This window comes from Anopheles ziemanni, chromosome 2 (genome assembly GCF_943734765.1).
Source record: "Anopheles ziemanni chromosome 2, idAnoZiCoDA_A2_x.2, whole genome shotgun sequence".
Classification (NCBI taxonomy): Eukaryota; Metazoa; Arthropoda; class Insecta; order Diptera; family Culicidae; genus Anopheles; species Anopheles ziemanni.
Genome location: NC_080705.1, coordinates 4752120 through 4822102, shown reverse-complemented (window position 1 = coordinate 4822102; position 69983 = coordinate 4752120). Strand labels below are relative to the sequence as shown.

Below are 69983 nucleotides of genomic sequence, written 5' to 3'. Positions count from 1 at the left end.
CCCCCCTGGGGGGTGGGCAATTCAGGTCCAGCGATGGGTCGTGAATGGTCAATTAATTTTTATTTCTCCACCCAAGTTCTGGGATATCTCGCTCCTCCTGGGTGGAATGGACCGACAAGTCGAGCGTGACGGTTCAGTTTCCCACCTTCGTGTGTTGTCGCTGGTCAGGGAACCGGCATCTTCCGGTTGTCACTGGTTCCGGCGACAATTACCCCCGATGTCCGCGTTCGTTGAGGGATGGTCAGTTTGTTGCGGTTGATGAAGGTCAGGACTTGCACGGAGATGAAAGTCAGCGGAAGAAAGTGTGTACTCTACTAAATGGAAAATACCCAAGCAGCCCGTTCCAATCATGGCTTAAGTGGAATGGAATTGATGTCAATGGAGGTTGACATGAAACTGCATGTACTTTTATACAATTCTTCACCGAAAGCAGTCAATCAATCACGGAAAATAATTCGGGGAGTACTGGAAGGAATAAAAATGTCATTATCGATTGAAAGATAAAGTCGAAGGACACAAAGTGTTGAACAAATTTGCAATCGTTTTCGCAATCGACACAAATTACCTACACCCCTTAACTTTCGGGTCAATGGCCGCAAATAAGGGTGTCCGATTAAATGGCGAACGGGGAAGAATAATAAACTGGATGAACGGCGCCGCACGTGAATCGATTGCAGTTTCACACCGTTCGTTACCGAATGCATAAATAATGACCGTAGTTACCACCCTTTGGGAGTTGCTCATTGTAGAGTAGGTCAAGCTTTTAGTCAGTAAAAAGTGTATTAAACTGAATGTTTTAAGATTTTTGGAATATCAAAATATGAAAGTTTCAAACATAATGGAGGTATGAAAGGAAATAGATAAATTTAAACAGAAATGTACATCTTTAATGGTGACTCATTTTCTACTCCCGTTTGTACATGGATCTTCAATTCTTAGATAGACTTCCCTCATCAGATTCGCTTCATTAACCAAGGAGCTCGAAAAGCCAAATGGATGGAATATTGTATGCTGAACAAATAAACACAAAATTTCAAACAAAAACCCAAAACGCATTTTCAGCCACACCGAGAGAGCATCGATCGGATCGGAAATAAATGAGCGGCAGGTTTTAAAACAAACCATCCTTTTACGCGAACTGCGCAATTTTCCCATCGTTTTCCCATAAACAACAATTCCCGCAACCCGCGCCCGTGATTAATCCCCGCCGCCCGATGCTCCTCCGATGCGTGGAAAGGCTGCTGTCCAGAACAGATGTACCGGGGATTTGGTCCGGAGTAAAAAAAAGCGTGCCCTGCTCAATCTCTTGGTCGCGATGGGTGAAATGTTTGAGGTTCTTGATTTTCCCCACCGTTTTTTTCTCTTATTGGTCCGATCAAAAGCATCCATGGGGTGGGAAATGTTGTGAGCTTGTCTTCGCGATTGTGTTTTGCTGAACGAAGTAATTGGTTGTGATCGATTTATTTGATCTCGTTCATCGCTTTGTCCGTCGTGATATGGTGTATTGTGCGAACATACCCAAGCGATGTGTTTTTGCGTTTGTTGAGGGAAATTCCATTTTATTGTGTTTATTCCAATGTTCTTTATAAGCAATAATGTTCCATTAGAAGTTCTTAGAGCAATTCCAGATTTTGTTTCTTTTTTTTATTTAAAAATACAAAAAGCAAAGAAACATTCGAAAACGTATCTTATTGAGGCTGGATGTTACAGAAAATATTGCCCCAGTATTTAAAGTTGTTTTAGAATCATTTACAATTTTGCATATTTTGCCCTTCTCTTCCTGTTTGAGCAGCAATTGCACTGCAGAAAAAAAAACTCCGGAAAAGCAAAGGGAAAACCCGTAACACATCCAGGTCAGGGTACGATAAAACTGGCGAAAAGATCGCCGGTCGGCTTTCAGTGTTTCTTTCTCCCGAGCCGGGAAACGCTTTTCGAAAGTGATGATAATTTTTCTCCCCACGAGACTTCTTGCTGCTAAGAACAATACAGTTAGCATCCCAAGTATGCGAACATCCAAGGACCGTCCTTCTGATGTGTGTGTGTGTATGTGAACTGTTATTTAGGGTAGGTCGGAAGTAGCAGGTTATGCTTCCCGTGGCATAAAACAAAATGAAGAGAAATAAATAGTTCACCGGTGCAGTGGGACAACAAACACAGCGAGGTGCGAATTGGCGCATACGACCCTACCCGTAGAGTAAATAACTTTCCTTTACTTTATTGTTTGCCCTCAGGAGATAGTTTTTTTTTGTTTATTTCTATTTGCTGCTACCAGCACGCGATCCGTGATGATGGCAAATATCTCAACATTCGTTCATTTTGATGGTTGTCGTGATTGTAACGAACGATTTAGATTTAGATCTATTTTTCATAGGTGACATAGATAAAATTAATGAAGCTGTTCATTAATCATTCCTTTTTTTAATTTGCTCTTTCTTTCATCGGTTGTTTATGGCTTATCTTTTCTTTCGTGGGAAATAAAAAGTAAAGGCATTTTCTGATTTGTTGATCAGAACATTGTATGAAAATGCGGTAAAAACATGTATCAATTATACTGATTTAATTTACACTTTATCCTGGACTCACTGCACCTGTCAAGATACTTATACTTATAAGTTTATGTGATGCAAATACAATATCTTTCCTGAGCAAGTGATGCTCATGTTTAGCGTTTTCCACGACAGCGCACGGCAGAGGTTTCTCTGACGAAAGCTTCACAATTGATTCCCTCTAAACAAACTCCTTTTCCGGCCTGGTTGAGCTGGTTGAGGAAAAACAAATTCGTGAACATGAGGTATTTTAATTAACTTGCCCAACAACGCCACGTTTTACGGCCGGGCGCTTCCCCCCGTCCGAGAGAGATGGGCGCGATAGGACACGCTTTTCGTCAAATCATTTCTCGCGTCAATGTGTACACCGGCTCTGCTGTGCTGCCCCCAATATCGAAAACTCCGGTGGAAAGCTCTGAGAAAATGGTGTGTGTGTGTGTTTGCATTCGAAGTTAATTTGGTTTGGTTTTGTGTTTTCGTGCAGTCTGTTTTCCCGGAACACGACGCTTGTACCGGGAGATATTTACAGGGATAGTAATCGAGTAGTAGCAGCTGTAGGTTGTGTGTCGCATAAAGCCGATGGACTATCGTATCGTAAAATCAACATTTGCCAAACCAACAAAAACCCACACTCGTCGCAGCGTGGAAGGGTAGCGTCGTCTGGCTCTTTCGAAAGCTTTTATGCCCCGCCGGATCGTAGAAGCGACTTTACGACGGTGCATCATTCGAAAGACGGGACACGAATGATGAGGTCCTTCCGGTCGTTGGAAAATAATTCTCTTTCGATGCAGTAGTTTGTAGCGAATACATTTTCCACCGGAGAGCGGTGCCAGTAAGCGCATTGGACGAAGCAAATAAAATAATGGAAATAAAAAAGTCGACGAGACGGCATATAGCCAGAGTCGGGAAGTTTTTCAAAACATTTCCTCCGAGGACACAAAGAGTGCATTGAGAATATATTCCTCGTTTTATTTCGGTCGTTTTTGGGAGGCTTCCTACGGAAAAGGAAAAAGATTAAACCGGACGAACAACCGCATGAGTCCGAGTGGGAATGACCCTTCTCTGGGGGGTGTGAAAAACGAAAGCATTGGTAAATAAAAAATCAAAAGGGGGAAAATTGGATACCATTTGGTATGAAGCTCAACACACTCTGCAACCGAAACGAAATTGAAATCGAAAAGAATCATCATCAGGCATCGTCATCGTCGTCGTCACCAGTTCGGCGTGTGTCTCGGGCGGATATTGGTTCATTTTCCCGAGCCCGGAAAAGTGTTAGGCTCGCCCCCAGGTCGTTGACCTCCGCGAGTCCCCAGGAGGGAGGAGAGAGGCTGAAGAACGACGGTCGTCAACGAGCAAACAGAGCTCATCCTCTGAACTCGCGCCCTGAACTTTGCCTCAGTGGTGAAGGCGGCCAATGTTTTCGCGCACACACACATCCACATCATCCTTTCCCCCGCGGGAGAATGGAAGCTGATACTGATGGTACTCCAAGGAGTTTGTGAGGGTTGTGCATGTTTCTGCTGGGTGGTTTGTTGTGTTTTTCACTCAAGAGATTCATTAACATGCCCCCTTCACCGGAGAACTTTTGTTGCGGGGTTGGCACGTACGAGCTGTCGGTGTTTTGCCGGTTGGAAAATGACGTCTTTACCGTTGCCTTGAAACTCATTAGGATGTAGATTGATAGATGGTTTAAATCAAATGAAAGACCGCAATGATTTTCCCATTTCAAACTTATGTTTTAGTACAAATTTTCCTGGAAGCAATGAAGGGTTTGGAAGCGATTCGATGAAATTATTAAACTCTTCAATTAAACTAAAATTTTAGTAATCGAAATGTGTCGATTCGTTTATCAAAGATAGAATATCGTGCTAGAATATCGTGTTAGATTTTTAAATACATCATTTACCTTTTTATGCACTGGTCTAAAAGCCCAGACGCTTGTTAGCAAACGTTCTTTACACGCAACCAGCCTCGGGGTCCATTTCCATGCCGCCGGTAAACTTTTCATAAGCCCCCACCCCCTCCCACCAATTAATCATGGAACCGATTTGGCACTGTCAGATAAAAAATGACACTCGTTACGATATGACGAAGTGTGTCGGAACGATAATTAATTGCGAAACTTTGTTCCCACACCTGCCACCAATCCGCCATCGTCGGGTAACGACAACTGCATCACGATAGAATCAGCCAGAAGTCCATCTCGTTGGCATTGGCCAGACATGCTTTCCACCACCCTTGCCCCACTCTCCCAATACTCCCCTATGGCGCGAAAAACCTCACCGGATGCTAGCCGTCGGTGATGGGATCTCCGGGGCTGGGAAATGGTTTGGCATTTTCGCAATGCACTGACCGCAACCATCAAGCCCCCCCTCATCAATTCGTCCATCCAGTGGATTCGCTTGGACATGGTCCACATCCGGTGATGGTCGGCATCGAAGTAGTGAGTGCATGTTGGTGGAAAATTACAGACAACGATGACATCGAGGCCGGGGTGGGATGACGTTACGAGTGGCATTTAAATGGTGTCAAAAGGTGTAGGGACAATCCCGGTGCCGATATAACACCGACACTCAGTAGCCACAACTTGCCACCGGGGAGGGTTCTTTTCGGTTTGCCAAAGGTTGAGCAATTTTAGGTGCCGGGGATTAGGGACCTTCGTCCTCCACCGTTCCAGCACACCAGGCTCATCGGTTTGCAATCAGGTCAACCCAGTTGTTGCCAGTGCTCATTAGCATCAACACCTTTTTGGCAATCGATTGGTTTTTCGTGGGTGCATTGAGCACCGGGCGAGCACACTTGGGAAGTCACTTTTCATCGGTTGACAAGCGCTCAACCTATGCACTTTATTTGGAGGCCGCGAATGAATATCAAACGGACAGCCTGGGTTGTAATGACATTTTAATGATGTTTTAATAATTTTACAAACAAAATGCCATAACTATGAGGATATAAATGATGGTTAAAGGTGTTTAAAATGAGTTAAATTTTATGTTAAAACTTGAATAAATCAAAAAGTTTCAATCAACCGAAAAAAAAAATCAGAAAGTTTCAATCAACCGAGATTGGTCCGATGTTAGATACAAGCTTTTTTCTTTCAAGAGTACTTACTGAAATTCTGTACTTTATGTAAATTGAATTCCGACCGTTGGATTACAGTACATATTAAATTCTCGTTAACCTAGAAATGGTTTAACCCAGTACCTAGATTGTAACAAATTCCTCGGAGACCGACACCGTGAATTCTCTCCGAGCTGCCTGGAACTCTGGAAGCATGGTCAAGTCTTCAGGTCAGGCACACAAAGCGCCACCCAGCGAGATAATATCCTCTTGCCTTCTGTTTTTCCTTTCGATCACCTCTTTCTCGGGGTAAATTATGCACCAGCGCGACCTCCTGCCCCTTGTTGATGGTGGTTTAATTTGGATCTGTTTGCATTTTCTATTTCCAATCAATTCACCTGGCCACCACCAGCCCGTTGTAATGGCGTGTGGGTGTGAGTGTTGTGCAAGCCCCAGGTGCTGCGATGGGAAAATCGATTAGTAAAAGTGTCATTTTCCTTGCCCCCGTCCGTTTTCCTTTCTTTATAACACTTTTGCCGTGATGTTTCTATAATGTTGAGGAAAGCAGAAACTGCTTCTTTTTTCCCTTTTTAGTTTTTTAATTATTTTCTTCTTCGTCTCTCTCTCGCTCTCTTTTCGACAGGAAATAATAAACTACATGTAGTTCTTTATGTTGTCAACTTTGAACAATTCGCTGCGTGAAGGAAACGCGAACCATGCCAGGCAGGATAGCACCGACGGAGAAGACATGGTACCGGAGCACCTAACTGGACACCACAACCAACACCGACACCGTCACCGTCGCCACTGGCTGGCTCTATCGAACGGTCTCACAAAAAATTGATCGTCCCCAAACCTCCTGCCCCGAAACCGGACCGCCGGTAGTGTGTCGTCTTTCCGTTTGCACACTTCCGCTTCCGGGGTGGCACAATCAGTTTCGCTGCACGGGCCACAGATAAGCGCTGGCGTTTGGTTATTTTTGGGCAAGCGCGAAAATGACAACCTCGAGCAGCACGGCCGACACTCAACAGCGTAAAGGGCACAGGTGAGAAACTTATTCCTCGCAAGCATTTTGCCATACCAAGGTGTGTGTGTGTGTGTGGGTGCTATTTTAGTTTCCAAAAATCCACTTTTAGAAGGAGATGCAATTTGGTTTGACACTTTTACCTTTGCTTGCAGACGGAATGAATCAATGTATGCCATGACCGGACTGTACTCGGAGGCGCAGACCGACGATAGCAGTGCGGATATCCCCCAGGACACCGAGTCGGAATCGCTGCCGATGTCGGTAAACACTGCCACGACCACGACGACCACGGCCACCTGCGGAACGGCGACGGCCACGGCGGACACCGTCATCAAGTGCCACAGTCGGCAACCGTCGGCCAGCGTGATGATGGACCGGGAGAAGCCACTGCCGAACGTGCTGCTGATCAACGACGACTATATGCGCGACTGCGGCATCCTCAACTGTCGACCATCGGCGGTCCAGCAGTTTGCGCGAATCAAGGTAGGCGAATCCACCGGCCATCCAAGCAACCTGTGCCTTCACTAAACCCTTTCTCTCTGTTTACTCAGGTGTTCGTGCTCCTGCTGTCCATCCTCGTTACACTACAGCAGGCCCTTAGCTCAGGCTACATAAACTCGGTGATTACGACAATAGAGAAACGCTTCGAGATACCATCCAGCCTATCCGGGCTGATAGCGTCAAGCTACGAGATTGGCAACGTTATTACGGTCATCTTCGTGAGCTACCTCGGTAGCCGACGGCACATTCCGGTTTGGATCGGAATCGGTAAGAAATCGTCCATGAAAGACCAGAAAAGCCCTCACAGTGTGTCACGGTTTATTCGATGGGTTTTCCCCCTCCTTTTTGTCAGGTGCCGTCATCATGGGCATCGGTTCGCTCGTGTTCATGGTGCCACACTTTACCGGTGAAGCGAACCCGGGCATCATGATCGACAATAAAACGTCCGACAACATCTGCCGGTTGGTGTCGGTGCGCGAGCAGGATATGGGACTCGGTCGGCTTTCGAACAGCCTCTCGAACCCACCACTGACGTCGCACAATCTGAGGTAATAGTTCATTCGAATCATCGATCGTTCGTCCTAAACGAAATTAACAATTTTGGTTTCCTGCTGTTCCTCCAGGGGAGACAACTGTCTCAAGAGCAAATCGTCCACCTTCGGGCCTGTGATATTGTTTGTGATCGCACAAATACTGCTCGGTGGTGGTGGAAGCCCGCTGTTTACCCTCGGAACTACCTACGTTGACGATCACGTCCGCAAGGAGAGTTCGTCGATGTATATTGGTAAGCAATCAATCTTTTAGTACAACATTTAGTACAACCGGAAATGGATTTTGATTCCATCGTCAATCTTTCCCACAGGTGCAATGTACAGTATGGCGGCGTTCGGTCCAGTGCTCGGCTTTCTTCTCGGTGCCTACCTGTTGTCCTTCCATATGGATTCCTTTTCCGGCAGTGACATCAATATCGGTAAGTGCCGTTTGTGAATGAGGCTAAATGTGACAGCGCGACCGAACGACAAACAGGTTGAGCGCAATAAATGAAATTGACGATCAACGCGGCGCGCACCCCCGGGTCGTTGTTCTTTACGGTAAACATAATAAATTACCCCTTGCTTCCCTGCTGTCCTTTTCGCAGATCCGGACGACCGCCGATGGGTTGGCATGTGGTGGGGAGGCTTTCTGGTGTGCGGCATCCTGCTCATCATAGTGGCGATACCATTTTTCTCCTTCCCGAAGGTAAGTTAATCAGGCCCTCCATCCTGGATTGCACGAGTGGCGTATTGCTGCGTGAACAATCAGCCAATCGGCATTATTGCGGACCACCCGTCCGTCCAATTATTCACCGGCTTATGACCGACGTACTTTTCGCCCATCATCCACATAGGTGCTGACGCGGGAGAAGAAGAAAATCCGCATTGCCGAACAGCGGCTACCTCAACTGCAGCAATTAACGTCCAACAACTCGAGCAGTTTACCACGTTCGCAGCCAAATCTTTCGCAACAGCAGCAGCAGCAGCCGCCCCAGCACAACACAGGAAGCCTTCCGAGTCAGCACCAACAACAACAGCAGCAGCAACAGCAACAACAAAGCGGTGGTCAATCCAATACTGGTCCACAAAAAGCTAAATCCGGCGAGGATACCGGATATGGACAGGACATAAAAGGTACGTTTTGAAGGACGCAATAAAATGGATGACGGTGTTAGGTTTTATGCTGGCAAAGCCCATCAAAACTATTTCCGAATTGTGTGGTATTTATATTTGTTTGCAGACATTCCCCAGTCGATGTGGCGCCTGGTGACGAACCCGGTGTACATTGTCACCTGCCTTGGCGCGTGCATGGAGCTGATGATTGTGTCCGGTTTCGTCGTGTTCCTGCCCAAGTACCTCGAGACGCAGTTCAGCTTGGGCAAGAGCCAAGCGAGCGTGTTTACCGGTTCGATTGCAGTGCCGGGCGCCTGCATTGGCATCTTCGTCGGTGGCTGCATTCTGAAGCGCTTTCAGCTGAAACCTAAGGGCGCGGTCCAGTTTGTGCTCATTTCGAACCTTGTCTGCCTGTCCTGCTATGGGCTGCTGTTTTTCCTCGGCTGTGAGAATCTCAAGATGGCTGGAACGACGATACCGTACTACAACAGCAGCGGATCGGTGCATAATGTGGAACCGTTCCAGGTGAACCTGACGGCCGCCTGCAACTTTGGCTGCGAGTGTCACATGTACGACGTCGAGCCGGTTTGCGGCAATAATGGGTTGACTTATTTTAGCCCCTGCCATGCCGGGTGCACGGCTTTCTCGTCCAGCTCGAACTACACGAACTGTGCTTGTGAGTATGGGACACACACTTAGTGCGACACAAGAAAATCAACAATCGGGACCTTAATCATCTTCCTACCTCTATCGTTCCCAACCAGGTGTTCAAGCGAACGTCACCAACAGTGTGTACAAGGGAGCCGAAGGTGCCCAGGCGCAGGCCCTGAACGCGCACGAAAACTTTGCCGAAGTCACCGTAATCCCGGTGGCAACAGCGGGTGTCTGCAATACGCCCTGCCGCACGATCTACCCGTTCCTGATACTACTCTTCTTCATGACGTTCGTCGTGGCCTCGACGCAAATGCCGCTGCTTATGATTGTGCTGAGGTAAGCGTGTATTTATTTTGATTCACATTTCCATATTTCCTGCTGCTGCTGCAATCACGATGGGTGCACAGTATTGGAAAATATGTAATCACAATGTAGTGGCGCAAAATTGCCACTACTCACGCAAAAGCGACGCACTGATGACGGTCCGTATTCCCCGCTTCACTCAGATCCGTCTCGGAGGAGGAACGTTCCTTTGCGCTCGGTATGCAGTTTGTCATCTTCCGGCTGTTCGGGTACATCCCGGCCCCGATCGTGTTCGGCAATCTGATCGATTCGTCCTGCTTGCTGTGGAAGTCAACGTGCGGCGAGAAGGGTGGCCGATGCTTGATTTACGACATAGAAAAATTCCGTTACAAGTAAGTGCTAACTTATGCCAGAGGGTGGGAAATGGACTGTATTGGGGTGATGTTACATAAAATGACCCTTCCTTTCCAACCTTACCTGTTGTTCCAGATACGTTGGCTTGTGTGCGTCAATTAAAATCATTGCCTTGATTATCTTCATCATCGACTGGTGGTTGGTTAGACGGCGGAAAAATCTGGACAAGTTGAACCCACTCTCGACGAACGAGCTCGTTGGGTCAATAATAAGTCTAGATAAATGTGAGTAGATGTTCCTCGGGGCCGCGGTGGTCAAGCAAGCTTTTCGTCACTTCTTTTATCGTCTTGTCTTGTAGTGTTCGAAGAAAAAGCTGCACTGGATGATAATGCAGCCATTCCGTTCAACGGTGAATGCATTTCTGGCGACACGCTGGCAGAGAACAACAAACGCATCCTCATTGCTAGCCGACATCAGCGAAACGATTCCAAAACGATCCAGCTAGAGTATAGGTAAACTCGTATACATTTCGGTGAACTCATGCGTCATTTGTGCCAAGATCGTATCTCGAAAGCCTCGAAATCAAGCAAATGAATATTTATGTGAATACAAAGAATCGAATCTGAACCAGAAGGCTGTTCGAAGTGCAATCGAATGAAAGACAAAAATCAAGAAGAAACTTTGTTGAAAATATTAAATGCTTTTCTCTTGTAGGTACGACGACGGTGGCGCACATCAACCCTACCGGTTGCCACCCCCGGCAGCGGCGGCACGCAAGCACTACCGCAGCAATTCCTGTGATATCAAAATTCAACGCAGCAACTCGGCCACCAATCGGGAGGTCGATGGGCACGATTGGAAGCTGAAGCGCTTCATGCGCCACCACACGCGCAACAACTCCCATGACTATAACAATGATCAACACCATCGGCAGCACGGTGGAACATCGTCGGCCTCCGGTGGCCATCTCGGTCGGTGGATTGCACTACAGCACCACAACAATGACCAGCAGCAGCAGCAGCATCCAGCACTTCCGTCTGGCGGTGGGGCGAGTAACATTCGGTACATTTTGAATCACCTCAAACCCGGCTCCGGCACCGGTCCGGAGCATGTGAAGCTGGGTTACAGCAGTAGCTGTGCTGGAAGCGGTGTTGGGGGACAGAAAAAGAAGCGTCACACACGCAATTATTCGTACGGGCAGGAGTTTTCATTCCTACCGAACAACGTCATCATCCGGCTGGATAACGACATTGCCAACAAGTTCCTCAGCTCCACCGGAGGGGGTGGTGTACCACTGGGTGGTGTCGGAGGTTCCTCACGGAAAAGTTCCTTCTCGCACGATGTGGCGGCAGTGGTGCTGAAAAACAATGCGAGCGTCGTTGGTGGAGCTGGCGGTGTGAGTGGTGCTGCGAAATTGAACAATATGAAGCTTAATCAGCACAGCAGTGACCTCACGGAGGAACTGGAGTCCAAGTACGGCAAGGGCCATTCGCGGAACAACTCGCGTGATCTGAATCTGCTCAACCTCGCACCGGCGAACTTGTCTACCACGGTCGTTGGAGGGGCGAGTAACGTGTCCAACCTCGAGCAGTCTTGCGACCGTCCTTTAGTAGGCTCGGGTGGCATCCTGGGTGGCATCAAATCGTTGATTGAAGATTCGAATAGCATCCTGCGCCATCGGCGTACCAACTCGAAGGATCTGAAGTACGGTGGCTATCAACCTTGCGGCGGTGGGGTCGAACCGATCGGAGTGACCGGCGGGGGTGCTCTCGTGCGGAAACTTTCATCGGCCGCCCAAGTCGATGGGCACGAGTCTCTCGTAGGCCGGGGATCGATTCCCTCTGGTGCTGCGGTAGTAGGATCGTGTCTAGCGTCCTCGTCCGATGTAATGAGTGGCCAGCCGGAATCGCTTCAGCTGCTACTCGACAAGAATGCCGTTCTGCCGGAGGAACCGGCTTGTTCCTCTCCGTCGTCCCCCTCGTCCGCATCGTCGTCACACTCGTCTCCTTCCTCGTCTTCGTCGGGCAACGTTTAGCCGTGTCGAACCGGGCGGCTTCCAACATGAGAGCCCCGCGGGTGATGATGCATTTATTCGGCCATTCGGTGGCCCGATCTTCCCAGATGGTACGTAAGAGGGGTAGCGCGGGTGTGTATACTGTTTGCGGCTAACGGCGGCAGGTATTGAGTAATCTGCCATACTTATTGCAATAAGCTTATGGGACGGTGCAGAAAAGCTCAGCAAAAGAAGATCTGTTCTTCTCGAGAAGGAAAGGTTCCGATTTGTTTGGAGGGTTTTTCATGTTTGTGTCACAAAGGGTTTATAGGTTGGAAAATAAAACTATTCCTAGCCGAGTGATCTTCCACTTGGCAGTTGGTTTCTTGTTAAAAATGTATGGAGCTGGAGTTTTGTTACAGTTACAAGCACTCAATAATGACGGATGGCCGCCTGCTCATACCCACTTTCAGCATGAATATGGGTGCAGATTTTACTTTGAGCTACCATAGATTGGTTCTGCATTTTTTAATTGCCCAATTTTATATTCTTCGGAACCTCTCCAGTCTACCTTCGCCGATACGATAATGTCCTTCCACTCCGGAAAGTTAAGATATTCTCATTCGAGGAACAGCAAAAGTAGCGCGTGTCAAAGGAAAACACAACAAAAATATAAAAAGGCTTTCAGGAGACAAAACCCAATACAAACCGATGGACTGAACTGAAGATGTATAGTTAAACACAAGTAATAGCAATACTAATACGGAGATCCGTTTGAGGTAAATGTGGGGGGAAAAGTGGCAAGGCATATGTGCGAAGAAAACGACGGCAATGTCACTCGTCGTCTGGTCACCATAAGATTGTCCTGCGGATGAAACAAGTGTATAAAAGTCTAACGATAAAGTAACATAAAACAATATTTTTATATAAAACTATTAGCAAAACGGCGTGTCGGACTGTGAGAAGGTGTGGAATGTTTAGCCAGCTTGTCGTGGATTCGAAAGGTAGGCACGAGTGATAGAAGCATGCAGGGTGGGAAGGGTGATAAGAAAGCAATTTTAGTAAAATGATGTACAACGGGGGAGGGAATGGAGTGTAATGTGTGGAGGAGGTGAAAAGAAGATATCCGCGAGCGTGCGTAAGGTAGGGCAGAATTATTTAGATTAGGTCGAATTTGCTAAAAAAAAGAAAAATAAAATGCTAAAAACGAACTAATCCAAGGGTTCCAATCGAGCCCAGAAACTGTGCGAGCAGTTCGTACAAGTACCGGCGGGCCTTCCCGACCCAAATGTTGGGGACGACCGTTTCTAGTGACACTACAGTAGTGATCGTTTAAAAGTATGTTGTTTAAAATGCTATATTTTAATGTAGAACATTTATAGAAAGCAAACACAGACGCCACCAAACCCATAAATAAATACAAACCCCCTTTACAAAAGCTACCTTCCGTGCACGTCTGCGTGCCTATTACCACTGTCCATCCTCCTCATGTCCGTTATATGTACCCTCTCCCAGGCACTTATACTTCGAATCACCATAATAGGTATTGGCTTTCATTTAGAAACTGATACAGCGTATGTAGACGTAGATAATCGAATCAATCCCATTCCGAGTGAAACCCCGAAGGCATTCACAGTTGGCCCAGTTGTTGGAACTTAACTTGCTTAACTCTTCCGGAAGTGAGAGGAGGGAGGGACGTTCCAAGGCTTCCGAAGGTGGTGTCGATTTTAAACGAAGAAATGAATGCACCGTCATGTGGTGCATTACTGTACGTTGGCCTTTCATGTGGTACGATGTGGGAAACCTCTGGAGCTGTGAGAATTTAAACATAGTCCATTGCAGTGCGTGGGGTAGAATACTAAGGACTAAGGCAATTACTTGTTAGTGAAATGGAGAGCAAAAGATGGCGAAGAAAGGCAGAAGAAGCGAAAAAGGGAAGAGATTTTGTAGTGTTGGATTCGTGTTTGGATGGAACGGTTTGGTATGAGAATGGGCGGAGACAGTTTATCTTGGACGTGTCAAATCAGGAATAGAATTTCAGGCTTTTTATTTAGTTGAATGTATTGCACTAGCCGTGACGTATGCAGCATCAAATTTATAGTAATTTTGCAGTTTTACATTTAAATTAACTACCCTAACTTCACGTTTCGAAATTAAAATCGTATTCAAGGATGTTTTGAGGCGCAGGATTTGGAACGGTATGCAATAGCCGTTCGTTATCTAGAACATACAAATTTATATCTTGTGAATAATTGCTGATGCCCGATACATTTTGGTAGATTGTTTAAATCAAAAACACAGTAGAGAGTTAGTATCAGTGTTTCGAAAATCATGTTGCTCTTTGAAACCAAATAGTTTCATTGCTAGGTTCCTTTTACCCGGTTCGGCTAACAACATCGCTAAAATAGTATAGTTTTATCTCACCATTCGTTAGGACGTGCATTTTTTCTTGATGCGTTAGCATTTACATGGAGTTACATCCCTTCGGCAAACATTTATCTCACGGTCTGTTTTGGTGAGTTTAAATAAAACAAATCCCGCAAGATTGTTAGAAATTTTGGCTGTAGAACCAGACCGCCCGACGGTGGTCATTAGATTTTTTCCACATTTTGCTCCATCTAGTAGAGTTGGAAAATGTTTTACCAATTCGATAGGAAGTGTTACGCAACGGTAAATTTGCTTTCATTTTCAAGAAATGATTGAAAATGGTTTCAATTGTACAACAGTTACATTGTTCAAATTCTTCGAGCCCAGTAAAACTAGAAGGAGTTTCGAAATCCACTTTACATCCCTTGTATGGGTCGAATTCTTAATACTTTCACCGTAAAACAAAATTCATCGTAAAACCTACAAAATGGATCCTCACGCAAACGCTCATCAAAGACATACATATCGTGCAGTGAAAATAAGAGTAAAATGTATAAAAGTGTAATAGAAACATGCAAACTATTTGTTTCTATGAACTGCTCTCCAAAAGTTGCCTCCTGTCCTGAAGAAATAGTCATTTGCATTTTGATCTAATCGATGTTAACCTTACTCAACTCAGTGCCCGTATTCCGTGGGTATAAGGTAAATATAATAAGAAATCTCATGTGCATTACAATTCGAATGTTCCCAATGTGAAATCACATAGCAAATGTGTCTTTTAGCAGTTCAAAAAAAGAAAAAGAAAATTCCTTCAACAAAACACATAAAACAAAAAAAGGACATCTTGCCGGAAGCTTCGGAACGACGTGGGAGCGCCAACTATGATCGGTTGCTCCATTCGTAATAACGAATTTTTGAAATATTGTCAATTATCAATCGAGCTTTCGTTTGGCAAGCTACAGGAAGAGCGCTATCAACCCGCAGCATTTGGTATTTGCGCTACTTAGGAAGACACTTAAATGAAATTCAAAAAAGGGCATGTTCTCTAACCAACAAATAGACGAGCTCCATCCGCTTCATCCACATCCGGACGTCGGGAGGAACGATTATTGCAAGCAACCGGCGCTGAGAATACTTAGTTACTCTTATTTTTAACAAACGTGAACATTAAATACAGAAAAGCAAATTTGCGTAAAAGTGGTTTGTTTTGATGATAAATTTGTTCGTTATTTTCTTGTGCATGCATATTCTTGATGACTTTGACCATTTGTTGTCCATGATTATACAAATTTTGTTATACTTTAGGCTGCCACCTGTTGGTGCAATCCGTACGAAATACTCATACCAAACAGGCTTGATGACTCAGATGAAAAACTGGTGGAAAACCTCACTAGCCACGTGATGACTAATCACATGCTGCTTGCTACGTCATAAGGAAAAATGTTATTACGCAAAATTGAAGTCGAGCGACTGCGTTCTACTTCCTGTCACGTAGTTGACATCGGTTATGTTTTTCTAGCACGTGTTCATGCTGCCACATTGCTACGCAATCAATTCACAAGTTTTTTTTCGATGACGAATGCGCTAACTTTTTATCTCCACTCGGAACTACGCGAGCAGAATGAATCTATGACGTAATTTGGTATGGCAATTTTGTTTAGCATTCCGAAATATCGATTTACTGATAAACACCCCAGCAAATTATTAGAAGAAACATTATGAGGATTTATCCGATTAAATGGAATTCCAGTTCCATCATATGATGACATGCAATTTTAACCAAGCAGATGTAAAGCGGATGTAAGCAGGAGGTATCATAGAAAAAATATTCATCTCCTTTTGCACTAGAAAACTTATGGCTTTGGGATTTTTCACTCGACAGTATTAGATTTAACTGTCCAACTATTGCGTATTATGTCTCAATATTGTAAGCCGGTTTAAAACCAAACACGCAATATTGTGGAAAACTGGAAAACCGCACCAACCTGAAACTACATCTCCTTGGTAACGTTGGTTTGAAAATGCCATTTAATTGTGATTCTTTCACCGTAAAATATCACAAATACGTAACGTTAACAAGTTTGCGATAATCTTCAAACTCATTGAATGCCGAAACACTTTTGAACAACTAAAAATTACAAATTATCAGTTATTCAAACGGAAACCCATTTTTTTTGTTTGAAATTGTGTATCTCAGGTGAGAGAGAGTGAGATGGGCATATAGTGCTGTATGGTTTCACATGAAACATGTTTGAAAAGATTCCTTTCAAACCAACCTCAAGCTAATTTTCCTTTGCATTTAACACGTCCAACCCTTCGATAGCACTACAGTGTAGATAGCAAACGCAACCGACGGGGGATTCAGGTTTGAAAAGTCAATCAAGTAGTCGAATCAAGTCTTCGAATCTTCGAATCTTCCGAATCCCGATTTATAGTCCATCAAGTTCAGTAATCTTTTGAAAGCCCAAGTGGATGGTTAATGTGGAAGGCAGAGAAGCGTGTGTCCGTATGATCTTAAAAAAAGGAATTTCGCTCCGAATATCTGCATCCTTAAAGCGACGTTGAATTGGTGGTTCTCGCATCATCGACGTGTTCTTTTTTGGGCGTTCAAAAAAGAAGGAAAAATATCCAATTCACCATCCTACGGCGGGGAAAGTGTACCGACGACCCACAGGCAGGAATTACGAGTCCCGTGGTCCAAAGTTGGAGGCGTGTGTGATTTCGTGAGCAGTTTCCGACGGGAATCGCAAGAATCCTGTGGAAATCAACGCAGTGTGAAGCAGAGCACATTTCCAAAAAGAGGAGTGCTTGCCGCCATTGTCGAAAAATAGTCTGCCGTGTGTGTGGTGTGTGCTCTTTATCATCATCTGCTGCGGAGCTGCCAAAAAAAAAGCAGCAGCTACCAAAAAAGTGCTGTGTCGCGTAGTGGAAGAAGAAGAATAAGAGAAAGAGCTTTGCATCGTAGACTGACGCGTCGCGGTCGTGTGCGTTCAGTAGTGCGAGTTTTGCGTGCGCCTGTGTCTGGATGTGTGTGTGCGTAAGCATCACCCTTTGTCAACGTTGTCAGTCTTCATCTTCACCACCTCCTTCGTCGGGGCGTGTGTTTTCCTCCGCGACTCGGCAGTAGAATCCTCCGTTGGAGAAAGCAAAGAAAGTTGAGGCCAACTTTGGAATTAACCTACCAGCAGCTTACTTTGAAAAGCAGCAAAAAGTCTTAAAGTTGTAAAGGCTACCAAACCAGCAGTGCACCGTCGTCGACAACAGAAGTGTTCGGCTTTCTTTTCTCGCGCCGTGGCAGCCAAAGTGCAATCACAGGGTCCTGGTGAAAGTGCATGAAAGTGGCAGCATTGCGAAATACAAGCAGGGTTGGTAGTCACGTCAGTTTCGTGTTGACTATCGCTTCTTTTAACTAAGTGTGTGAGAACGTGTACGTGAACGTGAAGCGAAGGATTTGCTAAGAGGAGTAGATTAAAAACCGAAGTTAAATACCATCAGGGAAGAAGCCTGATCCACTTCTTCACACGCATCCTGTTTCGTCCCGTACCTTTGTGGCGTTGCTGTCTTCGGCGGCGACGCTCGTGTCTTCTTCAGCGGCAGTTAACGCGGTTCCAATCCGTTATAATCGCTAATTCAATGTGTATGGCTTTAGTGGTAAGTATCACATTCATAACCATGTCGTTCTTAAATCTTTCCCGTAGATGCCCTAGAAATGAAACCTTATTTTCCTTCAAAAATCACCCGACATGGCGAGAAGATTCTACGAATAGTACGTGTGTGGCCTTTCCACCTGTGCCTTTGCTGCTGCAAACCGTGGGAATAGTTGGCGTCACATGTGTTGGAAATCGCTACCCCCCCCCCCCCATTCTTCTCCATTCGCGTTGGCGCCACCCGAACGAATTCTATATAATTCGTTCGAATGGAAAAAAAACGATAGCGCACTCAAATGGGCACCAGACATTGCATTGCCACAACGTGCCCTGGCCCTCATGACCATCGTATTTATGGTGGTACGTATGAAGGTTAGGTTTGTTGGAACCGTCGGTCACGTTGCACACCCTCTTTGGGAGGGAGGATTTCACACTCGTTCAGGTGGCGTAATTTCAATCCCCAGTTGATAACAGAATCCTTCAAATGTTTTGCACCGTTAAAACCAACGCGTACTTGCTACAGTTTCATCGAAATGAAAAAAATAGTTTGCTCTTGACACTGTCCCTTTGACACTCGACGCAATTGAAACCAATTATTTGCGATGGAAAATGCACAGTAGAGAAAAAAAAACTCGTGCACGTTCCTTGCCCTTCGTTATGTGCACGGTCTATTGGTTTAGCTCCGTGTGGTTGTGAGCAATTTGGTCACGAGTTGTGCCGCGTGTTACACCCCACAATTCGCACAAACACGAACACAATCGCGAAACAGCACCGTGCGGACGATGGAATAAATTTATTATGCACTTGTGGGTGTGTCTCGCCCGTCTGGAGCGCGTCACAAAACCGGTGGAGCATATTTCTTGGTCGTTCCACCGAACCTCCTCAGGGCAGTATTCTAAGGTTGTAAAACCTTTTTGGGGAAAAAAGGTTCCAGTCCCCCACCGTAAGATATTGAGGGTAAAATTTCCCATCGTTGGTTTTCTTCTATTTGTTTAGTGTATTATCGATCCTAGGAGGCATAGTTTCCTTCAAGACTCCAACTGGTTTGAACGCCCCGAAGACCGCTTGGAATGATATTTCTTTGGACCTCACGTAAACCCATTTTCGATGCACGGCTGTACGTTATATTTAGACCAGCTGAAGGCAATGAACCTTCCTACCTACCTCCCTGCCCCACGCTTTTCCGGTTAAGCATCGGAATAGTTTATGAACGCGAGTCGGCGGTGTGGACTCTGAAGGGAAAAATGAGAACAGCAGAAAATTGAAATGGAATGTCTGTACCCGCTTCTCCGCGAGGCGAGTTTTCCACCACCGCCTACTGATCCGCGAGCGAAGGGAGAACAAAGAACGGCCGGTGTTTGCTAACATTTTCCGCGAGCGAGCGAGCCAACTCTAAACTCCACCTGGCGATCGTGTATCAGTTCCAGAGGAGGGAAAACTATCGTACCGTGTCCTACATTTGTGCAGAACCTCAACCGCGCTTGCTTTGCTGGTTGGTTGGTTGTGTGTTGGGTCGTCCTTCCAGCTTTCTATTTTGCAATTTGCTCCAAATCCGGACCCTACACTTCTTGGGCTGCGCCCCCGGAGCGGACCCCAGAGCGCGGAGGTTTCCAGTTGTTGAACGCAACAATATCCATCTACCGACTGGTGGTGGAGGAGCAGAGTTTATGGGCAGGACGGGACAGAATAGGGCCTTGTTTGGTGATGTGTGGGAGTGAATGAAGGGCGTTGGAATTGATATCGATTCAAACAGGTCCTTCCCGCTGAAGGTGGCTCGGTGCTATAATCATGCTCAAGCGTTTGGAAACGCATTTGTTCAGTTGTTAAGTTATTCTCTTCTGAATTCTGAGCCATATGAAATTGCCCATAGGCAAAGCCTCGCACGACTCGTCGGACTGTATATCAACATGTTATAGTGTTTATTGAATAAAACACCATCGGAAAGTCTGTAGAAGAATTTCACAGTGCACAATAATATGTTCTTCTCTGGAACCATACTCTCCAGTTATGTTGTTTACTTTCGATAAACATTCGGCCCAATCGGCTGATGCAATTCCTTCGCAATATTCCGGTCCAAACATGTTAAATGGCGCCGGCAAGGGAGGAGGGAGTTTTGTGATTTACCAGTTCCAAGAATAGGATAGGATGGCATGTGTGATAAATTGTTTCGTTCGCGAACGTTGCATGTGTCACCAAAGATCGTGTTCGGTTTTGCTGTACCAATGTCATACCATTAATGCATGCTTTTGTGCGGGGAGATGGGAAGAATATCATGGTGAAAACTAAACAACCCAAATTGCGTCATCCAGAAGTTCAATTCGTGGGTAGATGTTTGTTAGGCAATGTGGGACCAGTTTGAAATGATTTATATGCACTTCCAATGGTACATTCGATCATCACATCGACTATTTCTACATAAACAAATCCCTTGGCGTTATTAAAACGTTTATATTTAATCGGAAGATTTTTAATTTTGTACTCAAACCTTTTTAAAATTTGTCAAATCAAATAAGGTGGTTCAAATAGAAGAACATCGGGTGAAATTTAATCAATTTATGATCGTATCGATCGGAATGGTTCGGTTCATATGTGTATGACATTTACCGTCCCCTGATGTAATTTCTCATTAGGATTCAATCCACCATAGAAAAAGAGCCACATGGTGCGTCCTGTATACACTAACCCCTCCGTTGCACTCGTAGCTTCCCGGATCTGCATCTGGAATAATGATGAACCCCGGCCACGATTTTGTCGCCTTTTCCCCCTATTTTATTTTGCACACTTTCGGTCCAGCGTTCTCAGCTTTCCATGCGTTCCCCTCCGGTTAACGTTACAGCATTTTTTATACGTCTAGACAGAGGACACAGGCCTCCTGTTCCCCTGTCGAAAGGCTGGACCGACCAACCTTTCTGTTTCGTTTGAAAAACCCCGGACGAATGCGTTCCGTCGCGACCCCTTCTAAATTTCAGCGGCGCGCGAATAGCGACGGGCAAAATCGTTGCAAAATTGATTCCCCTTTTTACGAAAAGATCGGAACAGTGTGTCTCAAAAAAGAGCCAGTCTCTAGCTGAATTGTGGGTTTGTCTGTTGAATAAAATATTTCGTGAGTAAATTGTATGGTTTCAAAATAATTTCATTTTCGGCATCTAATATAACATTCATGCTCATTTTTTCAGAAACATTCGAATGATCCACGTTTTGAGGTAGTGAGCATTATTTGAAACGCACTGTACAGATTAAATTTCAACCAAAAACTGGCCCAGACGATTGCGATCTCTGCTGTCTGCCTCTCTACTTCCCAGCCCCAAATTAAACTCAATTTCAGGCCTTTGATGGAAAAAGGTCTTTCCAAAAAACCTGGCAGAAGACCGTTGAACCCGTGTCTGCCCCTTCCCCCTCCTTCCACATGGTGCGTGCGGTTGGTTTGTCGGCGGTATTAACGTTCATACGCAAACGCGAGATGCTACCGGAAGTGTCTTTGTACGGCGACTAGCTAGCATTACATTCCTTGCCCAGAGGTTCGCCGTGCCGCTGCTGGAATACAAAGCATTCTCATATGTTCCGCCCGGCCCTCAACTCCTCCCCCTCCATGTTGGTGCAATTTTGCGCGATCGTCGACCCAAACCGGGATGGAAAAAGCATGCGAATGAACCCTTCCCGATGCGTGCAATGGTAAGGGAAGAAAATTCAAACACAAATGCCGTCCCGGGAGAGGGGGGTAACCTTGAGCCAGGTCATTGTCCTGCGTTGTTTTTCTTGTTCTTTATTTTTGCAACATGTTCCATCGAGCGAGCTTCCCTCTTCCTGTGGTGCGCTGTGTTCTCCTTTGCATTAAAGTGGAAAAGAATAAAGCAATGGTTTGTGGAAAACGAAGATCACATCACTCACGGACCGCACGGACATGGGCAGGGGTTCGAAAAACGCAAGGAACGTTGGAGCAACGATCTTGTGATTTGTCGGAGCAACGATCTGGTTGTTTGGTTGATTGCCAAAAATTCTGGAGCATTCATATTTCAAGCATTTCAAGAGGCCTCTATGATCGTGATCTTGAGGGAGAGTTGCTTTGAGAGATTGTTGGAGGTTGTTTTACGATTGCTTTAATTTCTAACATTGATTTCGCTAATAAATTCAGACTTAATTAATGTGCATGATTTTGATATTAAAAAAAAAACTTCGAGCATATCAATTTCCGGAACATTGTCTGTTCAAGATCTTGAATATCTTGAAAGAATCAGATAGTGTTTCATCTTGTTCAGCTTCACGATCTCGATACGTGATCCTTAAAACGAAACAATGCGTTCTAATTGACGCATGCATTCACAAAACTTTGAAATGCCACAGGTTTCAATCATTCAAACCCCTAAGCTGTTCACCCATACTCTTTCGCGGCGCGATCCTCTGGGGTACCTTGAACCCGAAAGGGTGAAGCATACGAAATGCAACAGACTTGTGCTGGTTCTCTTTTGGCCCCAAGATGCATTGGTGCATGCACACGACGGCGACGATGCACTTGGGCTTGACTGTGTGTGGTAGTTTGCAATTTTCGCTTTGTTTTTGGGCTCCTATGCTCCGTGTAATTTTGTTCCCGCCTTTCTCTTGTTCTGGTATGATACTCTTCTAAAGAAGCGCGCGTCTCGGGGATCCTGTTTTTTGTTCGATATTTCGCAAAGTTGAATGATCCTGCTCGGGCGATCGGGCGTCGTGGGATCGTGGGAAACGTGGCCGATGCCGATCGCGGGGTGGGACCTGAATGCCTGCAACGCAGACGACGTATTTCTTGTTCGTGCCTCCTCATTTTCCTACCTTCAAGGAAAAGGGAGAACGTTGAACTTTGACGTGAAGTCAATACACTTTGTGTTGAGTTTCATTTCAAGTCATGTTTCTAGAACCATAAGGCAGTTGAGCTTGGGTTTGCATGGCATGGCAGTGAAAATAGGGGTTTTCCTCTCGAGTTTTTGAATTTCCTCTTGAGTTGAAGACGTTTATCTTTTTTTTAATATGTCAAAGGTAAACACAGTTAAATCCTAATCGATGGTCATCATTCAGTGTTGATGAACAATTCTTTGGAAATTCCTTCATCAGCAAATAAGAACAACTCATTCTCTTCCAGATAGCAACGATAGCCTCAACGGCACGTCAAGAAAACTCGTAATAATTCCCCCTTTCCTTTGCTTTTATCTCTTTTTAGGTAAGTGCCCCTGACTGACGAAAAACATCCATCAAACCATTAATTGAACCCATCACGCACCCGGGGCCCAGGGTGTATCTTCCGACCAGCCCCGTCTGGTTGCCGCCTTTCCTAAGTGGCTTCGTCGTATCGAGACCGATGCGCGTCTCCTCCGTCGGTATTAAAATGGATAAAATGTTTCTCTGGAGGAAATTGGAGGATAAGAAGCGTTTCTACTCGATGCCAATCGGCGGATGGAAGGATCAACAAAGGTCAAATGTTACATTCTACGACGGCGTGCTACTCGGGGACTCGGCGGAGTTTGATAAAAATAACCGGACATACAGAAAATCGATAACACCGGATGTCCTTGCCGTGTCCGTCCCGTCGCGCGGGGGATTGGTATTGCGTTCTGTATCGAACCAGAGAGCGGGGAAGGAAAAGGGGATAAGCCAGGAGGGCTCATTTTCTGTCGAAACGATTTCGCGTGCCATTTGATATTTTGTTACACTGGCAACAACTTTTCGTGTTTGTTCGGCTCTGGCGAAGAGGATAAGTTTAGTTTGTTGCATCACGTGCCACGGCACTGGAATGCCTTCGTGTCCTGCGGGCTTTTGGTTTGTTTATTCGTGACAATATGGACAATACTTTCTGATCGTTTTGATTAACGGAGGATGATATAATTACTAACGGAAACAATAATTAGCCCACGGCGGCGGCATTCGTGCAGCGTGTTTGTTGATTCTCGAAGGAGTTTTAGAATCGAATAACTTACGAGAAGTATTTTATATCATGCTAAGTCATGCCTTTGAAGAAGAACGTCTAGGGTCACGTTTATATACTTTCTGCAATCATCCATGGTTTCATGGATTGACCTTTTTATAGTGCGCGTGCAACGTGAATTTTTGCACCAAACAGGAAAAAAGGACGTGGCGTGGCGATGAACGTTGTTTCATTTGCCGGCCTGTGTGTAGGGGTTGGCGTGACGGGCTCTGGAGCAGCAGTTTCCTTTCCGGCCGTTGATGATGATTGCACGTGGCAGCAGCGGCTGGTGACAATTTTCTTCCGTTATGCTCTCGTCAGCTCGTTGTGGCCGGCCTCGTGTGCGCAACCAACGGCGGTTGTGTATTAGACGATTGTTTCCAGGCGACCACGATGGCCTCCCGGAAAACGTGCCCTCGGGGGGGCCTCTAAACGACATTGTTGTGCGCTAAGCAAGAGGTTTCAGTTAAGGACGTGCCAACGTGTGAAGAAATGTAAGTCTACGGCCAGGGTCTACGGGGCCCGAACTGGTTTCTGACTAATCGACCAACGCGTAATTCCTTTCGTTGGTGTCTGAGAGTGTTTTGCTTAACCTGGAAGGGATAAATTAGCACCCGACTTTCGTTAGAAGATCATCTGTTTATCTAATATTGTTGAGAGAAGAAAACATTAATTTTAACCCACATTTGCTTGGGTTAGATATAATTTTAGAATTGCGCTGCTTGCCCCCTCGGCATCATCTTGAATGTGAGCAAAGCGGAAGAATCGAAAAGAAAAACCCATTTCTTATGCCGCTAACCTAATTTTCCTTCCCACCAATGCTCCATTTCCAACCGCTAATCGATGTTTCCGTTTCCGTCCCCATTTTGCATAATGTGATTTTACGAATCAACCTCTAATGGTGGATTTCATTCTGTTTCAATTCTTTTTCGACCGCGTTCACAAGGTTCCTCAATTGTCCTTGGGTGTAGTGGGAGATAAATTTAAACAAGAAGGAGAAAATAATCAAGCAACATTGTTGGTTGTGAACGTGGATGCAAACGATCCACAATATCAACGTAAAAATTCTTCAATCGGAAGGATGGGTCATTTTTGCACTCACTCGTAAACGTCTTCGATACGCCTTTTTTCTTAGCCGACGGTGCGTGAACGGTGCAGTGGCCATTGTTGTGTGCCGTAAAGCCGCTTATCTCGAACTTGGTCTGAAGTCATTTGTTTTTAGTAGATCGCGTATAGTTCTGTTGCTTTTTTTGTTGTTGTCTCGCGTTCCGACTTGAACACTACATTTTGCACGGTTATCTGAACACGTTCTGTGTGTTTCAGATATAAAATGGATAAAAAAGAATCGCACACATCCGCTGTCGGTGTTCTTTTGGCCTTGTGCAATGTTTACATCTCTCTGCCCCCGTGGCTGCGAAATGTTCGTTCGGATTGTGCAACAATCATAAAATGTATTGCGCCAATGTCGGTGGGATTGTCGTAAAATGTGTGGCAAAATGTTTCCACCCAAACCCAGAAAGTAAACACCTTCACTTCACCAACAGCCAGCCGAGTGGCAAAATTGTTCGGTGAATACACGTAATTGTTGCCGCTTGTAAGGTGTTTTTCATTTTTTCAATCAATATTTTCTCGATGGAGCATTGTTGCAAACGATGCGTCTGGGTCCGATATATTTACGTCGTGTTGGCGCTAAATGGGCAGTACTTTTCCAGCCTAGTAACAGCGTCGATAAACAGATGACGTCTATGCTTTGGTCACACGTGTCAAGAAACTGTTGCCTCTAAACGATACCGGGAATATAGACCTTCAACGGATACGATCCGTCGTTGTTTGGGTTTAAAAAAGAAAAGTCAGTGGTCAGCATTTTTTCATAAAGCCACCGAGTGTAAGAAGTTGTTCTGATGAGAACGACCAGAAACGTTAGCGCATAGACACCGGTATACGGTTTCACTTTTTGTTTACGTCTACCACACGTTCACATAATCGAAAATATTATCAAGTTTATATTCACCAGGGAATACGTTTGAAGAACAATCAATTGGTCGTATCTGAAACGAAATGCTTTGACCTCGAACGTGGCAAATGCAGTTAGTTTGCGCGTGGCTAACTTACGGCTGCGACGGTAAAAAAGGATCGGATTCATCATAGCACGAAGTCGCGACCTGAACCCGATGCTGATCCCTTCGTAAAGCCATGCCAGGCACGAGCCGGACATCCGACTCGCGAGTGGATTTATTTTAAGCAACTTCAGGCAAAAGCCCTAGTGTCACGCGAGGCTAAAAATGATCCTAGTTCCTGGTCCTGGGGTTTTGCTTGTGGCGGGTGGATTGCTACCACTAAAGGAGGTACCGGAGGTTAGAAAATAGAAAAGAATTATTCCGTACGTCCACACGTTCAATGTCGAAGGGGTAAAGTTCGAAGGTACATTTCGCGTGTGTCGCATTCTACCTAAGAAAAGAACCAAGGTACAGTTGACAAGCTAAATGGCGTGTTAGGAAAAGGCTAGAATCGTATTATAAATCATCGTCCGGTTTAGGGTTCGGGAGCGGGATTTGGATAGGATTCTGGTATTTTGTGCCCTTGTTGGATCGCTTTGGATCCATCCAGATTCAGAATCCGGATTTAGATCTCCTGAGAACTCCGATTCTCTGAATACAGATCGAGAGTGATCGAGGGTTAGAGTCCAAATTTAGTTATAGAATTTAGATATTCCTAATACCCTGATATAGAATGCAGATTTAGATTCTCTAGAATCCAGAAGCTGAGTGGAGATCTTGTATCTGGATTTATACATCGGACATCAGGGATTTATATCGGATCGGGAGGATCGATTCCAAGTCAGATCTGGTTTGGCCGGATGCAGTCCTACCGTAGATCGTATTTTCTCATCACTAGTTCGGTTGTGCTGTTTCGTGTCAGGATTGTTATTAGCACTCTATTGCCAAAACCATAATCGTGGGTCGTCATCCATACCATTAGCAGTGTGTGGCATGTTGACCTCATCTGTTTTCAACGTTTCTGTACGACAGAAATCCAAGATCTTTCTCGGCCAAAGCTAATTTAATGGGAAACTTGTCCGAATGCTAACGGAAACAAAAATCTGCATATCCTACCAACCCTGCTTGCCACTTTCTCCCTTCCATCTTCTGTAACGAGTTGATGCAATTATGCAACCAAATCGATCGTTAAATGATGTCGTCGTCTTCGTTGTCGTCGGTAACGAGACAAGACACGAGCCGGTAATGCCGCGAAAGTGCTTCCTGCCACCATCCTCAACAGTGAGTCCATCTTCACGTTCCTCACATTTCCGACCTCTTACGGTCGGAAGGATCCTGTACTACTCAGGCCAAATTGACATGCCCACTCGAAAATGGTCGCTCGTGTTACGACCTTTACGATTTCCGAACCGCGCCGGAGTTACCACTTCTCTGCCCTTTCGGGGGTTTCTCCCTCCGCTCGTTCAATTTCCCGGTTTTTGATTGAAGCAGCTGCAGTTTTGCGCTGGCAAATTTCGCAATTGCGCGTCGGAGAAAGGAGAAATGTTGTGTTGGCAGCAGCAAGTATTCCGCAGCCGGATTCGCTGGATGATGAGCGGGCGTCAAATGTTTCTGTAACTTAATTCGCTTGATTGATTTCTGAAGTTGATGACATCAGCGGATTTTATTTTAAGACCGACCGATGGAACAAACCGTGTTCAGTTTAGTTAGCGGGTGTGTAGGAGTTTGGTATTTGTTTTTAATAGGTTAATCTTTCAATGCAATTGTTCCTTGTTCGGTCTTCTCGCCTTTATCCTCGCATGATTCATGACAGTGACAGAGACTTCTCACCAACAGCGGCGGGCTTCTCCATCATCATAAAGGCATCGCGCGGTGTTTATGTTTTGTCTGTCCACTGCGCGTTGTTTACACTTTCGGACGTTTGCGGAAACTGTAGAATCGCATCAATCCCGCTTGTGGCTGCCCCATTTCAGATGTCAGCTCGCTGAAATTACCCGAGTAAATGCGGCGGTGCCCGCCAGTCGGGGGACCTGCAAGCAATTAAAAGTGGCGCGGATGGCGTTGTGTTCCTTCCACCCTGCCACCAACATCCACGGTCACAGCCTCTACTACCCCTAGAACCCGTTTTAAATGACACACGCTTTGGGTGCAATTATTCGCTGCCATTTGTGGCCGACGTGTGGTTTTCGCTGCCGCCTTTTGCTTATGGCGAGTAATTTGAGTTAGTTTCCGCTTGATCGAACTTGGCTAAACTGTTTCGAATTCGTCGAATAATTGTAAATACTTTTGCAACTGGAGGCGGTTGGAGTGAAGTAAGACATTTTCGCTGATTCGTACATACACGCTCGCTGTGGCTGAGCGGATTGCATAATAATATAATTCTCTTCGTAAGTCGTATTTTGTAAGGGTGTGCAATAATTGCTTGAGTCACTTGTAGGATTGCTACAATTTAGCAAACACAACTGGTGGTGTTTGGTGCGCCATGGTTGTATTTCTGTCGTCAGCTGTGTGGCTAAATTAATGCGGTAATAAATGTGCACGATGGCAAAATTCTGTACAATCTTCTCGTGGGAAACCTCACGTAGGACATGAAGGGCCATAAATGTTTGCCACTAGAATATGACGATGGGGTTGGTTTTTGGCATCAAAGTACTGTGGGATGTAGATTAGTATCGCCACGTAAACTTCTGCCAATACATCATCCGGTGAGATGGTTTTGTTTTATGTTCTCGGTACTTTCCACTTTCTCACCGGCGGGGATCGTATTATTATTAATTGCTGGTACTGTTTTCCCAAACGGAAGCGCCACTCCCGCGCACGACGTCCGTACTCTGACGGTGATCTTCAAATCAATCAGCGTGGAGCCGTTCTAAAAATTGCATCCTTTCCACCCGTCCTGTCATCTGACGAGTGTCACACGAGCGCGGATCGTGGCCAACAGCCCCGTGCCTGAGGGATTGCACCTGCATCGAATGCGCAAAGCGTTGCGACCGCCGGGCGACCTCTGCTACACCAGAAGATTGCTGACATCCCCGACCTGAAGAAAGCGAAGCTGCTGTCCATCTGTGTTTGCACGTTGTTTACGTCTGAGCGCTTCTGATCATCGAGAAAAGGAGGGATAGTCTTACGCCACCATCGTCCCCGTAGCGCAATACATGCCAATCAATTCGGGAATGTGGGGCCGTTGATCGGTGACGTTAGTCGTTCTCGATCGTTCGAGGCACTGGTCACACACGCCTCGTTTGATAAAGAAATAACGCTGTTGTGGAGGAGGTGGTGGGAATCAGGGAGGTACGCGTTCAATTTGAGCTAATTTTCATATCGGTCATGTAGTGGAGAACAGTAGAAAATCCACAGCCCTGTAGAGATAGTGAGTCACGCTCGCAACTCTAGAGCTTTCTAGACTTTAACAAAATTTGGCCTTAGAAACATGTGCGGAGGAAAAAAAACCTTATGCCACTCGGTGTATAGTCTTGTTCTCCCTCTCTTGTAGCCGGACTACGATGTAGGCTCCAAATCAGTTCGGTCGGTTGCTAACTGATAAGATGTCGCATTCTCCGGCGCCAGTTATCGATAGACGATGCAAGATTGTTGGTCGGTGGTCGCGTCCCGGCGTTGAAAAGTGCACTTGATATGCCTAACGGAATGTTTATGGAAAAGAATTTCCGGACCGAGTAAGAAAAGAAGACACCAGACTTTGAGACCAGCTCTTAATGCCTAGAGTTCATGCAAGATTTAGGTTGTAAGAGTAGTATTTGTGGTATTTTACACAAGCTACAACTAATTTAAGTAAGCGAGAGCATTGGAGAGAAGATTCAAGCATTGTCGGGTATTCACAATATGGCATCATATTTCATTGCCACATTGTAACATAAAACGATTTCTAGACATTTCTTGACGAAACGCTTCCGGTTTCGTGGAGCGCCCAGCGTCAACTGGCAGCTCGGATCGCTCGAACCGGCTTTTTTATAGATGTGTCCGATAGGCCGGAGGGTGGCCACTCAACCACGTTCGAGTAGCAGAGCAGAGTGTGAGCACACTTCACAAACCGGCCTTACGATCGGACTCTATGAGAATCCCAACAGCTTCGCCTTCACGTTCACATAAGACGTCTAGGGATGTGTTTCGTTTGTTACGCTTGAGGAATATTTCTAACGCTCATCCACGGTCTGTAGGTTTGTGTTTGTATGTTGGCCGGCGCCGCCGCCACCGTCACCAATCAAACGAGCTGAGGATCTGAGGCGGAATTCCTCGCGCGTTCGCCTAAAACGTTAGTGAATGTGAGTTGTCACTGTTGTTGTCCCCTTAGATGCCACTACAGAGAGGGGGATGGAACCAGGGAGGGAAGGGAAGATCCGGTCACGAATCTTGTGATTGTGGTTGGCTGGTAATGTGTACACAGTCTCCACCACGTCCTCCCCTTTCCCCCATTGCGCCATTGGTCGTAAGTCGCACATCCACAGTCGCGAACTCGTGCCCTGGCTCCGGCTCCCCAACCACCCTGTCCTCTACTCCACCTTCTACGGATGACGTGAACAACCGCCATGGTTAAGTTGCACTGTGGGTGTGCGGGATCAGTGTCTCGTCTGGCATTAAACCATCTTCCCACCACCCAGTTAAGTTGTTAAGGTAGGCTGATGAGGAGTTCGCACAGTACAGTCTTCATCGGTGACTCAAAAGCATCGGGTGTCTTATTTTATTTCACCACATCCGGCAGCATTAGAGATTAAAACTGGGAGAGCCTTTCATGGGAAATCCGCGGTTTTTTCAAACTTGTTTCACATCATATGATGTTACGATCGATGTGCCTGTGTGTGAAGAATTTGGTTAATAGCCCATCGAAAACAGAAATCCATTATGTGTGTTGAATAATTTTATTTAAAAAAAAACGTTCAAAGTGAATTCCTTCTTTGCATGAAACAAACCTCAAACGCAAAGGAAATTCCTTGTTATCAGCAGATTCTGTGAACTAGAACTAGGCTGATTACTGATATAGAAACAAGTGCGCGAGGAACAAGAAGAGAGTGCGCAAAGGATCGCGTTAGGCGTTTTGTTTTGAAAAGAAAGCTCGTTCAGAACGAAAGGGAACTCTTCCTATAAACAGCAAGAAGATCAGATTTGAAATCAGCGACAGCGACGCGCGAACTACTCTAGTACAACGCAAATTCGCCGAAGCCAAAGACAAACACCGAGCCGGCGCGCGAACCGTCCTTTCTTACATGATTGACAGTAAGGGGCAGTGTCCCAAAATTGTTCCACCGTCACAACATCATCCTCAGCCGCAGCAGCTGCAGCATCACTCTGCCGTTGTTGCTCGATCGCACCGGAGCCGAAGAAGAAGCGGGTGCTGCTGTCCAAACGATCTGTTGATCCACCTGCGCACCAGTGTGCGAGATTTTGAAGACATTACCCGAATCCAGTCTGTTGTGACCAGGAGACGACCGCAGGCTTTCTTCAAGGAGAGCGTTACATGAGGAGTTAAGCGGTGGTGTTCCATATGGGAAAGTAGTGACTCTTGATGCACAAGACCCAAAAGTGTGAAAAAGTGTGATCCTTTTGTGATACGAGAGATCCTTGATCGTGTTTGATAGGAGGATCTGCGTTGTATAGACATCCGTCCTCCGTTTGAAGGGCACTTGAAAGGATTTTAAGATACGCCTTCGTCGACAAACGTCCATCGTTTGCTGCGGAGTTCTTTCTGGTTCTGGGAAGGCAAACTCTGATGTAAGTATCTACAGTTCTACGATGAATCAGTAACCACCAACCAAACACACTCAAGAGAGGCCAGCTTTGTATATCGCCGGGATGTTCACCTATTTTCCTTGAATTTTCCTTCCCCCATCATATTTCCGCTAGCTTATAGACAAGAAGACCTTGCCATCGAGTGTGTAGTGTTCGTCTTCTTGTGGTGGCCTCATTTCTGTTTATCTACTGGCACCTGCGCAATGCAGAAAATTTACACAATCGCTACTACCTCAAACAACACCGGGGAACCATTTCCAACCCCGGGTCCCTCAGCGGGGATTTGTTTGTAGCCCCGTCTAGTTTTGTCTTGGTTTTTGTGTGTGTTTGTTGTGTTCTCTGCCGCAAAAGGGTTTTGTCATATTGCGGTTGATTTAACACCCGAAGGTTTTTTTTATCTCCCCCAAAGGAAAGGCGGTTTTCTGTTGGTATTATAAACATTAGTCATTCGAGTGATAGTATAGTAAATGTTGCCTACTCCATTGCTATCGTACTATCAAGACACGATAAGAGTACAATAAAGGGAAATGTCTACCATACTTATCTTACCCCCTTAGAGTGTCTATCTTGGAGAGCAGGAAGGAGGAGATCATGAGTTCTGTTGTTGTACAATTGGTACATCTCATCTCGGAGTTTGTGCATCAATGCACAAACGTACGTTCTCTGTGAATTTTCCAGCCTCGAAATGGCCGCGATAATGAGGTAAAGCGAAAAAAAACAGAGTTTAAACGAGAAACACACGCTAGGTTTGTGGGTGCACTTTGGCTAAATGTTGGATTGTTTGTTTTTGTTTTCGGGACGACGGGGTCTGATCGTAAAAATATCGTCCATTTTCCGGCTGTTGCTGGTTTTTGCTCGAGTTTTACCGGTGGGGGGAGCATTTTAGTCGTTCTACTTTTTTCTTCAGTCGCTCTCTGCGTTGGCGTATTGTGGCGGATTGTGAAGATGCGATCTATTTTCATGTTCGCAATTTAGCAAATAACACAACGCACGTAGCGCTCCCTGGCGGCTAGTAGCGCGAATCGCGCACCAACGCGACGAGCGTCATATAGCAGATCGTATTACAACACAACGACGCGATCTCTGGAGATGGATCGAGGGAAACGAAGAGTGATCGTGTGCTGCCGTGATGGAGGCGGACGACGTGATCGGTTCATTTTCGCAGAGGTGACCTAGCACAGAGTGGATGGCTACAGCGACACACCAACGCGCGAAACAACCCTCCCGTACACGCGATCCTGATCCCATCCTCCGCCGGATGCTGTTCCCGGTTTGACAACGTCGGAAATCGACCCGTCGGGAGTCAGGAGAAGCGGGGGTTGCTGTCGGCGTTGTGCGCAATTCCGTCGCGTCCCGTCGTAGATCGGTTGATAGATCTTGTGCGATTCTGAACGATCGAAGCGAAACGATCATCCGGTGCCCCGTGATTATCCATTCTGATGCGGCGTTGTAGCCTCTCGATCCGTGGATGCTGTGTGTTGATGGTCTGTGTTGTAGTCGTGGTGTATCAGGCGGCGCAGTTTGCAGTACATTGACACTGTTGCCGAAGCTTAGGGAGCTGCCTGCACCACAGTACTCCCACTCGTGTGGGCGCGTGCGTACCAAGTCTCGACTCCGAGGGGGGAGCGCGTGTGGGACACACAGCTGAGAGCTATATTTACAGCGAAACCGTACAACAACCAAACCGCAAGGAGAAGGAGGGACGGTGGAGGATTGTCGGTCAGACCCGTTTGTCTTGTCGGCGGGTCGAGTTCAGAGATGCGCAATAATAATAATTGCCGTTTGAAGGTTCCCGTTTGATGCGTAAATCAGTGGATCTGGGATCGAATACAGTTTGTACTATAGTTATCTCTGCAAGTAAAATTAAATTAGGCCTGATTGTGATTCACAATTGTAGGAGATTATTGGCCCATTTGGGATTTTAACTCAGGATCCGTTTAACAGCTCTTAGCAAATTTATTTTCTTATGTGGTATTTATTATTTCTCCTAATTTACCGTTGATGTGTAATATGTATTTTTCGTCTATTCGATTTGGTTCTGATAACACAACGAAGGAGCTATTTAACTGAAAAAATCAACCGATTAGATATTTTTGCTGATAACCCTTACTGCCTTTCGGTGGAATGTGAGATGTGGATTGGTGGAATGTGACTAAGAACAAACGCTTTAATCGTCGCTCGTTTTCGTTTAACAATTTCTTTATCTAACGACCAACGATACGCCGTCTACAACACGTGGCTTACCCCTAGAACTATGAATCATTTGGCTTTTTATTACATTCACTTGCGCGCTCGGCGTTCGCACTTTGTAAGCTGAGCAAAGGCAAATCTGGTCATGATTTCGCACATTGAAAATAAACCGGCCGAAGGAGTCGAGGAGGGGTGGGAGAGGGACCCGGCGGCAAATGCTCGCCAGTTTTATGATCATGCATACATATTCAGTGCCAACATTGCGAAGCCACACAGAGGTGGTGGTGCGCGTGACCCAAAGGGATTCCCACTTTGTTGACGCCAACACACGTTGAAAGCGAGAAAGAGCAGTATTATCTCGGACGCGGTTTTCCTCCGCATTTTCCATTCACCCACGCCCTGAGGTCGGCCTCAGTGTGGGTGGGTGGTCCTGGTGGTTGAGCTGCGATTGGAAATGGAACTTTCTATCCGTTTCGGTTTTCCCACCCGCACGGTGTTTACATTACGCCCGCAAAATGCAATGCAACTAAACCCCGGTACACTGTTGTAAACCATTGCCGTGTGTGGATGGTTGGAATATTTTCCTTCATGACGTCACGAGGACGAGCGGAAAACTATGTTGCACTTTTTTTTTCAACCGATAAATTATATCGATCGACCTGGGAAGGTTTCGCCCTTTTCGTTTAGTTTTTGTGTAGGTGGAGGATCTGTGTGGGGTTGTAAATAAATTTATTGTTTTTTATTGAACCACTCTACCGATATCTCCTCTTTAAGTCATCCTTAATACATACGGAGGGTTTAATAACATACCATGTGATGTCGGAGGGTATCATTCTGGCATGATATCGTTCTTATTTTATTCGCTCCAGAATGTAATCCTACCCTTTAATTTATTTTTTGAGCAACGCCCAATTATGAGTTGAAAAAAATATAACAAGGGACTTCTAGCTTCCGATTGTGGATCCAGGGCGTCGTAGAGACATTCGATGTTTGAATAATAATATTTTCTTGAAAGTGGTTCCTCTTGGGCCGCCAAGCGTCTGCTACCAAACAGCTGACAACAATCCTTATCGATTGATGTACCCTTGGGTGTTACTTAAAAAAAAGGTGCGTGCGTGCGCGGGAGCTTCACTTGCGTCATACGAAACCATCAAAGCATTTATTACAAGCCGCCTCCCTCGCCCATCGGTGATGATGATGGTGGGTGGTTGGTTGGGGTGCATTGGGTTGAGCAATTCATAGAAATCATCCCATGCCTAATGTCGCCCAAAGACTATATGGACGAGAGAAAAATAACTAACGATGAGCTTTAAGGCTTCGCGCTGGAATGCAAATGGGGCGTAGTTTGTCATGTGATTGTAACCTTAGTTAACAACTTCCTCGAAGTTCTCCCGGTGGTGCTTAGTCATCCTCCAGCAATGACTCCCAGTCCTAGCTCGCTCGCTTTGTGCTACATTATTCGCGTTCAGAGTGCATGGTTGTGAAAAATAGTCGTGCGTCAAAACTGTTCTGGAACCGTCCGTGATGTGGTCGTGTCAGAATGATTAGATGTAACCTGTGAAACTCGAACGTCAATCGCCCCCCACTCGGGAACCCCCCTTTTCCACTCCAACACATGTTTTGCATACGGTTCGATAATTAAATGGCGCACCGCGGCAACAGCAGCTTCCAATCAAATGGTTCGAATGAGTTTGTTTTTGGCAAACGGGGGATGGAGCGGGATGGATCGGGTCGCTTTTGAGCGTTCGTATGAACGCACACGTTCTCACAAAGTAAATAAAAACAATCGAAAGAAAAAATCGCGAACCTGCCATTCAAGTGACGCGTACCCACATGATTCGAGTGCGGGCCAGATCGAGCCTGGCTGACGTAAACTTCACAGATGTACGTCTATAGGAGCCAGGTTGATGGGAGAGAGGGGGACGAGACAAGCGACAATGTCTGTCCCGAATTTTTGGAGCCGTCGAAAGATAACATTTAAAACGTTCGAAAAAGACCGATGTAACGATGGCACAATGAAATTGATTTTGTGTTAGAGAAGAAGAAGGTAAGTTGGATGGAGGATGAAAAGGGAACTGGAAAACATAAGCGCATCGATCGACCGACGGATGCAACGGAATGCACTTGAACCATGTACGAGAGGGGGGAATATGCAGGAGTGTGTGGAGGAGGGCACTGCAGTTGACACTCATGGTAATTGTGTTTGTAGAACGTCGGACGGCGATGGACGTCATCAGTTTTCTGCTCATTTCTCTTTCGACCGGCGAAAAGCGGACCACCGTTTGATTGCAACGGGCCTGATAAGAGACTGTTGTTACATTGAAAATGCTTTCCTACCCCCTCCCTCCCTCCCCTCGTTTTCCCCTTGAACACGTCGATTGCTCAACGCTTTTGCGATCGTTACGTGCTTCCATCGTCGTCACGGGTTGGTGAAGTGACTGTGGATGGAGAAGCAGAAGTTGCATCATTTGCGAAATTCGTTTGGAATTTTGCTTTGAACACATTGTGATGCTTGAGAGAGGTTAGGCCTTGATTGTCCTTCATATCCTATTGAATCTCATGTTCCATATTATATTTCAGATTTTCCCAAGAGCACGAATGCGGTTAGATTCGTCTGATCTGTTCTTGTTTCTAACGTAATACCTAATAATCATCTAGTACTGAATAAAAAGAATTGTTTATCATCTTCTCAATATGGCTCTTAAAACAATTCTATTTGATATTTGGAAGATTATAGCTGATATCTTCTTAATACATCTTCTAGTGCTACAGTGTATTTTCGCCTCAAAAATAATCTAAAGCAATTAGTGGGTTTGAAAAAATATATTCCTTTAGCGGACAAGACAAGCATGATGCTGTCTTTGACTTTCCGTTGTATCGTGGTTTTTCATTTTGTTGAAGAGAGCGGAGACACTTCCATTATTGTTCTTGACCTATTTTTTAACCTGACTGATGCAACACTCGGCCGAATGTTGGTTGGCAGCAACATGGGAAATTGGGAATTTTGCCAGCATTATGGAATGATAAATTATGTCAGAGTTGCTGCCGAAAAAAGTCGGTCAAAGTGCTATCCCGCCCCGTTCCCCCCTGTAGTATGGCCCCATTGCGGAGTGCGAGTCGCAAAGGATCGATAGAGGGAAGGTTTGCTGTGGCAACGTTAGTCGTGGCTAATAACCCATCTCAATATGGTCGGATTTTCGCCGTGGGTTTAGATTTTTATTCTGTTTTTTATTTCATCTCCTACGTGATTTCTTGCTAAACATCTTTGAACTAATATGTTTTCTTTTCGGTTTTTCCAGCTGGTGCGGCTCGTTCCAACCTCTATGGAGTTTCAGCTAGACAGCGCGGAATACTGCCAGGCACAACACAAATAAGCGAAAGGTGCGCTTTTTTCTGCCACACCTCCCTCACCACCCTGTTGCGAGTGTGAGATTCCAACTGGAACGAGAAGGATACGGAGTAAGGAGAAAGTCACCGGAGCGAAAGGGAGCGAGATTGAGTGCAAGCCGTGCAAAGGGAGGAGTGCGTGAGCAAGCAGCAGCAGAGGAGGCAGCGCCGGAGAAAGCGAATGTGAAGTAGCGCGCGAAGATAGCTTAAGATCGCGGTGCAGATCAAGAGGTTGAGAGAGCTTGAATGAGAAGCCCCGAGCTGGCGCATACATTGGAGAAGAAAGTGCTTCCCGACGTCGTCGCGTCCGAGCACATGAGATTGTTTTTGCCGTAGTAGGCGAACCGTCGGAAAACAGAACCAAAAAGCAGGCATCGTCGTTGCCGTTTTGTGTCGACTTACCGTCATCGTCGTGCCGTCGTCGTCGTCCTGATTCGTGGTGTGTTCCGGAAGCCCTGGGATTAGCCATTCTCACCGAATCGGAAGCGCGGACGTACTCACCTAGCGGATCGTAGGAAGCACATTGCATTCAGTATTTGCCATCGCAACACACACCGATCAGATCATTGCTTGCTTTGCTGTTACTAGACTGCTACACTACTTCAGTTTCGTCGCGAAAAGGAACTATCCAGCCTACTACTGACCGCGCGTATCACAACACGGTACCAACTGAGCTTTAATAATCCCATCGTTTCGTCGCCGCGCTTATGAGTTTGATGTGTGCGGCCCCCAATTGCTTTCTGCAACAGCGGCCAACCCGCTACCATAAGTGTGTGCTTCAAGCGTATCTTCGACAACTGCAGGCAAAACTCGGTGGCGTAAAAATAAGTAAGTATTTTCCCCCAACCCCCACGTCCCACTTAACTTCCTTTCGGTTTCCCTGAACCTAATGATCATGATTCCACTTTTCTCTCCTTGCAGATTGAGACTGATTGTAAAATAGATCTATTAAAAATAGTAAAAAAAACGAACCATCGTCTAAATAAACCACAAGAAATTTAAAAGTGACTCGTCAACGGAAAGAGCAGCGAGGAGGAAGAACAGAACGTTTTCCTTGGGCAAACAACGACGACGATTGATTTTGTAACCCAACCAACCGACCAAGTGAAAATCGAACCGAACGGCACACAGCAATACACACCTCCATTCGTCCTGCTGCGGCTATCAAGAACAACCGCCTCCCTCCCCCAAAAGCTTTGTCCGAGTTTGATGCAGGAAGCAGCAGAAACCATTGTTCCACCGACTTTTGGCCGACGTTTAGTCAGCGAGAACGAGTAGTGAATCTTGTAACTGAAGAGTAGCAGCATATTTACGTGCAGGAGGAATCCTAGGCGGCGGTGGAATGCAAACAAGTGCATAGTAAGTTTCATGGAGTGTATGAAGATCTTTGTTGTTTTTTTTGTTTCGCTTTAATCTTCGTAGATGGTATAGATTACCTTTTCTAAAAAAAAAACTGCTAAGAAAAAGGGAGGAAGGTCCGGTCCTTATGTTCTAGCAGTTAATGCGGAAGTAAAACCCACTCACCATTGGATTTATACTCATCGTTTTGAGAGACTAACACCACAAAGACCGTTGTAGCCCATGCTTATCTATATGTTTACGTTTGTACAAACCACTTTGTTGGCTAGCGCGTTGTCTAACCAGTTTCAAGGTGGTTCCGATAGAAAATTCCAGCATTCCACACCACCGTGCACGCCACGATTATTTGTCTTCCGTGCCGATAACTTCCTGGCATTGACAGCTGAACTAACAAACTTAACTTATACGCATTTTATTTAGCATTACTACAGAATGAGAACAACAAAAAAATAGAACATGGGATAAAACGTCGTTAAAAGTTCAAAATAGATTTGAAAAACAAAATAATGTTGATAGTTTAAGTTATCCATTTTCTTAATTTTTTTTTGTATCTAAAGAGGCTTTATTAATGTTTTCGTATTGAATTTTAATAATTCTTTTCTCATATTTTTCCCTTACAGATTTCAAACGCTTCAAGTGTAAAGATAAACTTTTAGATACGTGTTGCGCATCCTTCGCTGTCTAGAAGGGAATAGCGGATTTTTTAAACTAACTACGTATTGTACGCCGGAAGCATATCTATATCCCGTGGTTGTCTCATCCCTTTTGCAACCATCGCTTCTGACCGTGGAGCATCGGAACGGGGGCGGAAAATAAACAATATATGCAGAGTGTGTGTATCGCTGCGACGAAAGCGTTTTTTTGGTCAAAGCGCGCAGCTCTTTGAATAGGCTGAAACAACAATTCTACTGCTTTGCGTGAAGCACAGGAACAGAAGGAACAATCTTGTTCTGTTTTTGGAACCCACTGGCCGGGGAGAACTCGCCGATGCGATAAAAGATAAGCGCTGTGCGAGAAAATAAGATAAATTGCCTGGTTCGGCCCGAAGGTGATACGTGCCAGATCGAGTGAGTTCTCTATAGTCAACCGCGTCTGTTGCCAGAGTGTCAGCATCAGCGTTCACCTGCAGTTTTCCATACGCATGAAAAGTATAGGCGCTGGAACTGATAGAATTTTGAATTAATTTCGCCATACGTTGCAACATTTAGAACAACTCTATTCCGTACCCTGATCTACTCGTGTCTTTTATGAGTTTCACGAATTCTAAAGATCGAATACCTGTAACTTCTCCTGGAGAAAACTGAACGACCGCGGACGGACTGGTGTGTGAAGATAAGATAAAACATTAGTGCTAGCTCTACCATTCGCTGCAGTACGCGTCACCCCGCGTGCCTCGTGCCGACGTTGGGTTTTGGAATCTTCAATAGTGGGATAAAACCGCACGTTCCTTCGCCACTGTTTGCCCGTTATTTTTTTTTCCTTCGTGGAGCTACAAGATAAAGCAACGTGCAGCGGTCGCCACTCCCGGTTGGGGACAACTACCAGGACCATTATTTGCGGTTGCGCATCGGATTTTTAAAGATTTATATAGATTTTTGTTTGGATACTGTCCATTTTAAGCGTTTCGTTCTGTGACACGAATATTGTAAGTTCATTCAGAATATTAGTACTGTTAGTTTGTTCGAAGAAGAGTTCAACACGCTTGATCGGAGGATCACGCTACTAGAGACCACACACTCTGAGGCATAAAGAATCGATTCAAGTTTTCGTTATTTTGTTGTAAGGACGGTAAGGAGATACACAAAGGAGAGAAAAAAAAGAATTGTGAGCATCTGTAATAGCCTAAAAAGGAGAAATTAAATAGTAAACAAACCAAGGCGGACTCAAAGAAGAATTCTACATTGAAGCCACGTAACTACGATACAATAGAAAAAGATTCGTTTTCGAAGAACCGTGAAAGAGATTTTTATGACAACCCTCATCATGCGTCAGAAGGATATCAGACCTGCTCCGGCTCGGATCGAGTTTAAGGGAATGAAATTCCTGATAACCGACCGACCATCGGACGCCACCATTCCCGGATACATTTCGGTGAGTAAAGTGAATATAAGTTTTGCTAAGTTTCTCTTCGTCATGTGCGAGTGACAATAAATCACGTTTTATTGCCTCTTCTTTGCAGGAACTGAAGAAACATAACGTCTCGATAGTGGTTCGCGTATGCGAGCCAAGCTATAAGACCGACGAGCTGGCCAAGAACGATATCATCGTGCGTGATCTCGCGTTCGAGGATGGCACCTTCCCGCCGAACGAGATAGTGATGGAATGGTTTGAAATTTTAAAACAAAAGTAAGTGTGCTCGGCTCCTCCAGATAATCTCGTTAAGAAGGACGCCCCAAAAAGACGTCGAATAATGTGATCCCTCCAATAAATCGAAGCTTTCTGTACAGATTCCAGGAGGACCCGGAGGCGTGCGTGGCGGTGCACTGCGTGGCAGGCCTTGGCCGGGCACCGGTTCTGGTGGCACTAGCTTTGATTGAACTAGGACTTAAGTACGAGGCAGCTGTAGAATTGATTAGAGAGTAAGTATATAGGGAGTAAACGAATGCTTCCGATTGATCTAATGTTATGCTTTCTCTGTTGTCTCTCTCTTGCAGTAAACGAAGGGGTGCTATTAATGCCAAACAACTATCATACCTAGAAAAGTATAAGCCCAAGTCACGATTAAAGCACAAAAATGGTCACAAGAACTCGTGCTGCGTGCAATAAAACTATCAAAATTCCCACCAGTTAAAGTGTTCATTTTAAGCAAGAGACAAAAAACCAGATACCGAGCGGCGAAAGCAACAGCAAAACAAAGAAGTAACGCAAATTAACGAAACACAACAAACTACTAGATTGGTAGAATCAAACATGGATTAAGTTACGACACAACCACCACCACCACCACCACCATCAGTACAGACAAAACCACGCAAGTGGACACGGTCATAGGCGATGGTAGCTGGCAGCGAATGATCGAACGGGAGCGACAGAACACGCATAACCGGGCCACTAGTGAGTGCAAAAACAAATCAACAAAAACAGGTGATAGGATGGCGAAATGTTCCGACAGACCGGCTGTAAGTAGAATAGAACGGAAAGAAACGCGTGGCACGATAGAAACGAAAGAGAGTTGAGAAAATTAGCAGTACATCGGCAGCTCTGGAAACGAGTTTTAAGCAAGATATCTTTTTGTGAGTTACAATTATTTAAACTTAATTTTCAAGCGTGATTTATTTTGTGCCCGACGCGCCCTTGACGCCATAAGCGGTTAATGTGCTGTTCTGTGCTCGTGTTCGGTCATTCTGCCCCCTTAAGAAAGGTCACCACTGAGCTCCACTACCGCACAGGAGAGGAGAAACAACCAATTGTATGTGTACAGCTTGTGTATTTGTTTTAAACTAATTAACATTCATTTCGAATCCCCCCTCCTGGGTTGGGTGCCCGTAATATAACGCAATGTTTCACACCTCCATCGCACCGAAAACGACGCGGCAGAGGTCGCCAGTCCGATTGCGGAATGCGTCGTAGATCACCATCATCCATGAGTATATGTTATGTAATAATTGAAATATTCAGTAGGGAAAGCTTAGTACCGAGAACTCCAATTAGGACAGGGTATGCGAGCCTAAAATAAAAATATATGGAAAGGCTTTAATATCAAGTCCATTAATAAGAAATTGGAGGCAGGATCTTCCTGGCATGGAGGCGCAGGTCTTAGCGAAACGCCTGTGTTTAAGTAGCTAATAATTTGTATGTACACTCCTAGAATGCCGAAGATGAAGGGAGAAGAGGGCATCTACTGTGCCTGCTGTTGTAGGTGTCTCATTTCACCCCATTAGTTCAATCATTCAATCATACTTTGCTGCTTTTTGTTTGAGGTCCTTCGAACAACAAGCAAACTATAACGGGACAAACAATGACCCAAAGGTTTTAGCAAAACGAATGGCCAAAACGGTAACCTTTATTTTTTGTTTACAACTGCAGTGGTTCATCACGAGAGCTTCGGATTCGTTTCTTCCCTCCCGCTTTTTGCTAGATCTCACTTTTGATTCTGAGAAGAAAATAGGTACCGCATTCTTTTGCTGTATATTTGTAGCATTATTTATCACACCCATCAAGCACATGCGGATTTTGCCTATATTATTCCAAATGATTCCCGCTTTTAAAGATTGGCTCGATTGGTTCAGCGATCGAACAGTTAACGCAAACTTTATGTTAATAATTATTTAGGATTCATATCGAAACAAAAGTTGTGCAATATGTTTTTTAGTTTCACCGCGATAAAGCATGATAGAACCGATACATAGGTAACCGATAATTTGATGCATATTACCGTACCAGATTAATCCACAGTCCGCGCTTGGGTAGTTAAAATACCTAACCTACACATATCTGAGTAAAATGGCAAAGAACTCATCAATCTGTGATCGTAGAAATATGATCCGATATCTAGCACTAGTTTAGTTCGATTTAATCTAGCCAAGATTTTTAGTATCAATCAAACCTTTCTCTAGAACCCCGAGCTCCATCGTGTGCTACATTCCATAGAAGCCTCCCAACGGCCACCCAACTTTAAATCAACTGAACCTTACTCGTGCACATATTTTTATATATATTTTATTTAATCGTTCCCATAGAAGAAACAATATCCCTACAGCAGCTACTCATAGTTCTTCTCAGTTTCGAAGAGTAGCCACTTTAGTAGGCGAGAAAAAGGAGATCCTGGCTTTGAAATATGCTCTCGTGTTGAACCATTGCTGCTTTTATGATTTACCAAGGACTTGATGAGAAAGCGTAGATTTTATTGTAAATCATTTTTTTTATTTTCCTCAACCACCGAATCTTCCGGGTTTTGAAGCTCGGACCGTGATCGATATCATCATCCGCTGTATGCAAATAGAAGATGCCCTCATCAACGCTTATTCATATGCAGAGATCGAGGAGGACCGTGGGTCCTGGAGACCACGAAACTAGGCCCAGTACACGACAAATTATTCTAGCCAATGAACTATTACAATGAGAAGCGACGCTTGCACTTGTATCTGGCGTGCATGTGCCTGACCTTATGTGTACGCTATGTAACACGTACTTTTCGTTGATTTCGTACAAATTCGTTCATATTCATAAGTCATTCTTTTTGGGTGTGCGATACGATTCATTTGTCCATCCCGCACGCACGTAACTGAGAAACTAACTTAACACGTAATTCAACACTTAACTCAACTGAGTCAAAAGGCGTTAGTGACCACATTTTCTGTGATAATAAAAAATGAGACAAGCTACGAACAGCTACTAGATACACCACCCAGCTTACTACAACTCATCGGATATTGAGCTTTATATTTTTAAGTTGTACCGAACGGCGATGGCAAAAAGAAGGAAGGAAGGTTGTAGCGGCATTTTCCATGGAAGAGTTTGAAGTTTTCATACGTTTTATTTTCTGTGCCTGATAAACTGTTTAAAATATTGTCGCCTTGGAACAAATGGACGGGCACATGCACGCCTTAGGCAATAAGGAACGAACTCTGGACGAACTTAAGTAATCCGCGAGAAGGAGCAAACGTATCCCTAAAAACAAACAATCAGTCAGTCAGTATGTCCTAACGGAAGTAAATGGATTGACGTTGTTTATTACGTTCGTAAGATGACTCAAACAATTTGAAACACTTACTATCGCGACTGATACTCGCGGCAAACATAAACTACATAAAAAGCAACAAGCATACATTAAGCATAACAACGGGTTGCACCGCAATCATTCTAATACCGCTGCGGCAGCAGCAGCCGACTACATTACACACTCTAAAACTAGCTAAATGGGCGCGAAGACAAGCCTCTAGTAGTGGAAGTGGGAGCGGGTGTTTGCGGGACTCGTACCGCCACAGCGCATTGTGGCGAGATTTGATTGGAGGATGGAACCTACGAGATATATTATATATATTATATTATACAGCTGTAAGTAACTGGCGACCCGAAAAAAAAACCATTTAAAGAAAAGCAGAGGTGACCAACCGAGGAATCTAAAAACACAAAAACATATAAAACAAAATTATCGAAAAGCACTAAATAAAAAGGAAGTAAACAAAACAACACCCGACGTTCATACGGCGTACATATTCGTACAGCATTTCGGCGATGATGATGATGATGATGATGGACGACAAGAACAACATATTCATATTTTATACAAACGAAAAGGGTAAAGAGTCGCGCGATTTTGGACGGTATTCGCTCAGGTTGCAGGGAGAAAACAGAAGGCAAAATGTGGTTCTTGAAATGGAGTTCAGTGAGCGATTGTGAAAGAAATGGATCGGAGTGTTCGAGAAAAACGGTGGCCGAAAGCAGAAGAAAAAAAAGGAAAAGACACTTAACAGCCACGGTGTCCACCGATGGCAGACCGGAACCGGAAAGTAAAGGGCAGGCAAATAAAGTCCAAGGATAATGTTCACTTTAACTGTTGCGGGTTCTATTTGGATATGTGTGTGTGTATGTATGTTTGCGCCATTTGGACGCACGTTAGTGATGAACCTAGCACTGATGAAAAACTAGCTAAATATGTATATGACGTCCTCCACACTGGCAGGGCACGTCACAGGCGCACGCAAATATCAATGCAAAACCGTTACCGGCAATGTATGTGGCCAACACACAACCGCGAACTTCCGGTGCGCGTTCCGGGCTCCGGCCGTTGCAGAAATAGGGCCATGAACGGCCGCGGAGAGCGTATGGTCTTATCTTCCCTCGTGGGATGGAGTAAACACTATCTGGAAACTGTGAAACACGGGACAGGAGGAAACATAACTCAACAATGAACATCCATCTAATCAACCGAAACCCCGGGAGGGCGAGAAGTTTAACCAATCAACAAGCAACAATATTATACTGAAATAGATATTGTAATTTTATGGAATGATTTGTACCAACGATCATGCTTTGGAAGAACTGTGCGAACTTTCTCTATGATGACAAGATATTTATCGGACTTGATTTGCTTTTGTTATCGTTAGGCATCGTGTAGAATTTATTTTAGTTTAATTTTGGTGTTCATTCCACATGGTAATCGAAAAGATTGCAAAGCGCTACGGAGAGCCGGTACATCGGAAGACCAACGACGGTGAAATAGTCTCCCTCTATGCTCTCTACAAAGTTTCCACCCAGGCCTTGTATTCCATATCCTCCGGCTTTGTCTCTGTAAAACGGAAGGAGAATTGCAATGGTTGGATAATCGTTCACTTGTGGGCAAAAATACCAAAGGACACTTACAGTGGTTCGCCCGTATCAACGTATGCTTGAATCTGGGCCGGTGTAGCCTTGCCGAACTGTACTTTACAGGACTCTGTAAACTTGACCTCCTTCTCGCCATACTTAATCACCACACCCGTGTAGACCACGTGTGTTCTGCCCATCAACCTGTGCAGTAGAGACATGGAAGCGTTAGATCTTCACCGTTTGGACACCATATGGAAATAGTCTTACTTTTGCAACACCTCAAAGGCATGTTCGGGAGTTTTTGGCTTCCCGTACATTTGCCCGTCCATCGTCACCATCGTGTCGGCGCCGATCACAACGTCCGGTTTCGTTGCGTCATCCTTCGAGAGGCGCTCGTAAACTTCTTGCACTTTACCGTACGCGGTCATGGCTACGTAATCCTCGAAGGAATATTTTGCTGGATCGAGGTTTTCTTCAAACTTTGATGGACAGAGCAACACATTTTCTATACCCTAAAATTGAAGATATTATTTATAAAAAATGGTGCTTAACTTAAGCACGTGCATGCTGTTCCCGGCGTGCTTACCAAGTTTTGTATTAACTCCTGCCGTCGTGGCGAGCCACTAGCAAGGACAACCCGTTTCGTTCCGATTTGATGAAGAATTGGTCTCAACATTTTGACTTATTTGCCTTTTTTTCTTATATTACACCGTGTTTCACACTCTGGATTCTAATATTGGTTGTTTTAGCGCTTATCAACAATCCTTCATTTCGTAAACAAAATTGGCAGCTGATGCACGTGTGATGCTTGCAAAACTGGTATAAACTGGCAAATACGAGCGCAAATAAAATATTAATTTCAGTACGACCGCTTATACACATCCTATTGTAAAAACCAACAGGAAAGGTTAAAAACAATTTTTTTAAGTGGAAAAAAATGCGAAGAGTTGTAAACTTGTCGTGATTCCAGAAAATAACTAAATGTGTAAATTTACGCGTTGTGTAAACGTATCTGAAGCTGGGTAAAACGCTTCGATCAACGAAAAAATGCTTCGACATCTTGAATGTCAAACTGACGTACAAAAAGGGCGGTTAGTGTTTAAAATTTGTTTTCATTTCAGTTGTTTGTTCGGTTCGCGGGTAAAACATTGAAGCTACCGTAATTGGTTAAAATGAGTGATTTAGCGAATGTTTACCAGTTGTTTCGGAGTAAGTTTGAAAATTATGACTTCCAGTATTACTATCCTCCAACGTACATCCGTATGCTCACCGAAAGCAATGATAAGATTATTTTTACCTTCAAAGAGGTACGTACACCACCACCCTGTTGTAATGGCCATAAGTCTGTGTTTTTGCATTGATTTTGTTATTTCTTTCATCGTAGAAACATGTCAGCAACGGTAACAACTACCTCAATCAAATAAAAACATCTCCTCATAATGGTAGCATATCGGACAGTCTCAACTTAACCGGATCGCCATTGAAGGATGATGTCGGCAACGTTGATGACCTGCAGGTGAAAGATCCCGATGTGTTTGTACGAAAGAGCTGGACGTCGGATGAGGAAACCTACGGGCCCCTAGACACCGCCGAGGCCCGTTCAATCCTGCAGAACTTTATCAATCTCGACTGCAAGGTTGGCCGGGGAGACATTTGGACGCTTTGCTCTGGCACCGATGGCGACGGGACGGTGCTACTGCAGCTTGCGGTCAACTCGGATGCGAACGATCATAGGCAGTTCGTTCGTGGTGTGGTACGATCAACCGGTGTGGAGGAGTGCAACAGTGTCACGATGGCGCACCTGATAGACATTCACCGGCAGCGTGCCGAAGGGATGAAGTTTAATAATAAAATTTACATCCGCCAATGGTACAACCTTCAGCCGTATATTACCGTCCGTTTGAGTTGGCACACGATTGGTGAAAACGCCAGCTTTGCCTTAGAGCGGAACGCCCACGTCCGGCTGAGCCAACGGTTCCCGGTGGACGGTGGCGCATTCAGCCGCAACTCGCGGGCCGAGTACTTCTGGCAGCAGTTGCAGCGTTTGGCGATGATGAAAGATAAAATTTTGGACATTCGTGCCAATCGTACATCCGGATATGTGAGCCATGACATCAGCAATGAAGGGTAAAACGCGTAAAAGAAACAGAGGCGTGTAACGATAGTGTGGCTGACATTTTTGTTTCCCAAATCTTTAGGTTAAACGAAGTCAATCTGGACTACGTGAAGCAGAAGGTGAACAACATCCTGTCGACCTTTATCACGGTGGAACCGAAGAATTTCGACTTCCATAACATCGCCGGGATGATTGACCAGGTCCGGCTTCGCAGTTTGACCGACGTGATGGAACGGCTCTACGATGCCTTAACACGTACGTAAAATTTACTCTCTTCTTGAAAATGATATCCATGAGAAACACTTGTTTTTCTTTTAGTATGTTCGAATTACGATGATTTGAAGGCAGCCATCGATTACATTTTTCATCTGTCCACACATTCGAATATTGTGGTAAGCATCTTCAACATGTTGTTCTAATGTTGTCCTTTATGCAGAATCTCTCATACTATGATCACTTCTCTCAGAACGTACCAACAACGGGCACACGTTTCGCGCAGCTGATTCTAGCCATGATCCAGGACCGACTGGCCATTCCTTCGTTGACCCCGTCGGAGCCGTACGAGCTGCTGTTGGAGTGCGGGTTCGCTAAGCTGATGAACGATTACCGCACGATATTCGCCGAATGTGGCATCTACGAGCTGGAATTTGACAAGCTCTTCCAATCGCAGCCAACCAACACCCGAAAGTCGCGCTACGCGTCGACGGCCGCTGCCCCAAATTCCCGGGGTGGGAAGGAATCGATCACCAGCAAGAGCTCGTTGTTCCAACCGCTGGAAGTAACGCGTCCCGAAAAGTCCATCCTTCTGAGCAACTTCGACGAGGAGGAAGCAAAGACCAAGTTGAACCGTTTGGCGCAAGTTCACCTGCTGCTGGAGCACCTTCTGTCGCTCGCCGATACCGTGAACATCCCGTCGATTTATGGGCGTGTGTGCGAGGTCTATCTGGCCCAGCGGCCGCTTAGTTATAGTGAGGTGTACAACCGTGACACCGATTTGCTCGAGCTCGACGTCAATGAGTTTCAGCTGATAGAACTGGTCAAGAAGCAGGTACCGTATGGGCGGCGCGTCTCGATGTCCTCGAGCAACATGCTGCAGAAGGTGGAAACGGTTTTCCTACAGTACGCCCAGCCGATCCTACCGGACTGTTTCTTTCCGGAGTCCAGGCAGGAGGAGGATGAGGTTCCTGGCAAGAGGAACAAATACTGGTGCTACGAGTACGACAAAATAGAACGGCTATAGAAACGTATTTAGATAACATTTTCCATGTTCTGTGTGTTTGTGGGTTGGTGTCGAGGTTGGTTGCGGAAGCGACCGTGGTTCTTCAATATACATTACATTAAGGTTTTTATAATCCGTAAAGGCAATTTTACTTCTTATGTTTCCGAAAGTAGACAATCTTTTCTTTACACAAGTTCTATATCGTTCTAAATACCATTTCAAACTTTAGAGAACTTAATTTTTTGTTAACTCATTTTTGTGTTTTGTGTTTTTAGCCTAGGTTTTAAGAAAGATGAAAGCTTCCGAAATAGCCGTTCGACATTGTTCCAGTGCCTCACTATGTGATAATGATTTACCCTTGTCTTATTTCAAAGCAACTTAAGGTTCTGTTGCCATAACCGAAGCAGGGGCGAATCTACAGAGGATAGATCCGACCAATTAACCAACAAATTCGTCTAAACGAAAGTCAGTTGCATGGCAAGTAAAGACATTTCAAAGCAAATGATCAAAGGTGCTATGACAATAAGGGTTAATGCATAGCAACCAATGGCTTCTACTTGGTAACGAGATATTTTTTGTATAACAACGCAAAAATTTGGTGGCTATCTGGTTTTATTTGGTGCGCAATGCCAAAAGTTTGTCTGGTTGAAACAAAGTTTGCCGACCCCTGGGTTACCATATGGCATCGTTAATTTACTGCTAAACTGCTCCTTTCAGCGGACTTTCACCCGAATGTTGCTTGAAAACATCAAGGCCATGCACGGCAATTGCATTTGGTTGCAATTACACGAAAGCTCTCGTTACAGTGCCGAGGTGCAAGTTGTCGAGAACAAGCAGGATATCGCCGGAAAGTAAAGTAACACCGGACCGGAAGCATCCGTTGGCTGCAGTGTGGAAACGCGGCACAATACACTGCAATTATCGTGCAGCAGCAGCAGCAGCAGTGTCGAAGAATGCCCTCCATTATCTTTTCGGCAGGAAAGCATCGGTTTGCACCACAGCTGTGCACCGGGGCGCGTTTTAGCGGGCGTATATTCAAATTACACGCCGCAACACGCGTGAGTGGACAAACGTGCGTGGTCGTTGCGCATGGCATTGCGCAAAAGGGGATACAATCTCCTCGGGGCGATCAGGTGGGATGGCGGACGGCGGATGTGGCACGGGCAACGTTTCATTCATAAAATCATGTATGGAGCAGCGCCAGCAGCAGCAGGTGTACGATTGAGTGTGATCCGGTTTGTGGCGTCATTGTGGGACACCCGGATCACCAATATAAACGATCACGGCACTCTCTGGGGCGTACATGTTTGCTTTCTCATTTTCGCTCCCGCGTGGTGGACCACACCATCGTGGCCGTGCCAGGTGCGCCACCGTGATTATCGAGCGCCTGCCGATGGATCGATGTTAATTATTCCGAAAACTTCGCGGTGACGTTGGACTCAAAAAAGGAAAAAAAATACAGCCAAAGCGTGCCACTGGCATGTGTCACTACCATCGATTCGTCGTTGGCCAGCACTCGGTTGCATCCCCCCTGGGGGGTGGAGTAGCATCGTCTCTTCGGGGAGCAGCGTGTGGTTTCCGCGTCCGATGGCACGTAGCGTTCGGTTTGTCCTGAGGCTAACCGGGGCTCCTCCAAGGAGGAGGTCGGGTAAAACCCACACTCGCCGGGTGGAATGTAGTAGCCCCTGAACTACCTACGAACAGCGAAGCCCAACCTGTTTTTAATGCCTTGCCGCACGCTTTAAGTATTCGCAGAACGATAACGCAAACGATAGTCGGTCGCGCACGCGTCACCTTCCAATGTCCTCCGTTTATGTGCGTTGGGTGAGTTTGCAAAAAAAATGGAATAATATGAATATTGGGTGCATACTTCAGAGCCGTTGGCCTTTGCAGAAATCGGACGATGCCCCACATGCCGCTATCGACAGTCATTGTCTTTTTATGCAACAAAAACTCGATCAAAAATGGTCACAATGTCACAAGAGAGGTGTATTAAATTGTTAATACTTAGTGCAGGACAAAAAGATTACAACATCATTACTTTTGTGTTACTAAATAGAACATTGTGGAACTTGTAGAAGAGTTTTTATTCCAAAGTGGTTCTTTTTTATTTATCTTTGTGCACCAAGCAATTTCTGATGGAACTTTGTCCATTGGATGAATCGTGCGTCTCACTGTGCCAGAGGGGAAAGGCACATTTGTTGATGCTGTTAATTACGAGTCAATCATGTCTGGGATTTTCCTGCAAGTTACAAGCTAAGTTTTAAAAATGGAATTCCTTTCCAATAATGTCATATTGGATTTACCCAGAATTGAATATTTAACATGATTCTCGTCTAGGCTATGCATTTAAAATGTAAAACTGTAGCTCGGAGAACTGGTCATTTGTTTTGTCTACAAAGATTGGTGACATTTGCTTTCGGTTTGGACAAAGTGAACCGTAAAAAATTGGGATTGGAATAATTTGTCGGCGCCTTTCTGCGCAATGGCAACGATTTTGAACCTCCCTAAGTATGCCTTGGTGTAAAAAAAATTAAAAACTGGCCCACTTCGTTTCGCTGACGGTGACAAATAAATTTAAATCCGCTCCAATATTTCCAAACGATCGGATATTAATCGATCGGACACGATCCCCGACCACGATTGCTTTTCCTGGTCCCTTTACTAACAAACACCAATTTCCCCCACCCGGGAAATTGTACGGAAAAGTCTGATACGGCCCACTTCCTCTCGTTGACTCTGTCGTTCAACAAACTTGACCGATATTTGGCGACTTTTTTTGTCCCTTCGTACGTATATTTGTGTGTGTTCGCTCCATCTGATTTCCAACGATGGAAATGGCACCGTCACCCGATTTTATGGTCCACTTCCATTCCGATCCGTTCTGTTTGGCCGCCAGCAGTGGTTCGGTCGTTGAACGTCTCATCTCCTTCTCTCTTTCCAGCTTCCTCCGTAATCGGAATCAATGTCGTTGACAATCACCTAGCTAACTAGCTGCCCCTAACTCACTAACAAACTACCGGACACCCGGTGCGCTTTCTCCAGCTCCCCGAACGCCAAGATGCGCCGGGCCGCGATAGTGGCCTTGGGAAGGTGATCGATACACGGTTCCGCTGAATCGTGCCGGGGAAGAAATAAATATCCGCCACGGTTCGGTGTGACGGTGCGGCATTTGTTTAAGGCTCTTCTCTCCCGGTGTACTTATGCAATTTTCTTCACTTCCCTAGCCTTTCTCTTCGGTAACGGAAGATGTTTTACGGCAAGGCATTAAAATACTTTATCTTTTCGGGTGTAATTCGCGCCAGAAGGGTTCGTCGTTGCCAAGCGTTTAATGAGGCTGGCCCGGTAGTCAGCTAGCTCCCGGGTGTTAATGTAGTCACGGTGGAGGATAAACCGAGTGTTGTTTGTTCGTGTGGCTTTGATGTCTATCTTCTGGAGAGGGCAATCGTTTCAGTTTCAGAACCAGAATAGTGGTATATGAACTGTACGGATGGTAAATTTGTGCTCTTAAAATGTGTACAATATTATTTTATGTAAATAAGTTTATGAGGATAGAGAAGGATAATCAACGTTGATTTGAATGTCCCTTCCAATGTCGTCTTCTGGCAGGATGTTGGCATCGACTATGTTTTCAACAAACGACCCAAAAACCCGACTGATTCCCGTTTATCCTTCTCATGATGATTGTTATTGCTCTACCAAACAGGATTCTGTGCTTCTTCCTTCGTCTTGATCTTCCAGCTCTCTTCTTGAACAGGACGCTGTGCACTTGCCCCCTTCGCTCTCTTCTCTTTACCTTTCTTTCGTTTACCCATGGTTTGTCTCGGTATTTGCTCGGCGTCGCCTCGCTTCCCGCATGTGTTTTTATGTGTGCCTTTGCCGGATAAATCGTTCCCTTTATTTATCCTCACAGCATAGTCTGTAGGATGTCCTTCTTTCCCTTTTTCTCTTCATAGCAGCTTATGGTGTTGCGGTTGGTTAGGTTTTTCGCTTTTACGAGTCGTGCAAAATTAGACATCGCTACCGGAGCATCTTGACCGAGGAGGTGCTTGGCCGGTCCGAACGTTCTTAGGTTACTCAGATCTCTCTTCAGTATGTCGAATAAATCTTTCGCCTTTTACTAAAGATTTCCGTGGAGAGGGATACTCTAATGAGTCTATAAGAATTTTTGTTCGTCTCGATTCCTTCCGGAGTCGAGCCCTAAGCAACAATAAAAGTTTTCATATGAAAATGGTAAATTTAGGAAAACTTAAACTCTCTCTAACCATTTATAGAAGCGAGATTACACCCGGTTATCGTAATGTTTCGGCGTAATTGTATGTTACAAATGTAACTATTGTTTTCCCGATGTTTGTTCAGATACAGTTTTCCTATGTCGATATTGCTAAATAAATTGTTTTTCCTTTTTTCTTTTCTTGCAGAGTGCAACGTAATTTCTATTCGGATAAGGGAGAGATAATAGGCATAACGGTATGCAGTTTTGTGAATCGCTAAGACAGTTTGCAGTCAGACCATCCAATGGACTCCTCTAGGATTGTACTTTGATATCTCTTCAGAATGTCGAATAAATCTTTCGTTTTTTACCTAAGATGTAGAGACTCACGCATATCTCTGGGCATTTAAATTTAGTCCAATCTCTTTTGCAGCTTGGTCTGGTAGAAAACTGCAGTGTGTCTAAAGTTTGAATAAACGAAAAGAAATTTCAGAATCGATACACGCGGGGTAAACTATAAAATTATTCACACGGGAATATCCTGTTTTTACCTACACCGGTTCATTTCTTTCCCTCTGAATGGGTGTGAAAAAGAAGGATATGGTTTCAAGGATATGAACTGTTATCCATCGCTAGCGAGACATGTCGACCGGCGAGGCAGTCGTCGGGTTCGAGCTTTCTTGGGTTACTCTGATCTCTCTTCAGTATGTCGAATAAATCTTTCGCCTTTTACTAAAGATTTCCGTGGAGAGGGATACTCTAATGAGTCTATAAGAAATTTTTGTTCGTCTCGATTCCTTCCGGAGTTGAGACACAAGTTACTAAAAACAATGTTTGGTTGGTCTACCTAAGCAAAAGCTTTGAATGTTAACACTTCGTAGTAAAGAAAGGCCGTTGTGAAATGACTCAAGGTTCAAAACCGGTAGTCACTTCAACTTGAGGCTGGTAGTGTCGATGTTGTTGAATTTTCGTCTGTGCATGTTTGACTTCTTCTTTCAACGGAGAAGAAAAGAAAGATTCGGGAATGCGTCGCGCGAGTGCAGAAAAATCTCACGCTTCGCCCTACTTCCTGTGGCCGCCTCGAGCACGCATTCGATCGCGATCGCGACCCAAACCGGCATCGATCGGCCATTCGAATTTTTATCACCGGCGGATATCGACCCATCTTCCCATGGTACCTTCCCCACTTACCCCCTCTCTGCATCCGTCCACCGTTCAGTTTGGGAAAGCTTTCGTCGACCGACCGGAACTCTACCGAAGTGGCCTTCATTAAATTTCCTCCAAGGGGACGGGAGCCGCCGGTCATCGGAGGAAATGGGCACCAGCTCTGACCTCGGCCGAAGACCGAGATTTCGGGCTCGCGGAGGGCATTCGATTGGCGAGCGATCGCACGCACGCATGCCCGTGCAAATATTTGGGTCGCCCTTGGTCGAAGCCAAGAACGAACGGGAACGACCAGCCTCACCAGCCTGGCCCCGGATGGGCCGACAAAGACCAACAAAACAAAGCAAGAGACAGAAGAAAGGTGAGCGAAAAAGATGAGCTTCTTGAGGACAGGAAGTTATGACCCGCTTGTGCCTGGCCGGGGAGGGGGGTGGCGTTGGAATTTGGCGCTGAAACCGGAATGCCACCGGCGACATGGCGCGCGAGAAGACGAGGGATAAGACGCTGCATCAAACGCTCCGTGTCGATGTCTCGCATTATCTCGCGAGCCGTGCGTTGTTTGCCATTTCTTTCCGTGGCATCGTCGGATGACAATTAATTAAAAAATCATCGATATTTGCTTCCGGTGGTTCCGTTGGCTGCGAGGGAAACGGTCGGGTGTCGCATGACACATTTTGAAGCCGGGGAGATTTTAAAATACCGCTTTGTCTCCGCCGTATCTGTTTCTTTCCTTTCAAACGATCTCCTTCAATAATTTGGTTACAATTTGCTTTTGATTCGATGGTGAAAATAAATAACAACCTTGCCACCATATTCAATTCGACGGTCGAATAGTTGAATACTTAAATTACACGTACAGCAATAATTTGGTCACAAACGAGATTTACGTCAATGATGATACGAAATACGTCATTACGAAACAAGGTTCTCCTTCGGATAAATCTGGAGCACCACAAGCTTTGTGACATGAAAATTGATCCCTTTCACCATCTTACTTTATTCTGGGTCCTGTGGTGTGAGGGCTTTCGTTCGGAGATTCAGACACCGAAATGATTCGTTAAAACGCACCGAAAACATTCACTTTCTTCGCCCGCGTTGTTTGCTGTCCAGCTCCAGACCAGCTTGAAGATTTCCACCCCCACGTGTTGTGGGGGTGATTAATTTTTCAAATCCAATTAAAGTGCCCAAGTACCTCTCGCCCCGCGAGCACGTGGTTGCTCCTGTTTGCTTTCAATTTCGTCCAATTGCGTACTGGATGGAAGCTTTCGTGGGTAAGGTTGACGAATTCGGCGTTTTTCCAGTGTTTTGTCGAGAGAACGGTGCTCTCTCGAAGCACAAACAGTAGTAAAACTGGACAAAAACGCATCTGTCCATTGGACGTAAACGACTAGAAGCGGCTTTTTAGAGCTCACCGTAAACATTATGTGCGGATCGAGCGCGGTTTCTTTTGCGTCGCGCAAAGTTTGGTTCATTTACGGTGGTTTATGGGTTTTGTTTTATCCAACGTGTTGTCTGAAATTTTAATTTTTCATTTGGTTGTTCGCTTGCAACTGAATTTTGACGTTCTTTTAGTTTACTTTCAAACACTTATTTTCAACGATTTTTTATAGTATTTCATTTTACATTTACATTCTTTGATGGGAGTTTCATGTTTTGTTTTGTTTTCCTTTTTCTTTCTTATTTTCAAGGCCATATTTATTGGTGAGTAATTTGAATGTTGTCTTTTCTTTTATCGTTTCTAAGTTCTCTGTTGATCGTTTTAAGCAGAGAAAAGGTCGTTCTTCATTTATGTTTCATAATTTTCTACTAACAAACTCTCTTCCACTGCGCCACTAATGGTTCATTACCGTTAAACGTCGTGAAATTAATTTGTGCTTTTCTCGCTTATTAGCCCATAATAGGAATGGTCCCCACCCATCCCCATCCCTCCCCATCTTGATGCCCGGTATTGATTTCCGGTCGATGACGTCGTACGCCATTCGGTCTGTGACCCAATTACGTGCATGACTTTGGACAAATTATTATGTCAGCAAAGCGTAAGCGCTCCGGTTCCGAAAGTCAGAAGCGCCCCTTTTGCGGGGGCCAACAGCAGCACGTGCCCATTACCGGCATTTCCACCTTCGTTACATCTTTCGATTTGGGTTCGGTTTGGTTGGTGTTGTTGTTGATTTGTTTTTCCCTTCCAACCGGGGGTAAGTGTTTCCTTCTTGTCCGTTTGTTTGTTGCTTCCCCTTCCAGCCCGAACCGTAATATGTTTTCCGTTCCCTGTTTCAGGCTGGCGTTTTATGTACGCACTGCCCCTTCCATTGTGCGCTTCCATGCTGTGGTGCTATGCTCCCTTGTGCCAATCACCTTTTTATTGGGGACTTTTCTTCCACCCTCTCGGACATGGACAAACAATTGGAGCAAAGAGACAAGGTGCTGAATGGTAGGAATGGCAGTTTATGGCCATCGATCGATCGGGAGGCAAGTTCAAAACTGGGCCATCGAATTCCTTCCGGTGGTATTTGTGTTGCAGATTGCTTTTGAGGGATCTTGTTTGTACTTTATAAGAGCACTTAGAGAAATGTGTGTCGACTCCAACAAGAGGTAACGAATTCTATTAACTTAGAGCACGTGGCCAGATTTTATTTAAGATACCGTGTCGAGATGAATTTATCCTTGCTCCAACTGAAAAAGTAATTTCGAATAGAAAAAGGTACATGCCACATAAATGACGAACAATTCTAGGGAAATGTTTACGCGATAAAATTGGTCTCTTGCCCAGTAGTAAACCTTCCAGTGCCCATGGACCGGTTGTACACCGTTCCGAATCAGAGCGTGACGATGTTTGTCCATCCTCGTTGGTCATCTGCCATGTTATCGGACTGGAGTTGGACAAAAAAACAAGGGCTCAAAGTAAAAACGCAACGTACTGTAATTATTGGTTTTGCTAAACGAGCGGTTTCGATGTCCGTTACATCATCGTCGTCGTCGTCGTCGTTGTTGCTGGTGGCGCCGACAACGGGGAGGTTCCATTCGTCACGTGCGCGTTTATTCTAGTTCCGCTTGGAATGCCCGTCCGTCCGGCAGGCTGCATGATGATTATCATTGAGTCGCTTTTTTTTTGTTTGTGCACGTCGTTCAGTCGAAACCAACCCAGTATCAGTCTGGGGCGCATCGGGCATTTCCGATTTCTGTCAGCAACTATTAACTCGCTAGACGATATCCGGTGCATTCTTTCTCGCCTGTTCTAGGATAGTTCTTTTTGCCTTTACTATTTTTCTCGATGACTTACGCCTTTTTTCATCTTGCCTGGTACGGTTTGTGTTCGGTGACGAATTGTTTTGCGGTGATTGTACAGCTTAACGGCGAACGGTCGGACAAAGCCACAAACTAACCACTAAAGATTGAATGTTGCAGAATGGTGGAATGATGCAAGCCATGCTTCCCATCACGTTTCGCCCTCAAGTACCTACATCCGGACGGAACCAGTACCCGTTCTACAGGTGTTTTTCGTTCGCCCGTGTGGAAAACGGGTCTTAACCGCCGGGCATGCGGGCGGAAGTTGTGCAAAAACGTAACCCGACAGCGTGATTATTCGCTACATCGTGCCAAACCTGGAGAGCGATCTGGGAATTGAGTGAAATACCAATCGAGTGACAAATAGTAAAGCGTGCTGTTGGTTCACTCATCGATCGTGAAGTCACTCCAGAGTCAGTCTCCAGAGTCCTCGGTATGGAATGCTGTTGCAGAGTGGGTAAAGGTTGCATTAAAATACGCCGTTCCCTGGTGGAATCGTCCTGGAACCAATCATTTCCAGTTTTCCATTCCACTCCATGATGATTCCGAAGAATGCACTCATGTTGGTGATATTTGATAAAGCGCTAGGCTATTGCCGAACTGTCCGATTTTCCGGAGCTCCATGTCCTCCGTCACCTGTCCATTTGGGTTGAAAAAAATTGGTAAAGGCAAAAAAAAGGATACTCCCATAAAAGAACTCCCCAAATTGGCCGATTGACCTTCCCATTCCTGGGTGGGCTCAATCCAAAGCTCGAGAGTTTCGGCCGAATTCACTATTGCATTGCGGAAAATTGTATTTTTAGATTAATAGCTCTCGCCCAATTCGACGCTTCGGTGCACTTTTGCATCCAGCATTCCTTCCACTACCCTCTACTGCTCTATTCCCTCTGGAGTTGGTGTAAAGGGTGCTGTTGTTTTTTCCTCCCTGCATATTTCGATTTGCTTGTTGATGATTATTTTACTATCCCCCCGAAATCGGTGTTTCCCCATTCGGGTGCATTTTCAAATTGATTCCAATTGATTTTGCGTCGTCCGTCCGCGCGAGCCAGACAGCGTTGCAATCGCGAGAGTCAATTAAATTTGCATGCAAATAGTCGCTGCATCAAGTGTTGCACCTTTTCATAGAATTTTTTTGCTTCTTCCATTTCGTTGAGGAAACGTCTCATTGTTTTGTTTGTGAATGAACGTTTTGTATAATGCCTTTTATTTATGTCTGTTTTGGTTCGTTTCAGGGTTTTGCTACAGGATTTTAAAATAATTGTTTTAACTTGAAATGCTGCTCGGAAATGCTGATTGTCGAATGTTAGTGTTATGTCCTGTGTGTTAAAAGATTCATCCGCTATCACAAATTTTATTGGAATTTGTTTTAACAAATCCTTTCTTGGATTTGATTTGTGATATTTATTGATTTGTGATATTTATTCGAGTTTCCTCTTGGAATAGTCACGGAAACCAAATGCAGTCGATTATTACATTTCCTATGTAAATTTTCAAACATTTCTATACCGGGAAAATATCAATGTTGGAAAAGATCGTAAATTGAATCTGAATTAATTCGCTTTGCTCCAGTTTCGATTATGATATTGACTGTAATAGAGTTAAATAAACAAATCCCCGGATGTAAATTCTATTCTATCGTTTTTTTTACGAAATCAATTCCACCTTCTTTGTCGAATAATGTTTTTCGGCAGTGAAATCCGAAGTGATTTGAATCAAATGCTTTTCAAATTGTGATCGAGTGAAAGATCTTCATGCCTGTCCGTATCGGAAGGAGGAGAAACCGCTGTTCGTTCAGCAAACCCGGCATTGACGGCTGCCCATTTTGATTCACCGTATCGGAAGATGAAAACGATTGATGGTGAAAACCGTTCGGTGCAAAAGTTCACAACCTCAACATCGACCCCCCCCCCCCCAAATTGGTTCGATGGAAAAATTGGTAATCGACCGGTTCGGCACCTGACTCTTGCCCGACTGAACTCACGAACGATTTTTCTAGGTTATGGGTGCCTTTATCTACGCCCGGTGTGTTGTACCGTTTTAAGGGTGTAATTTTTGGGTACTAATTCGATTGGAAGCTTTTGCTCTTCACGCTTCTGGGGGAGAGAAAAAACTCACAGAACTATCGGCTCATGCGCAATTAATCGACAATGCGTGAAACATGTAGATCATAGACGCGCTCCAGACAAGTTTTCCCGGTACGGCATCGGACGGGGGGGATGAAACTCGGTCAAAGAACGGGACAAAACGTTCATCGAGATCATTTTATTCAATTCAGTTACGATAAAACACACATTAAAACAAATATCTTGTTGCCAAATGCGTTGTACAATCACGGGCAAATTAAATTGGAAAACTTGGTTCGATGTTGTTAGTGGCGAAGTTGTTCGTAAGTTGGGACAATTTTCCCCGTCCCTTGTACGAGGAAACTTTCAGCATTCCGGGGAAGAACACGGGTGTTGTTTACAGTGATTGTAAAACACGGTCTGCAAGCGTTCGCCTCCCTTCCCGTCACAGCATTCGACTCGATTCCATTCGTCTCCGGTCTGCGAAGCAAAATGGTAATGAGGCCGACGATATGCATATCCGTTTGACAAGGTCGTGGTTTTTATCAACCGCAAAAGTTTCGCCGCCGGCACGTGGATGAAATTTCGTACCAAACCCCGAGCGTTGGGGAGGAGAGATTTCACGCGCTCCGATCGAAGCAACCCGCGACCCGGTGAGGCTGAAAAGTATGGCAACGATTTCAAAATAATCCCCACATCCGAGGGGGGCTTAGCAGGAAAAAAAGGCGAAACAATTTACTGAAATCAATATTCGACGGTTGTCGTCGCATCGAAGAGTTACGAGGCGGCGCCTTGATGTTCGTCGCGGTTTTCCGAAGGGCGAAATTCCGCTTGTGTTTGCGTGGGGGGAGGGTGAGTATTTCCCAAGGAATGTTGAACCTGCCGATGGCGGTCGTCTTCGTAGACACTTACCCTCTCCACCCCCACAGGAGGTAGGAATTCATTGATGTCATCCCGCGGCGATATTGAAATTATGTCAAAGTCTTCCGACCAAGTTTCTTGGCCTTCCGGGCCCCCCCGAATGCTGCTCCATCGAACCGCGGGAGCTGACAAATTGGATCACTAATGAGGTTTATGGTTGCTCCTGGCCACCGTCGGGAAGGGAGTGTTGAAAAAATTAAATTAATTCGTAATCGGCTGCCAAATTAAGCCTGAAGGTGTTGTGCGTACCTCCTGTGTTCTGGCTTGATTGGCCACAGATGCTGGCAAGCCGGGGAAGGTGTTTGTGCAAAGTGTGATTTATTCAGCATAATCGAGTGGCTTTTTCGTTCGTTACCTTATCGTGATTGTTGCTAATCGCAGTAAACAGTTTAATAAATTAATCTTTGAATTAAACAAACGAGCTTAAATGTTCAGCAATTTTAAGCCTTCTTGATGAATTTCAAACAGGTTCATGAACAGAAGGATATTAAAACGAAAACGTGTTATCAATTAACGAAACGAATTCCTTAAAAAATGGTGTATTCTCAAAAAGGTAGTACACGTCAGAAAATACCAAAATCTTTTGCTTCTAGGAATATGTCCAAACGAAAATCCGTCGATTGAAATGACGCAAAAGTGAAATAAAGTCATCAAGATTGTTTGCCACCCGACGACGACACGTTTCGGTGGCGTCGAATGCTTGGGATTCCGTCAACGGCCGCCTGGCAACCGGTTTGCTGCTCGGTCTTGATAAATTTGTTCTACAAATTGCTATCGGCCTCTTGGCTCCTGCACGTCACGATGCCGTTCTCGTTTGACGCCATGGGAAGTCCGGTTGGCGACGTCCAACCTCCCGGCTGCCGGCTTTTTTTTTATCATTTGCCAATGTGTATTTATTTTTCTTTTCTCCTCTCGTTTCGGTGAGCAGCATAAACATTTGATAAAGCTGTCGATGGGTGGAATATTCACAGCGTCCTCATGGAGCTACTCTTGGCATTTAGTTACGTTGGTTAAGGTTATGAATATTTTGATTGTATTCAATGAATTATGTTTAAAAATACCCCAAAAAGGGAGTCACAAACTCATCCATCTTTGCTTGGTTGGTTTTTCTTCCTTCTAGCCCATTGGACCTTCAAACGCTGATACTCAGGAGAAGCCGTTTTGGAGGTGATAATATGACCATGGCGGTAGAACTCCGGTAGAACCCTGAGATGGAGCCGCATCCTGGTGCCACAAACAACTCGAACCCGGTTTCCCGGGACAACAAAGGGTTCGTTTGTGGCGAGAACCGAAGGACGGAGTGAGTGAGAATCAATACCGTGTGTGTTATCAGTGTAAACATATTTAGTTTTCTAATTGACCCCCGAGGGCACACACGCACACACTGGTGAAGGGTTATCTGTTCAGAGAGCATAAGGGAAGGTTGCCAGCGGGGCAGTCTGGAGACTTGAAGAGGCTGATTAAAGTTTGAGTTATGTTACACCCGAGGGGAAACGACTTGGAGTCTAGACGAACGAGCTCTTTTTTTGTATTCGAAATAGAGATTTTTTTGGTGTAAAATAAGTTTAATTTGACACTTGCGTCGCAACCCCCGGAGCCCCACTCGATCGGACTCGGATGTCCACACTGTTTACCGAACCAATCAGCATAATGGGTTAATTGGGTCCAGTTTACATCTGCTGCGCGATGGTTTTCGGCGGACCCCTGGGCGGAAAACCGAATCCGTCCGCCATTGCGCAACAATGCTCTCCGCGTGTGTGTTATGGATCGGTTTGGATGCGCCCTAAATTCCGAATATGGTTCAGCGCGAAGAAAGACCCCGACACACGACGAAAAAGAAACCCAACATGAACCTTATGTTCGTTACCCAACGCGAGATCATCTCGCGAGAGAGCATCGACACCCCGAAAATAATAAAAAAGCAATTTTTTTTTTGTATTTTCTGGTGTACGGTGCAGTTTGTTTGGTTTTTGTTTGTTTCATTTTTACTGTCACTTTCTGCTCGTAAAGTCATGTAGGAGAAGAAATTTTCCGAAACAGCTTCGATGGCACGTTTCGGATGCGGATTGAGGGGTTGGGAGGTGTCGAATTGGAAATTCAATAAGAGAGGGCGACTGAGGAAAGCCGTCGAGCATGAAAAACACTTTTCCCAGACCGCCAGTTACGGTTGGGGTTACGTTATCTCGCTCCCGGGCCCGATCCGACGTTCACTTCCGCCAACGGCAATTGGTGATAATGTATGGAAAAACCATGAGTATGTGACCGGTGCTTTTCATCACTCACCCCTTGCCAACCCCGCGAGAGAGAGAGGGTGTTTGGAAAATGGTTCGAATGATAAACGGTGCATGATAATAATTGTCTTTTTCGTGGCTCCCATGGCATGTGAAAGTTTTGCGCATCAACAAAAATTGCAGCGTTAGATAAAGGGAAAAGTGGAAAGCAAACAAGTGCAATGCTCTGCGGTGATTTAAAGACAATCGGGTGGTTTTTATTTATTCCGTTGAAGCAGTTGGAAATGCCCCGCTCAAAAAGAGTTTGAATATTTTGCTGCATCACGTGGTCCATTTTCTTTCCCTTTTTTTTTGGAGTCAAATGCCACATCCAACCACTGTCCTCTCGGTTGCATAATGATGTGTAAGGGGTTGAGACGTACATTGTTTTTCCAAAAGTTTTGCCATTATCTCATTCAGAGGCAAAGGTTTTTTTTATTATTTCTGACACGACGCATTGTATTGAGATGAGTTTGCTTTGCTTGCTTATTTGTACAAAGATGTTTACCTATTTATTTATGCGCTTTAATGCATTTGTTTTGTAATAAACCAAATGTAGTTTATGGCACGAGAAGCAGATGCTATTACTAAATTAATTTTTCTACCATAAAACCATAGAGTTAACTTCGCAAACAGTTAGTTACGTGGAGTTTGTTTACAATTTGTTTTCATTAGTTTGCTTCGACGTGGTAAGTATAAAATTATGCTGTTATAACTATCTGGGAAAAGCGAAGTTAAAAACAAGAACAATTAACAATGTCCAGACTCTACTAAATGAAACATCTTCATCTCTTTTAAGGTTCCACACACTTGATCATCGTTCTGTTTCGAATGCAAGACCCCTCGGACTTCTCCTAAACTGTTGCCTAATTTGTGGTTGGCACCTTACCCTTTGCTCGGCCCAGCTATTGGCCATCATTCTGAGGTGCTTCTAAGGGATGCCAGCCTGAGCAGCGAATGCTTACCCTTCGATGATCCCCGAAACGACCAAACGCCGCCTCTAATCTACATAATTAGGCACCATTTAACGGCTATTAAGCGATTACTGCTAATGCGATCGAACCGTTTCTAATGCAGGGAGAGAAAAAAGGGTCACAAGCGATAGCTTCATCCCCCGAAAACCCTTCCAAACACACAGGTGCCTGCACAGCGACCTACCGGGGGCATGCGTGCCTTGATTGCGGTGCGATCATTCGCCCACCGGAAACCGGCGCACCGGGAATCGAACGCCGGGAGTCTGATGATACAGTAAGTGCGTCTGTCTGTCTGTCTATCTGACCGTCCGGCCGCGATCTCTCTCTGTGCACATGGAGACTTATGCAATTGCCACCGGGTGTCTCGCGTTTAATGTTTGCCTGCCTCGTCAACGACCGCCAGCCGCGCACACGATGCCACTTTGGGCTCGGCGCAGTTTATTCATCCACTTCCGGTCAGCGGTTCGGCGGCGGTTGCGTGTCATGTGTTGCCTCCGGCGGCTGTCGATTCGTGGAGCTGGAGTTGATAAGTGAGCATTTCTCCCTGCCGAAGGCGATTGCTTATGCTGGACAAACGACAAAAAGTCAGGAGATTATTTAATTTCCAGGCATCGACAAATCGGAGAGTACATTTCGATGTTGTACCCATTTACATTTCCTTTCTTCGGGAAGCCGTGTCTTGTTCTGTTTGGTTTATGAAAAGTAAACTGTAGATTACATGAATACTTTAATGTAAATTGTACTTAGAGTTTCTTGTTTAAAAAGTGTTAGGATTTTTCGTAACATAGGTTGTAAGCTACTCATAAACCCACCCAAATGTAGTTCAACGCGAACGAGAATTTGCTTGCGTAACAGAAATTCCTCGTAATCTGACACTTTGGCACACAAAACCACCCTAACCTAAAAGAGTGCCCGGGGCTACCGGTGGCGCATAATTGAACATAATTGCTAACTGGAACGTTGGTTCGCACTCCGACACTCTCGGTGGAAGAAAAGAAGCGACAAAGTGTGAACTAACATGTTAATTTGGAAATCTGATAAACAGCTACCCGACTGTCCGTTGCGATCTCTTTCTGTTTTCTCTCCATCGTTTGTGCTTCTAATATTTCGCTGACCACGCAGCGGAGTGGAGTGAAGTCTACGCGTCCGCTATCCTGTCGGGTGGAACAAGGAATTTTATTGTGCCAAGCTACGAAGTTGGTTCACGTCCGTGATTCGTTTGCTTTGCTTTGGTGGATTTTAAATACTCGCGTTTCCTGTGTGTTCACCTTCGGGCAGTCGCTGGAGGTTGGGAAGCGGTCGGTGCGTTGTTCGAAAATAGGGAGCTACGTAGAGAAAGAGCAAAAGGAAATAACTTCAACTCCGAGAAATGATCCTCCCCAAACACGGTGGGGCAAATAACCGCGAAGAAGATTATCATAACCGATAAGGGTGAAGATGCCACGGCACGGGGATGGGAACTCGCCCCAAAAAGGGACTCTTTCTTCGCCGATCGGCGTCCCTCGGTGGTGGAGCATCGTTTTGATAACGAACCACCGATTACGCTACCTTGGGACCTGCGTTGGCAGAAGCGGACAGGGCTGTTGGGATTTCTGGGGAAATGTATTTCGCTCCCGGGCACGATGAATATCTCAATCAGGGCTACCCAGCTGGGCACCGGCGAGTGGTATTGATTTCCTTCTGCCTGCTTCGTGGGAAATGTAAGTTATTGACAGTTGGGAATGTCCGCTCGGTGCGGTTCGATCGAGCGGTGAAAGATTTACATTCTCCCGAGAGGGCCCGGTAAGCGTTACGTTATTTCTTTCTGATTTCAAATAGTCTAGCTTGTTGGTTGGAATAACCATTTTCATAACAATTTCGTATCGTACAAAGTCGCTCGAATATCATAACTCGGCGAATCAGAAATAAATTACTTACAACTATATTTATCGACGGTTCCTAAGGAGAAATTTTTCATCAAAGTATTCCAGAAATCCTGCTTTTTTAAATGCAATAAAGAGTCCTCAAACATTTGATAGCATGTCGACAAATAATGTCAAAGAAACATTAGTTACCTTTCCTGGAATGCTTGGATCTGGAAGTTTCGGCACTGGTGGAAAGGACAACGCGTAATTAAATGGGCCCATTTTTTTGTTGGGGCTGCATCCTTCATTAGATCGTCCATTCGAGCGAAAGGGAAAGCGGGCGAACCGGCGTAGCCCCGAAGCCGCTGGGAAAGGGCGCCCCGGAAACGATGACGTTTGATTTACATGATCCGCTCCCCTCCGTCGGGCAATGTTTATTGGGACCAAGGGGGCCGAACTCCCAAAGGGTCGTTACCGAAAGTGGGCTAATTTCGAAACGCAGTTTTTATGGGTTTTTAATCCCCATTTTCTTCGCTCGACAAAAGATGGTGAGCTTTCGGGGTGGACATTCGAAACTTATCGAAGCCGACAGCAAGCCGGCGTTGAACTTTCGCCCGGAATCGCCCCGAGGGTGATTTTCCACTCCCTCCCCCCAAGGGACTGTGGGTCTCCCCGAGGGGTTGGGAAAAGTGACGTGAAAGAATGTCCAAAACCTTTTCTCCCCGAGATGTAACAAGGTTGCATAATTTCACCGGCCCGAACCTGGTCGACTCCTGGTAGAACCGCATTGTTTGGAAAACGGACGGATGGAATTTGTCCACGCGAAGGAAATGTCGACCACACACGGCGAGCTCTCGGGGTCCCCTGGGAGGACACTTTCGTTTGGCGCGTCCCCGTTCCCATCGCGGATCGCAATGATGTCCAAAAGACGGAACGGAATCGACTGGGGTGTAATTAATTGATGGAGATTTTTGACTAATTTTCGAGCCCCTTAAGCTCTCCCACCGGGGTGGAATGAGTGTGGGGGAGGTGGAAATTATTGATCAGCAACAACCGGACCGCGGAAGGTTTATGACCGGGGTGTTGATTATTTATGATCAATTTGGGAATTTTCTTCCGGCCCTTCGATTTCGGGACGGGAGGAGTTTCGGGGGAATATGTTTGTGTGTGCCGATGGACCGATGAGTTTATGGCCACTCATAATCGTGTTTCGGTTCGGAACTACCGAATTTCTTTCGATCGATTTGGGTTTTATCAGCATCTGATTTGGTGGAGCAATACTAAGCGTGATATAATTAAGTTTATGATTGTGGAATGAGTTATTGTATTATTCAAAAGGAAGTTTTACTGCAGAACGTTATCTGGACGTATGTTGATGGTCGTCAATTTTAAAGACTACTGTTAATAATATTGTCTGACATGAGTGGATTTTGCCAAAAATAAAATAAAGATGTTAGGTTGTTAAGATATCTAACTAAACACAATCTTAAGAAACGATAAATATGTACTCATTTCATATCAAAATATTGTAAGACAGAGGAAACCAAGTCGAATAAGCCTCTTCTGAAAATGATTGTGTAAGAGATCTAATGAACCATAAAGAGGTATGGTGTTGGTTGGGAACACTTTTTCCTGTCTTTCTGCCACTTAAACCCACTTTTAACACTTTTTGCAGACCGCCGATGAGCATCGCTTGAATCCTGCTCAGTTAACAATTTTACGGTTATTATTGATTGGTAGCCATTGTCGATTCATCGAACCTGTTGCATTTTGTGTTCGTTTACTTTTTATTTCACCGATTGTGGATTTGTTTTGCACCTTCCTCACAATGAACTGTGCGAGGTCGTGGTGCATAATCCTACATTGAATGGTTCGGGGGCAACCGTTGCAGATAAGAGCGGGATACGGTGGGTTGTTTGAGACGAAGCACAAGACGACGGTGCGGCATTAATCACAAATCTCTTTGGAGTGCAATCAACGGGAACGGATGGAGAGGGGAAAAAAATCCGATGCTGCTGCGTGACGGTCGGAGCATGATGTTGCCAAACACCAGCCGACACCAAGTGCAGTTTGTTTCATCGTCGCGAATCTCAAGGTCACCGGCGTCGATCCGTGACGATCCGCCCGCCCGCCCCCCGGGGACGCATGATGGGAGGCGAGCGCAATTGAATTCGCCAACCGCGAAACTCCGGCGTACTTGCGGGTCTATCATTTGCGATTCTGCGGTGGTCTGGTCTGCGAGCACAAACACAAACACATCGACTGTTACGACGTTGGTATTTTGCCACAAGATCCATTGCTTATGAATTGCGTGGGAGTTGGTTTAGGTTGACTTAAGGAAGTCAAGATGTTTGCGATAGAAAAATATCTTAAATAGATTTCAAACAATTTAAAATATATTTTTCATAGTGTTTCTAAAATCGGTTTCAATACATTCGAATGTAAGAAGGCTTTTTTAATTTAAAAATAATATTTAAATCATTCGATTGCCTATTCTATTTCTTATTATTTACTTTCTGTTAATCATTATTAGCATCTTCAAAACCTGCCTTTAATTATTTGAAAAACTTATCATATTTTTTCATTGTAAATATTTGATAATTTGGTGCGATGGTACGATTTTGCTTCCCATAAATCACTGATGGTCTTCGAAGTAACGAGATTGCTCCCGGTGTTGCGTCTCCATCGTAAGATAATGGTGGGAGAACTTCCTAAAAAAAGGTCTCATATACCACCCAACGTTGGTTAAGTAAGCTTACGGTTTCGGGGAGCCACCGGTAGCGGGTGGTTTCCCATGGGTTTTCGTGCACGGACACATGTTCTCATATACACGCTTCCTATGGGCCGTTGTTTGATCACCATATATATTTATTTACGATAGGTTGGCCCTTCGAGCGTGACCAAGGCAGCTTTTGGTGCAACGAGGCTTCTACGAGCCACCACTTTTCGGCGGCCAGCTTCCGCCCGCCGGTGAAGCTCTGTCATCCCCGCACCACTCAACCAGCGGTGTCGGTCCTTTTATGGCCGCCCCAGCCTTCAGCGTCGAATAAAACCCATAACCGTCGACAAGAGGCAAGACACAAGACCCAGACGTTTGCGTCTCCACGTCAGCCACCCTCGATCGGGAAGGATCAACCCATCGGAGGCTGGTGATGATCGGCCACAATTAACAGCGCCTCGTGAATGATGCCGATAATTGAATACGGCGATTATGCTGCGCGTTCGGGGTGGAAGAAGGTGGGCTCCCGTTTATGAGCAGCCTTTTCTTGTTCTTCTTCTACGCGTGGCGATACATGCGTGTGCTGATGGCTACTAAGTTTGGTTAGCGAAGTGGAAAAAACGCCCCAAGCTGGAAGTGTGCTTCTCCGATGGACAATGCGACGGCATGTGTGCAAACATAAATGGTTGGAAACCATCTGTCCATCACCGTCCGAGGTTGGCCTTCGTAAGCGCCCTCCCGACAGTCGGCGCCTGTGAAGAGGACTGACGCCTCGGACCGTCATAGTCGTCGCCGTCGGCGTCGATCAAATATTGAATCTGATTGATAGATTTACCGAACGTACAATGGGCCCGATGCTCTGATATTTATATCTATTTCCTGACGCCGCTCGCCTTGACATTAAGCAAATCAAGCCCGTTCGAAATCCGCGAAAGGAAGAGTATGGTTTGCCCCATCTCCCAACAAAGACACACATACACACACGTATGAAGTGAAAGTGAATTAAAAAATTCGTACCGTCCATGGTGGAAAGAGGAGCTGCTGCATGTGAAGCAGCTCTCATTAATATTAATCTGGCTATTCTCACCGAATAAATACCGCCATGACCTGGAATTCGTTTCACAGCATGTACATGTTTGGTAACACGAAGGCGAAGCTGCACAATGATGGTATTATCTCATTCACAAGTGAACGGGAGAGAAGTGCTATTTGGGTGGACACGCGTGCTGAAATGCCATTGGAAGA

General features: G+C 45.3%; 4 protein-coding genes, 1 long non-coding RNA gene and 2 other non-coding genes across 8 annotated transcripts; 6 read left to right on the top strand and 1 right to left on the bottom strand.

Annotated features, from left to right (window-relative positions):
• Positions 1–6509: 6509 nt before the first annotated feature.
• Positions 6510–12183, top strand: LOC131284009 (solute carrier organic anion transporter family member 4A1). The gene is made up of 14 exons (XM_058312866.1): positions 6510–6651; positions 6786–7116; positions 7185–7401; positions 7487–7682; positions 7758–7918; positions 7997–8104; positions 8273–8373; positions 8522–8801; positions 8908–9456; positions 9545–9770; positions 9941–10129; positions 10227–10375; positions 10450–10603; positions 10806–12183. The coding sequence occupies exons 1-14, from the start codon at positions 6602–6604 to the stop codon at positions 12124–12126; spliced, it is 4032 nt and encodes a 1343-aa protein (XP_058168849.1). The 5' UTR covers positions 6510–6601; the 3' UTR covers positions 12127–12183.
• A 25321-nt stretch (positions 12184–37504) lies between these two features.
• Positions 37505–39423, top strand: LOC131289143 (uncharacterized). The gene is made up of 3 exons (XR_009189269.1): positions 37505–38171; positions 38265–38702; positions 39323–39423. It is a non-coding gene; the product is annotated as an uncharacterized LOC131289143 (long non-coding RNA).
• Positions 39424–40596: 1173 nt separating this feature from the next.
• On the top strand, positions 40597–41628 carry LOC131291228 (PRL-1 phosphatase). Of its 2 annotated transcripts, none has more exons than XM_058320419.1 (4): positions 40597–40793; positions 40882–41048; positions 41150–41281; positions 41357–41628. In XM_058320419.1, exons 1-4 carry the CDS (start codon positions 40671–40673, stop codon positions 41466–41468), a joined length of 534 nt encoding a protein of 177 aa, XP_058176402.1. In that variant the 5' UTR covers positions 40597–40670; the 3' UTR covers positions 41469–41628. The 2 variants fall into 2 exon arrangements, with proteins under 2 accessions (XP_058176402.1, XP_058176399.1); XM_058320416.1 differs by having other exon boundaries at positions 41138–41281.
• A 4114-nt stretch (positions 41629–45742) lies between these two features.
• LOC131281567 (dTTP/UTP pyrophosphatase) lies at positions 45743–46671 on the bottom strand. Its single transcript, XM_058310908.1, has 4 exons — positions 46540–46671; positions 46221–46465; positions 46008–46154; positions 45743–45933 (listed from the first exon to the last, which is right to left on the bottom strand). The coding sequence occupies exons 1-4, from the start codon at positions 46627–46629 to the stop codon at positions 45789–45791; spliced, it is 627 nt and encodes a 208-aa protein (XP_058166891.1). The 5' UTR covers positions 46630–46671; the 3' UTR covers positions 45743–45788.
• Positions 46672–47108: 437 nt separating this feature from the next.
• Positions 47109–49380, top strand: LOC131290645 (protein zwilch). The gene is made up of 5 exons (XM_058319811.1): positions 47109–47260; positions 47338–48080; positions 48152–48324; positions 48388–48461; positions 48536–49380. Exons 1-5 carry the CDS (start codon positions 47126–47128, stop codon positions 49307–49309), a joined length of 1899 nt encoding a protein of 632 aa, XP_058175794.1. The 5' UTR covers positions 47109–47125; the 3' UTR covers positions 49310–49380.
• A 3981-nt stretch (positions 49381–53361) lies between these two features.
• Positions 53362–53484, top strand: LOC131283269 (U5 spliceosomal RNA). Its single transcript, XR_009188759.1, has one exon. It is a non-coding gene; the product is annotated as a U5 spliceosomal RNA (small nuclear RNA).
• Positions 53485–54186: 702 nt separating this feature from the next.
• Positions 54187–54308, top strand: LOC131283268 (U5 spliceosomal RNA). The gene has a single exon (XR_009188758.1). It is a non-coding gene; the product is annotated as a U5 spliceosomal RNA (small nuclear RNA).
• The last annotated feature ends 15675 nt before the right edge of the window (positions 54309–69983 follow it).

What these genes read in the sequence shown, in the direction of transcription:
- LOC131281567 (XM_058310908.1), bottom strand. Translation starts at nt 46,629, where the DNA reads ATGTTGAGACCAATTCTTCATCAAATCGGAACGAAACGGGTTGTCCTT. An exon ending in AGGAGTTAATACAAAACTTG is followed by an intron (nt 46,466 to 46,539) that starts GTAAGCACGCCG and finishes CTTCAATTTTAG; the next exon opens with GGTATAGAAAATGTGTTGCT. An exon ending in GTTGATACGGGCGAACCACT is followed by an intron (nt 45,934 to 46,007) that starts GTAAGTGTCCTT and finishes TCCGTTTTACAG; the next exon opens with AGACAAAGCCGGAGGATATG.
- LOC131284009 (XM_058312866.1), top strand. Translation starts at nt 6,602, where the DNA reads ATGACAACCTCGAGCAGCACGGCCGACACTCAACAGCGTAAAGGGCAC. An exon ending in ATAGAAAAATTCCGTTACAA is followed by an intron (nt 10,130 to 10,226) that starts GTAAGTGCTAAC and finishes CTGTTGTTCCAG; the next exon opens with ATACGTTGGCTTGTGTGCGT. An exon ending in ACGATCCAGCTAGAGTATAG is followed by an intron (nt 10,604 to 10,805) that starts GTAAACTCGTAT and finishes TTTCTCTTGTAG; the next exon opens with GTACGACGACGGTGGCGCAC.
- LOC131291228 (XM_058320416.1), top strand. Translation starts at nt 40,671, where the DNA reads ATGACAACCCTCATCATGCGTCAGAAGGATATCAGACCTGCTCCGGCT. An exon ending in CCATTCCCGGATACATTTCG is followed by an intron (nt 40,794 to 40,881) that starts GTGAGTAAAGTG and finishes TCTTCTTTGCAG; the next exon opens with GAACTGAAGAAACATAACGT. An exon ending in GCTGTAGAATTGATTAGAGA is followed by an intron (nt 41,282 to 41,356) that starts GTAAGTATATAG and finishes TCTCTCTTGCAG; the next exon opens with TAAACGAAGGGGTGCTATTA.
- LOC131290645 (XM_058319811.1), top strand. Translation starts at nt 47,126, where the DNA reads ATGAGTGATTTAGCGAATGTTTACCAGTTGTTTCGGAGTAAGTTTGAA. An exon ending in TTATTTTTACCTTCAAAGAG is followed by an intron (nt 47,261 to 47,337) that starts GTACGTACACCA and finishes CTTTCATCGTAG; the next exon opens with AAACATGTCAGCAACGGTAA. An exon ending in CCACACATTCGAATATTGTG is followed by an intron (nt 48,462 to 48,535) that starts GTAAGCATCTTC and finishes CACTTCTCTCAG; the next exon opens with AACGTACCAACAACGGGCAC.